Source organism: Mobula hypostoma, chromosome 7, assembly GCF_963921235.1.
Source record: "Mobula hypostoma chromosome 7, sMobHyp1.1, whole genome shotgun sequence".
In the NCBI taxonomy this organism is placed as follows: Eukaryota; Metazoa; Chordata; class Chondrichthyes; order Myliobatiformes; family Myliobatidae; genus Mobula; species Mobula hypostoma.
Window position 1 is genome coordinate 61,959,115 of NC_086103.1, and position 72,089 is coordinate 62,031,203.

Here is a 72,089-nt window from a genome sequence, read left to right on the forward strand (position 1 = left end):
CTTCAAAATGAATGAACAAAAATATACCGTGAATCAGAAGATACCATCCTGGAAACGTGGAAATTGTAAATTCTTGCTCAAAACAAGTTCTGCAAAAACAAAAATCTGAGCGTATTTGTATATATGAATAGTGAAATACTTGACCCTTACCACTGAGCACTAAATATGGAGTTTTATCTATTTGTGTCCACCACAAGAAACAAAGGCTAATCATTATTTGAGAGACGCCTGTCCAAGTGTGTTAAGATACTTGTCTGTACAATTATTAAACCATAACAATCCATGCAATTTGATGCAGAGCAAAGTTAAAGAGTTACAATATATCTTAATATATCTGAACTAGGGAGATAAAATAAGGGAGATATGCTTGTTCTAATAATCATTCAAGATGTATGCAGGTATGGACATTGAATGAGTACTAGAGCAAACATGAGGAAATCTGCAGATGCTGGAATTTCAAGCAACACACATAAAAGTTGCAGGTGAACGCAGCAGGCCAGGCAGCATCTCTAGGAAGAGGTACAGTTGATACTTTGGGCTGAGACCCTTTGTCAGGACTGGTCCTGACTGGGTCCTGACAAAGGGTCTCGGCCCAAAACGTCGACTATACCTCTTCCTAGAGATGCTGCCTGGCCTGCTGCATTCACCAGCAACTTTTATGTGTGTTGAATGAGCACAAGGCTGATTTCAGTTTGTAAATGTCAAAACAACCACAGAACTGTCTAATACTCATACTTGGCAATTACAGATGGCGGAAGATTATGCACAGATGGAGAGCTACCTACTTGTCAATCACTTTCACAGCCAACACTTCCACAGTTCATCATTCGCCTGATTTCATAATACATTTTCCCAAGCAGCAAAAAAAAAGCTCTAGACTCACGTTGAGCTGATTTACACTGTACTAAATGCATATTTCCCGATCAGTTCTATGTTATGTACAAAGTTTGGGAACTGCAGCCTGTTCTCCCTCCCTCCCCCCCCCCCCCCCCCCCCATCACCCTCTGTGTAGTTTCATATGTCTGAGATGAATGGCAAGTTTAGGTATTAAATTTACACTGAAACACTGAAATTAGTTGGGCCAGTTTCACATGACTGTATTTCATCATGTTAAACTTTAATCTGCATGCCACATTTTCTACGGATTTAATTGATCCTGTTTACTGAAGGATTAAGTAATTTTAAGTTGTAATTGTGTGAGTCCAAGGGTCAGTGTAAAACGTGCTGAATCTCAAATATTGGGGAACTCTAAATATTCTGAGTTGGCTAAGTGGAGGCAAAATGGAGGAAAGGATGGGTGAGAGTAGAAAGAAAAGCTTTTCGTCTTTACAGAATCTAAATAGTGTTCTGAAAGCTATCCTTGTATTTCTGCATTTTTATTAAACAGAATAATAAGTACTTGTTCATCACTTGTTCAAAACATGAACTGCAACTCATTGTTCTTAGAAGCATTGCTTCAATCTATATTTCTCTCACCTTTATTTCAACAACATTTTAAATATCTCTTCACGTTACAGCTAATAATCTGACAAAACAAATAGCATTTTGGTCAAGATTTGCACTCATTGAAAGGAAATATATAAGAAACAGAGAATGGAATAATTTTCTCTTTTTAAGTGCACATTTTTTTATTATTCTCAAACCTTTAATGTACATACAGAATTTTTTTTATTCTGTTCTAACAATCTGCCTAAACTTTAATCCCACTGCAGCCTCCTCTTCACCTACGTATTATCAGTCATCTTCTTAAATCAACAAACGACTACTTGCATGGATCAGAATCTGGGTTCACACCAGACAACCGGTAACGTAATTGTTGTTTGTTGACTGATTTCCTAACACACCACATTTTTCACTTGATGCATGCATAAGTGCATCTAAAAGTTTCTCTCCATGGGTGCTGCCTGACCTGCTAAGTTCGCTCCAACATTTTGTGTGTATTGCTCAAGGCAATATCTATAAGACCATAAGACACAGGAGCAGAATTCAACTACTTAGGCCATTGAGTCTCTCCATTATTTCATCATGACTGATTTATTATCCCTCAACCCTATGATCCTGCCTTCTTCCCATAAGCTTTGATACCCTGACTAATCAAGAACCTATTAACCTCCACTCTAATTATACCTGATGATTTAGCCACCAATGCCATCCATGGCAATGATTTTCACAGATTCACTACTCTCTGGCTAAAGGAATTCCTCCTTATCTCTGTGCTAAAAGGATGTCCTTGTATCCTGACACTGTGCCCTTGGGTTCTAAACTTCCTGACGATAGGAAACGTACTCTCTACAGCCACTCTGTATAGGTCTTTTAATATTCAATACATCTCAATGAGATTCCCCCTCTTTCTTCTAAATTCCAGCAAGTATGTGTTAACCCTTTCATTCCCAAGATAATTACAGTGAACCTCCTGTGGACGCTCTCCAATGCCAGCACATTCTTTCTTAGATAAGAGGCCACAATTGCTCACCATATTCTAAGTTTAGTCTAACCAAAGCCTTGCTTCTATATTCTAGTCCTACTGAAATGAATGCCAACATTGCATTTGCCTTCCTAACCACTGCAAATTAAATTTTAAGGCATCCTGCAGTAGGACTCCCAAGTCCCTTTGCACCTTTGATATCTGAATTTACTCCCCAATTAGAAAGTAGTTAATACCTTTATTCCTTCATCCAAAGTGTATGACCATACATTTCCTTACACTGCCCATTGGCCAGTTCTTTGCCCACTGTCCTAAGCTGTCCAAGTCCTTCTGCAGACTCAACACTATCCACCCCTTGACCTATTTTGTATCATCCACAAACTTGGCCACAAAGTCATTAATTCTATCATCCAGATCTTTAACATTTAAATATTGAAAAGAAGTGGTCCCAACACTGACCTCTGTGGAACACCATTAGTCACCGGCAGCCAACCAGAAATGGCCACCTTTATTCCCACTCTTTTCCTCCTGCCAGTCAACCAGTCTTCTATCCATACTCATACCCTTCCTGTAATACCATGGATTCCATCCTGTTTAGCAGCAACATGTGCAACACCTAGTCAAAGGCCTTCTTGAAATCCAGATAAACAACATCCACTGACTCTCCTTTGTCTATCCTGCCTGTCGTTTCCTCAAAGAATTCCAATAGATTTGTCAGGCAAGATTTCCCCTTAAGAAACCATGCTGACTTTGGTTTATTTTATCTTGTGCCTTCAAGTACACTGAAATCTCATCCTTAATAATGGACTCCAACACCTTCCCAACCACTGAAGGCAGGATAACTGGTCTATAATTTCCTGTCTTTTGTCTCCCTCCCTTCTTGAAGAGTGGAGAGACAGTTGCAATTTCCAAGCCTCCAGAACCATTCCACAATTGTGTGATTCTTGAAAAACCACTACAAATGTCTCTACAATCTCTTCAGCTACCTCTTTCAGAACTCTGGTGCAGTCCCTCTGGTCCAGGGGACTTATCTATCCTCAGACCTTACAGCTTTCCAAGCACCTTCTCCTTAGTAAAGGTGACTCGACTCACTTCTCAATTTCTAATTTCGGGCATACCGCTGATGTCTTCAATTAGGGAAGACTGACTCAAAATATTTACGTTGGCCTGCCATTTCTTTGTTTCATTACTTACCCTTCAGTGTCATTTTCCAGTTGTCTGATATCCACTCTTGCCTCTTTTGCTTTTATGCCGCCTTTGACATTCATTGTCAATCCTCCCTTTAGAATACCTTGGGATGAATATCCTTCACCTTCTGAATTGTTTTTCTGCCGTCTCCCTTGATAAGATCTCCTTCCAATCAAATTTGGCCAATTCTCTCTCATGCTTTTGTAGCTCCCTTCACTCCACTGTAACATTAATACATTTGATTTTAGCCTCTCCCCTTCAAATTTCAGGGTGAATTATGTCATATTATGATTGCTCTCTCCTTAGAAATCCTTTACCTTTAGCTCCCATATCAAATCTGGTTCATAACACAACACTCAATCTAGAATTGCCTTTTCCCTATTGGGCTCAACCACAATCTGCTCTTAAAAAAAATCACATAGGAATTCTATTAATTCCTTCTGTTGGGATCAAGCAGCAACCGGATTTTCCCAATTTACCTTCATATTGACATCCCCCAAGACCATCATAACATTGTCTATTTTACATACCTCTTCTATCTCCTATTGTAATTTGTACTCACTTTTCTGACTACTGCATGGAGGCCTGTATTGTATATAACTCCCATCAGGGCTTTTTTTTTTACCTTTGTGGTTTCTTAACTCTACTCACAAGGATTCTATATCTTCTGATCTTGTGACCTTCTTTCCAAGGATTTTTTTTTAACCAACAGAGCCATGCTCCACTCTCTACTCACCTGCCGGTTCTTCTGATACAATGTGTATCCTTGGATGTTAAGCTACCAACTGTGATATTCTTTCATCCACCACTGTGATGCTCACAATGTCATGCCTGCCAACTTCTAACTATGTACAAGATCATCTACTTTATTCTGCACATTGCATGCCTTCATATATAGCACCTTCAGTCCAGCATTCATCGCCATTTTTAATTTTGCTTCCATGTTACTGTAAGTTTATCCTTACCCTTTTCTAAACATTTTGTCCTTCTCTTTTGCAATAAAGGCACAGCACTCTCTCTTCTATCTCAAGCAACTGAAGAGGTTCGGCATGAACCCCCAAATTTTCAAGACCTGCTACTGGAGCACCATTGAGAGCATCCTGACTGGCTGTATCACCGCCTGGTACTGGAATTGCACCAACCTTGATCACTGGACACTGCAGTGTGTGGTACAAACAGCCCAGCACATCTGTGGATGTGAACTCAATCATATTGTGATCACTGTTCCTTAAGGGTTCCTTAACCTTAAGCTCTCTTATCACCTCCAGATTATTGCACAACACCCAATCCAGTATAGCTGAAACCCTAGTGGGCTGAACAACAAGCTGTTCTAAAAAGCCATCCCTTGGACATTCTACAAATTCTCTCTTGAGGTCCAGTACTGGCCTGTTTTCCCAATCACCTTTCATGTTAAAATCCCAACGATTATCATGATATTTCCCTTCTGACATGCCTTTTCGATCTCCTGCTGTAATTTGTAATCCACATCCCGGCTGCTGTTTGGAGGCCTGTATACAACTGCCATTAGGGTCCTTTTATCCTTGTCAGTTTGCATGTGGCTCAGGTAGCAATCCGGAGACTGTTACCTTTTTGTTCTGCATTTTAATTTAACATCTAGCTGTTCAAACTCCCTTCGAAGACATCTTTCCTTGTTCTCCATTTGTCATTGGTACCCACATAGACCACAGCAACTGGACCTTTCCCCTCCCACTCAAAATTCCTCTGCAGGTCAGATGAGATGTGCTGAACCCAAGCACCAGGCAGACTACACAGCCTTTAGGTCTATCGATCCTCGCGATAGAGAATTGCGTCTATTCCCCTGACTGTACTACCCCCCAACCACAACTACATTTCTCTTCTCTCCCTCCCATTAAATGGCTCCGTGATCCATGGTGCTGTGATTTGGTTGCTCGCCCTTCCTACAGCCCCCACTTTCATCTTCACAGAGAGCAACAACCTCAGAACTGCTGGGCAAGCTCAACGGTTGGGGCTCCTCCAACACTACCCCTGGATTTCCCCCTACCTACCTCATTTAAATCACACCCCCTTGTCCCTGGCCATAGACCAAATCTGAAATACCTGTATTTAATCTAATGAGTGTGACTACCTCCTGAAACACAGTGTCTGAGTTACTTACTCCATTCCAGGTCACTAACAATGAGCCTGAGTTCCTTGAGCTGCCAGCATTTGTAGCAGATGTGGTCACCAGAAACCACAATGGAGTCCACCAGCTCCCACATCATGCCATGACAGCACATCATCTGATCCTGTATCCCTTTTTAGTTTAATTTGTTGTGATTTGGCACATTTTGAGTTATGTAAAACTAAAGTGATATTCAGACAGTTTATATAATGGTCTGCAGTATCTCTTGTGTATCTCAAACATTGTTGCCCACATCTTAATTTACTGTAAGTTCTCATCTCCAGTTACTGCTATACCTATGAACCTGAGTATGGATAAAGATTTTACTCTCCTTATTTCAGATATTTATCCTTTTTAAAAAATCCTCCCATGACTTCACATAACTAAATCTCCATTATTGTCTCCAGCACTTAGTGTTCAACCCTCCAAGTGCTCTGCTTTTCATCAAACCTTACTTCTTGTGCATGCCTGATTCCGTTTGTGGTCCTTTTGTGTGCAGGTGGGTCTGAACACAATTGCAGATAAAAACAGCGACGGTGTTGGTCAAATGGCTTCAAACTTTACTTCAGCAGTCAGAAGCACTCAGTGCAACTGTCTTGCCACATTCAGTTAGTCACATTCAAACTGAAATTCACAGGCAACTTGAGAGTTCAGAGAGTACATAGCAAAAGGCTTCAGATGAGCTATCTCACAAAATCAAAGGCTTCAGGGGAAAATCAGGCAAGTCAGACCACAAAACAAAGGGGTTGTTTCACTGGATAGATCCCAGATAAGTCTTTTCACAGAATCAGCACAGCAGAATGACTAACTGTAGTAGCTGATTCTTACCAGCAGAGCAAGTGTCAAAACTGACCAACTGATAGACGCAGCTGACAGCCTTAAGCACCTCTCAACCAGTCTCAGGTGTGTCTAGTAATCCAATTGAGATTCCTCCCAGTGATTAGGGGTAAGGATTTCTGCCCAAAAACATGACACCATTGCTCTTGGAAGTGTCAGTGCTGTCTGCTGGGTGCTTCAGGTGTTACACCTCCATTCATTAATAGAATCATAGAAAACCTACAGCACAATACAGGCCCTTTGGCCCACAACGCTGTGCCGAACACGTCCTTATCTTAGAAATTACCCAGAGCCCTCTATTTTTCAAAGCTCGAGGTACCTATCCAGGAGTCTCTTAAAAGACCCCATCATATCCGCCTCCACCACCGTTGCTGGAAGCCCATTCCATGCACTCACCACTCTGTGTAAAAAAAACTTACCCCTGACATCCCTTCTGTACCTACTTCCCTCTCTGAGCTGTGCCCTCTCGTGCCAGCCATTTCATGGTTTTAACCACTTAAAGATAAAAGTTGAAAATTCCACTGTAAGCTGATACCAACTATACTTAAACAACAGGAATTCTGCATATGCTGGAAATTCAGGCAACACACATAAAAGTTGCTGGTGAACGCAGCAGGCCAGGCAGCATCTCTAGGAAGAGGTACAGTCGACGTTTCAGGCCGAGACCCTTCGTCAGGACTAACTGAAGGAAGAAAAGTAACGGGCTAATCACACCACCTTGAGGTGTGCCATTTTCCACTATGTACTGTTTTGACAATTCTGATCCAATCCGAACTTGAATTTTTCTACCAAACAAAAAATCTTTAATCCAATTAAAAACTCTTCCCACCAACCCCAATCTTGTGCAGTATAATTAATAATCCTTCCTTCCACATCATATCATAGGCTTTTTCAATGTCAAAGAACACTGTCTCTATTTGCCTGGGCCTTCCTTATTTCAGTCTCTAACATTATCACTGAGTCCATGGAATTCCTTCCCTTTCTAAAACCACTCTGATAACTGTCTCTCAAGGTTACCAAGGCTCGGTGTTCCTGTCTCCCAAGACCAAGTCAAGGCTTCAGGGTCTTGTCCTGTCCTTGTACCTCGCCCAGCCCAGTGGTGGGGTCCCTTGTCTTGTGCTGAGGTCATCTTGTCCTGTCCAGGCCACATCCAAGAACCTCATCCTGTCCAATTCAAGGCTTCCGAATTTGTGTTCTGAGGTTCCTGTCTCCCAAGAACACGTCATGTCTTCGCCTAGTTCCGGAGTCCGAACCCGAGTCAAGACCTAGGTTCTCAGTCCTTGTCCAGTCTCTGGCTCAGATTCAGAACCCAGGCCTCGTCACGCCCTGGCCTCGAGGAGCCCAGGCCTTGTCACGCCCTGGCCTCGATCTGGGGTCCGAGCTCGAGTCAAGACCCATGGTCTGGGTCCTTGTCCGGTCTCCAGCTCGGAGTCCAAGCCTAGGCTCCTAGTACCCAGTTCCTTGTCCTGGTCCCACTTGCCTAGCCAATGTCCTAGCCCAAGCCTGTGTTCTTGTCTCTAGTCCTGGCCTTTTCCTATACTTCAGTGTCTGTGTCTTGCATTTGTGCCCGCCTCCAACGCCCCCCTTATGACAGCTGCATTTGTGGAGGCAGAAGAATGGTCAGCATTTCAGACTGCATTTGTGGATTGGAGATGACTAATATAAAGAAATGAAGGAGTGAGGCAAGGATCAGCAGTAAACAGGTGAAAACAGGTGAGAAGGGAGATGAAGCACCTTTCTTTGTTCTCGTTCCTTATCTGTCTCTATCACCTACCATTCACTGTCTCTTGACTGCACCTCTCCTCCTTCTCCCTGGCTTCATCTACCTGTCAGCCCCTGCTCATCCCTCCTCTTGCCTCTTTACACTGGCTATCTCCCCTCTATGCTCTGTCCTGGTGCAGGATCTTGAGCTGAAATGTTCTTTGCCCTTTTGCCTTCACACATGCTGAATTCTTCCAGATTCTTAAGCAATAATTCTTTTAAAAATCATTAAACTGATTTATTTCCCCACAGAGCAGGGATCATGAGAAACAACAAAGTTAATGGGCTGGCAGCAGGGATCATCACACCCATTTGCCAAGTATCAGTAATCTTTCTGTGTGAGCTCAGAGATATAAATAGATTATACAGCTTACAGTACACATCAAATTGGAGGTCATCTTATTCACTCAAAAGGAAACATATGACCTAAAGACAATACACAGAATATAGAAGCACAAAAATTAAAACATAAACAAAATTGTTGCATCATATTGAACTTATCCAGCTCAGATTGATGGAATAACAACACCCTTTCCTATTTAGCTATAATAGGATATACCATACAAATAAATCTATAGATAGTGAATGAAGACAACATCATCTTGGTCATACACACAATGTGCTGGAGGAGCCTGGCAAGTCAGACAACATCTATGAATGGGAATAAACAGATGAATTTTTGGGCCGAGACCCTTCGTCAGGTCTGGGAGAAGGTTTAAAATTTTTCAGGGTAGGCATATGTCAAAGAGACTCCGTAGTTGAACAGTAAATTGTAGATACAAGAGGTACTGCACTTGCTTGCAATCTAGAGCAATACACACAATGTGCTGGAGGAGCTCAGCAGTTCAGGCAGCTTCTATGGATGGGAATAAATAGCCGACGTTTTGGGCTGGGACCCTTCATCAGGACTATGCTGGCACATTGGTAGATATTGTTGTGACAGAGAACAAGATATACTGGTACTCCGTTTCTAGTGGTTATAAAGACCTGGATTACTAATGTCCTCACCTCTATAAAAAAGGTGTGTCGCATCTGGAATTATTTCCAGTTAGCGGACGATTTCCTTCCACACCACTCTGGCGTACTGGGAAATCGCATATGAGGCAAGTTACAGAAGTGGTTTGCCATTGCCTTCTGCCGGGTGAATTTTTTTTTAAGAGAACACCAGCTCTTACCAGGAGCCAGCTGAATTTGAACTCAGGACCTCTCGCCCTGAAGTCCAGCACTGATGCCACTACACCACCAGCCGGCCCTCTATAGGTGCAGTAAATTTGCTTGACAAATAGGAGTGAAAATCAAAAAGGCAAAATGGAGAGATGAGTAAAGTGTTAATAGTGCATGGCTGCTTGAATATTTGGATTTACCATGCACAGTCACCCAGATAATGATTGCTGTTATCAGATGTTGTCCTGAGCTGCAAAACAGGTTTATCTTTCAAATGCATATGTGGGCTTCTTAATTCTGCTTTCACTGAAATTATGAAGTGCACTGGCTGGGATATAATAGTGAGATTCAGGTACTACATCTGAGGCAGAGGAAGAGAGGAGGAGAGAGAGCACAAAAGATCACAAAAGAATCATTGATTCAGCTACCGTAAAGCTGAAGAGAGGGTGGATTACATCTTGCTTTCCTGAACTGCCTCTCTCCCTTTGCATTGATCCCCCCCTCTACTTCTTAATCAATAGGGATCCCTGGCAAGATTCCCATCACTAAGCTTTTCACTTCCACTGATGACTAGTTTAAAGATTGCAAAAAGGAAGGGAAAATTATCCTTTGAGTAAAACTTCTGGAATAAACATTAATATATGTTTATTCCAGAAGTTATTACAGAAGATTGATTATCCTGGCATGTTTTAAAATAATTCCTTAATCTTCTAGCACAAAAGGTGATGGCCCAGAAAGCATCCCCAGCTGGTTTGTTCAAAATCAATAGATCCATCAGTGCAATTTACACTTCCTCTAAAATGTGGTACAATAAAGTCAATAGAATACAATTTAAGAGAGAGGATGATATGTTGTCATGATTGGATACACATTTAGCAAAACTGATCAGTGGTAAATTCCAAGGCAGATATATCCTAAAGCATAACATAAATCCTTTCAGATAGATACCATTACAGGAGGGTGTTAGTTCAAGGATTATCTATCAAAATGCATTATCTCCAACAGTCAGTTGATCAAAAATCTCAAAGTGAGATGCTGTGATTTAATGCTACTGTTTTTCCTATTAGTGGCAGCATGGTAGTGTAGTGGTTAGCACAACTCTTTACAGTAACCCAGGCAACCCAGGTTCATTTCCTGCTGCAGTCTATAGGGAGTTTGTACATTCACTCTGTGACCATGTGGGTTTCTTCCGAGTGTCCCAGTTTCCTCCCACAGCCCAAAGACGTACAGGTTGGTATGATAATTGGGCATTGTAAATTGTCCCGTGATTAGGCTAGGGTTAAAGACTGGAAGGGCCTATTCCACACTGTATCGCAATAAACATTTTTTTAAAGTCTGTCCCAGTCCAAAATCCATAAAATTAAATAGATTTAGAGTAAATAGTTTATCATTGTTACGCAATTGCACTAAGCATTAAAACTGCATCTATTCAACTGCCTGAAGCCACATGCCACTTACTTTTACAGCGTAATGTGATATTTAAAAATTGAGTCCCTGGTCATTGATATTGCTGCTTCATGAAGTGCAGGCACAACATGCACTATTATTGGAAGCTGTTGAAAATCTACTTCCAGACTGCTCGCAACGGGTACTTCTTTCTTTTTACAAATCTGGGGAATAAGGCTTTGACTGAAATGGAAATATAAACCGTGAAATATATTAATTCAGAAAAATGTATTCAATTAAGTATTGACCAGATTTTTATAATTTGGAGAATGGAGGGAAAAGCAAATGCGGTTGTTCTTTTCAATAATATTGTCTGGTGTGGTGGCACAAAAGCTGTTGGTAGTGGTGGAAAAGTGGAAGGTGAGTTTGGGAAGAAAGCTGCCCACCACAAAATAGAGGTCCCTCAATGGAGACTGGTATATGTTCCCTCAACTTCTCCCTCCTGAAGTCCACAATCAATTCTTTGGTCTTGCTGATATTGAGTGCAAGAATGTTGTGGGGACACCACTCAACCGGCTGATCTATCTCGCTCCTGTACCCCTCCTCATCACAGTTTGAATTCTGCCAACAATAGTTCTGTCTTCAGCAAATGTATACAGTAGATGCCGCTTGAGTTGTGTCTAAGCACACAATCATGAGCAAAGCATCTTTGAGGTGCACCAGTGTTAACTGTCAGTGAGGAGGAGATCTGATTTCCGATTTGCACAGACTGTGAGGAAGTCAAGAATCCAGTTACAGAGGGAGGTACAGAGACCCCCAGGTATTGGAGATTGTTTATTAGAACTGAGGGCATTATTGTGTTGATCACTGAGCTGTAGTCAATAAACAGCAGCCTGACATAGGTTTTGCTATTGTCCAGGTGATCTAGGCCGAGTGGAGAGCCAGTGAGGTTGCAGAGATTAGGTCCTCTGTAGACCTATTGTGGTGATAGGCAATTGCAGTGGGTCCAGTTTCTTCCTTAGGTAGGTATCGATTCTAGCCATGACCAACCTCTCAAAGCACTTCATCACAGTAGATGTGAGTGCTACTGGGCGACAGCCATTGAGACAGCTCACCTTGCTCTTCTTGGGCACTAGTATGAATGTCGCCCTTTTGAAGTAGATGTGAACCTTCAAAGGCAGCAGTGAGAGATTGAAGATGTCTTTGAACATTTCCGCTAGCTGGTTGGCACAGGTTTTCAGAACCCCACCAGGTACACCATTCAGGCCTGATGCCTTGCCAGGGTTCACCCTCTTGAAAGATGTTCTGACATTAGCCTCCAGACAAAGGACACAGAGTCATCAGATGCTGCCGGGATTCACACAGGTGTAGTTTTATCCTCCTTTGCACAGTGTGCATAAAAAGCATTGAGCTCAGCTGGGAGTGAAGCATGTCTGCCATTCATGATGTTAGGTTTCACTTTGTAGAAAGTAATAGCCTGAAAACTCTACCAGAGTTGACATGCATCCAGTTCATCTCCAACCTCAATCAGAATTGTTTTTCGCCTTTAAAATAGCCTTCCATAGGTCTTACCTGGACTTCTTGTGTACTTCTGGATCAGCGGTCTTGAACGCCACCCATCTAGCCCTACCAGGCCACAAATCTCCTGGTTCATCCACAGCTTTTGATCTGCCATTTTGTCCCTATTAGAACATAGAATATTTCAGCACAATAAAGCCCCTTCAGTCCACAATGTGTGCGCTGAGCATGATACCAAATTTATAGTAATCCCTTCTGCCTGTATTCATACCCTTCATTCTTGGCTTATCTAAAAAGCTCATGTATGCCACTATCATATCAGCCTCTAGTACCAATTCTGGCGGAGTGCTGTAGGCACCAACCACTCTCTGTGTAAAAAATTTGCCCCACACATTCTCTTCAATCTTTCTCCCTTTCACCTTAAAGCTATGCCCTTGAGTATTCAATATTTGTACCCTGGGGAAAGAATTCACATTATTTATGCTTTTCATCGGCAATAGACTGTACTTTTGTCCTGATTACCTTTTGGTCTATACTTATCAGGCACCTTCATTGTGACCATAATCCTTTATGACAGTGATCTCTCCTGAACCAGCTTGGCCTTCCTAATTTCATTTTTAAGTCTGTCCCAACACCTTTTATATTCTTACTGACCTCCCCTGTCACTTGTTCCCTATGCCTGGCATTTGCTTCCTGAATTTGCTTTATCCAATCCTCAATATCTATCAGCATCTAGGAATCCCTATAACTTGTTATTCTGGTTTTTATACATTGTGCTTGAACTCTTGCTATTTCTTGGATGAATGCTTCCCTCTATGCAGAGCTAAATCTTACTCGCAAACTAACTCTCCAAAATTTCCTTCGTCTGGTCATATTTTATTTTAATGAACATTTACTGCTTGCCTCATCAGTTGCATATTTTTCCATTCTATGCTTAGATGATCCTTGAATTGTTAATCTTAAATAAAAGCAAATTATTTTTATACTTTGAATGAAAAAGCAAAATGCTTCACTCCCAGCTGAGCTCAATGTTTTTTATGCACGCTGAGCAAAGAAGAATAAAACTACACCTGTGTGAATCCCGGCAGCATCTGGTGACGCTGTGTCCTTTGTCTGGAGGCTAATGTCAGAACATCTTTCAAATTTCCTCTGTCACAAATCCAAAATAATTTGAAGTTTTGCTTTTATCAATCCCAACCTTTGTTGACATATTCTACTTTCAGTATAAGTGCTAAATCAAATTCAGACATTAATTGTAAATTTTGCAATGCCCATATCTTTATAATTTAACTACCTCACAAATATATTTCTAGGAATTATTAAAAATGTGTTCCATGCCATTTGATTCTCCTTTCATGGTCATACACATTGAACTATCAGACTTATTCACATAGAGGGTTGTTAAACTGAAAGAGATTGAGCCAGGAAATCTGCTCACCTTTAGGAACTGACTGGGTACAAGAATCAAGGAAAGAGGATGTGAGGAATTTGGGAATAAATAATTATATGGCATCATGCCCACTGCTTGTATTGAAGATAAATACCCTCTGAGGTCTGAGAGTTGTGAGATCATAATGCATTCAGCCCATTGGGTCTGCTCTGTCATTCCATCATGGATATTATGTTTCCATTTCCATAATACATCAAGTTGTAAAATAAAAAAATTAAAATACACTTACAAACTGAACAGTTATAAGATGCTGATGTTTAAAATCAATTATGGAAATTGAGAACAAAGATAATAATTGAGAAATTGTATATCAGTGAAATAAATCTTTTATTAATAAGAGAAACAAAGTTGTGCAAAGTTCAAAATAGTATGGTGGTTTCTGTGGATTCTTATCTCTCTTTCTTGGCTTCCTCTTTAAGAGTATCCAACAGGTGCAGAAACTTCCCACTGAAAGAAGGAATTCAGTAAAATAGAAGTTAGATTAATACATGAAGTGCTAAGGAGTAGAACTAGGTATATTAATAGGATTACTAATGCATGGTTTCAACCACTCAAGCTACCTTACTTTTATCTTCAAATAACATGAAAGTTGATGCTGTTGACAAGGAAGGTTGTCTAACACTGCAGCAGGATAGAGATCAGATGGAAAATTCTGCAAGGCGTTGACAGATGGAATTTAATCCGGTCAAGTGTTAGGTTATGCATTAAGGGAAGTTAAACGGGAGTAGGACATGTACAGTTAATGGGAATGCACTAATGGATCTGATGAACAGAGGGACCTTGGAATTCAAGACCATATTTTTCTGAAAGTAGTTACACAAGCAGAAAGGTTGGTGGAAAGATTTGTGGTATGGTTGCATTCGTATGTTTGAGAATAAAATATAAAAGTTTGGACATTATGTTACAACTTTACAAAATACTAATTAATCCACACCTGGACTATTGTGCACATTTCCGTTTGCCGCACAAAATGAAGGATATGATTCTGCTGGAGAGCATGCAGAGGGGACTCAATAGGATGTTGCCTGAATTGGGAGACTTTAGCAATGAGGTAAAGTTGTTCTCCCTTGCTGATCACTGAAAGGTGACCCAATGGATGTACATACAATTAGAAGAATCATAGCTGGGCTAGATGGTCAAATTCTTTTTACCATAGATGAGGTGTCAAAAACAAAATGGCACTTGTTTCATGTGAGACGAAGGAGTTTTAAAAGGGATCTGAGGAGTAAGATTTTTTAAGTAGATGGCTGTCTATCATGAGGATGTGCCCTCTTGTTCGAGACTCCCCTACGGTAAACATCCTTTCCACATCGACCACGTCTAGGCCTTTCAACATTCGAAAGGTTTCAATGAGATTCCCCCCTCATCCTTCTCAATACCAGCAAATACAGAGCTATCAAATGTTCGTCGTATGATAATTGTTCATTTCACATTAGCGATTCTTTACTTTCTAAGACATATCGATATACTGATGATCTATTGACTAAAATGCACTTGAAATTACATCCATTAGGTTAAGCTTCAAGTTCTGTGAAAATTAATTTTCAGAATCACAAATAAAAGTCATCTATGAATCAGCACATTTGAGTACATATAATTATTTTGTTTTTAATTTAAAAGTTCTCCATAATATTATTAGTGTGACAATGTGTTGCATTTATGTAATAAAACTCAACGCGAATTTACTACCTGCAATTAAATGCTAAGAGAGATGGCTAGCTGCTGTCTTTTTGTAGCTGCTTGCTATTTTAAGGAACTCTTATTGAACCATTTAATTGTTTACTGCTGTATGTATGCCATTTTCTAGGAATTGTGAGTACTTTGTGTTAAAAAAAAACAAATCTATCAAGATCTGTGTGCTCAAGATTGTAAGGCAAATTTGAGAGCCTCCCTGAGCCGACACATTTGGTGAAACTTTGCAATTTCAATGTGGAGGGTAGGGGTTATGGGGGTTGGTGTGGTGGGAATTGACTCCATTTTTTGTATGCAGAGCCTGTTTAGGCAAATTTCTTCTCCAATAAAAAGGGAACACAGAGTTGTTACATGATTTATGGTCTTTTGAAGTTTTGCTTTGGTTAGGCAACTGTGTTGGATTTTGATATGAAACCTACAAAACCTTCTCCTAGAATGAGAGGGCGAGGCTGGTCTGCAGAAGTAAGGAACCAGGAGTAATTCAGTTGTTTGCTGATATTATACTACAGCCAAGTATCTATTTAGCAAGAGGTGTATGATCATAAATGAGCCTTGTCTATAAACAGGTAGCAACAAGCAGCACTTCATCAAATAGCACCTCCACAATCCCCAAAATGATTTGAAAGCATGCACAGAAAACAAGCTACTGAAAAATTATGAAAAAATTCAAATAAAATGTCTTAATATTAATCAAAATGTGATGTAATACGTTTATTTATTTATTCAGATACAGGGCAGAATAGGACCTTCCAGCCCTTCAAGTCACACCGCCCAGCAATTCCCCAATTTAATCCTAGCCTAATAACAGAACAATTTTCAATGACCAAATAACCTACCAACCTGTATGTTTTTGGACTGTGGGAGGAAACCAGAGCACCTGAAGGAAAGCCACATGATCACTTGGAGAACGTAGACACAGCCATGGGAATTTTATCCCAGTTACCTGTACCATAAAGCATTGTGCTAATCATTAACCTTTGTAGAACTCTTTTTTTAAATTCTAGAATTGTAAGCTGTAATCAAGACAGTAATTCATTACTTTAATTGACTATACTATAACTAAGACTAGAACCAAAATGTCTTAAGACTATTAGCACCAGAAACAAGAATTTGCAGCATACTACATAATATATGCAGTATGCGCAGTGAATATATGCCAATGAATGTACTTCAATGTTGAATGTTTCTGTAAGTTACTGGTATAGCAAAAAAAAGAATGTTTTAGATGAAAATTGGCCAAACACAGGTAAATGGGTTTTATGCATGTCAGCATGGTATTCGGAATGTTCAAATTGGGTTGAAGGGCCTGTTTTGATGCTATGAGTCTTTGAAACCTAATGAAGTGTAAAGGATGGACCAATTAGTTCTGATAAGCTAACTTATTACCACTAGAATTGATGCTCCTCTTTTCTTACCATTCCTGCATAGTTTTTCTATATCCCTTTGCTTTCTAATCAGTAAAGGGCAGTTAATTAAGTGCTTTCTCTATTTCCACCAATATTCTCAACTGTCTTTTTTTTTGCACAACTCACAAAAGCTGGTTTGATGGTTTACTCTCATTGACTTTATCTAACCCAGCTTTGCCATATTTTTTTGAAAAAAGATCATCAAAAGTTATTTCGCTTCATGTCCATTACATAGAATAATTTAAAGAATTGTTATTTAGAAGAAATAGGAACAATTTTATTACATTATTCCACTCCACTTGACCACAAAATAAAACTGCAAATACCTTGTTAACCATTGAATTAACTCATGCAATGATTTTATAATCTCCAAATAACAATGCCTCTTTATCACTTACAGATAAAGATCAACATTCTCAAATTCCATTTTGGCATGTGAATTCCTTCAAGGTCTATTGAATTCACAAAAATACTTAAAGGAATGGGAAAAAAAATTAAAGTTTCTCCAATTGCAAATAAAGAACACTATAACATTTTGAGTAACAAAGAGTCTATGGCAGAAAACAATACAGTATGTGTCCAAATGAAAAGGTCAGAAATTAACTTACATGAATGGTGGGAGAAGGACAAGTATTTCAGAACTTAGTTGACAGGGATGGTATGACACCAATCTTAGGAAGATGCTACATTAAATTGCTAAATTTTAAGAATATGCAAGCAACTTAGCATTGGATATGATAACGGTGATTGCTTCTTAAGACACATAGTGAATTGGAGTTCTGAGAATAGATCTGAATCAGATTATCAAGGCAGTGATTCAAATTGTCTCCCCAAAATCTATCCCACCAACCAGAAGGCAAATGCAAGGGGTATGATAGCACATTCTCATCTTGCCAAAACCTGGACCATTTAGGATCAATTCTCGGAGCTAATTGCTTTGACCTTAACAGGGTCACCCAACAGGGTCAATCTCACCACAAAGAGTGTACTCCATCCTCCCGCCACCCCACTAGGAATAGCGTTCCCCTGGTCCTCACCTACAACCCCACCAGCCTCGGGGTCCAACATATTATTCTCCGTAACTTCTGCCACCTCCAACGGGATCCCACCACTAAGCACATCTTTCCCTCCCCCCCCCCTGCATTCCGCAGGGATCGCTCCCTACACAACTCCCTTGTCCATTCGTCCCCCCCATCCCTCCCCACTGATCTCCCTCCTGGCACTTATCCGTGTAAGCAGAACAAGTGTTACACATGCCCTTACACTTCCTCCCTTACCACCATTCAGGGCCCCAAACAGTCCTTCCAAGTGAGGCAACACTTCACCTGTGAGTCAGCTGGGGTGATATACTGCGTCCGGTGCTCCCGATGTGGCCTTTTATATATTGGCGAGACCCGACGCAGACTGGGAGACCGCTTTGCTGAACACCTACGCTCTGTCCGACAGAGAAAGCAGGATCTCCCAGTGGCCACACATTTTAATTCCACATCCCATTCCCATTCTGACATGTCTATCCACGGCCTCCTCTACCGTAAAGATGAAGCCACACTCAGGTTGGAGGAACAACACCTTATATTCCGTCTGGGTAGCCTCCAACCTGATGGCATGAACATCGACTTCTCTAACTTTCGCTAATGCCCCACCTCCCCCTCGTACCCCATCTGTTACTTATTTTTATACACACATTCTTTCTCTCACTCTCCTTTTTTTCCCTCTGTCCCTCTGAATATACCCCTTGCCCATCCTCTGGGTCCACCCCCCATCTTTCTTCCCGGACCTCCTGTCCCATGGTCCTCTCGTATCCCTTTTGCCTATCACCTGTCCAGCTCTCAGCTCTATCCCTCCCCCTCCTGTCTTCTCCTATCATTTTGGATCTCCTCCTCCCCCTCCAACTTTCAAATCCCTTACTCACTCTTCCTTCAGTTAGTCCTGACGAAGGGTCTCGGCCTGAAACGTCGACTGCACCTCTTCCTAGAGATGCTGCCTGGCCTGCTGCGTTCACCAGCAACTTGTATGTGTGTTACAAAGAGTGTACTTTGGTGAGTACGTTCAACAAAATGGAGCTACTTGTTTAGCTTCAGTTTATTATTGTCATGTGTACCAAGATTATCTCTTTTTTGCTAATTAGGGAGTGTCATAAAGGGGATGCTGGGAATGGACCCAAATGCAAGACACAGACACTGAAGTACTAGAAACAGGACTTGACTAGAAAGATGGGACAAGAACACAAACTTTGGCTAGGACATTGGCTAGACAAGCGGGACCAGGACTAAGAACAAGGAACTAGAAGCCTGAGCTTGGACTCCGAGCCGGAGGCTGGATAAGGACGCAAAACCTGGGTCTTGATTCGAGCTCGGACCCCGGAACTAGGCGAGGACATGACAAGGCTTGGGTTCTTCGAGGCAAGGATGTGACAAGGCTTGGGTTCTGACTCCAAGCCAGAGATTGGACAAGGACCCAGAACCTGGGTCTTGACTCGGGCTCAGACTCCGGAACTAGGCGAAGACATGATGTGGTCTTTTGAGACAGGACTAGGCGAGGCTACAAGACAGAATGAGACACTCCTGGGCAAGACGAGAGAACTCCAGCACAGGACGAGGCACATGGACAGGACGAGAACACGAAGCATTGACTTGGTACTCAGGAACAGCCGAGCCTTGGACTTGGGATGACAGGAACCTCGGAACCTTGGACGTGGGATGACAGGAGCGCAGAACATAGAGCCTTGGTCTTGGGAAGGACAGGGATACAGAGCCTTAGTCCAGAGCACGGGAACACAGAGCCTTGGACTTGAGAGACAGGAACACAGGGGCATGGAACACAGAGCCAGGACCCCTCCTTGGGAACAAGACTTAGGGCCGGGACTTGTACACGGAACACAGAGCCAGACCCCTCCTTGGGAACAGGACTTGGGGCCAGGGCTCTACGCAGAACGCTGAACATGATGAGACAGTTCCCAACACAAGGTAGCGGCAAACGGCCGGACCTACCTAGTGCAGGCGTGTGCACAGAGACTGTTTCCCAACACTAGGTAGTGGCAAATGGCCAGACCTACCTAGCAAAGGCATGGACACAGAGACAGTTCCAACTCAACGATAGACAGTTCCTTATCTTGACACAGCAAGGCTCTGTTCTCACTCCAGTGGTAGAACTTAACAAGATTGCAGGCAAGGCTCCAGACTAAGGTTGTGGGCAAGGCTCCAGATGGAAGGGGAAGGGAAGGGAACAGTCCAGCCTCAGGGTAACAGCAAAGGCGGCATGGCTTACCCAATAGAGGCAAGGACAGGAAGGGACAGAGCCAACCGCAGGGTAACAGCAAAGCCAGCCTTACTTACCCCACGGAGCCAAGGACGGGATACTAATGAGACAAACCAGCAACCACTCTTAAACCCAGGGCTACTTATATTCCCAGCCCCAAGACGAGCATCAAGTGCCTATGATTAAGTCCAATTGAAACAAAGGACAGCCGGAAGACCCGGAGTCCGGAGACCACGGACCGGACCGTGAACCGGAATGCGGACTTCACAGACCGGACCATGACAGGGAGACACATAAATTAATTTAAGAAAAAGCTTTTTGTAATCTTGTACAAATTATTAATATATTCTTTTGTATGGAAAGTGTTAGGTACTTGCGAAATCCTTAAGTTTGTGTTTCACTGATTACGGTTTAGAACATAAAACATAGGTGCAGAATTAGGCCATTTGGCCATTGAGTCTTCTCTGTAATTTCAGCATGGCTAACTTTTATCCCTCTCAACCCCATTGCTTTCTTCGTGTACCTTTGATGGCCTTACTAATCAAGAACCTGTCAACCTCCGCTTTAAATATACCCAGTGAAATGGTCTCCATAGCCTTCTGAGGCAATGAATTCCACAGATTCACCACCCCCTGGTTAAATTCCTCTTAGACTCTCCCACTATTAAAAACATCCTTTCTAATCCACTCTATCTAGGTCTTTCAATTTTCAATAGGTTTCAATGAGATCCTCCCCTCATTCTTCTCAACTCCAGCGAGTACAGGCTCAGAGCTATTAAACATTCCCTATACAAACAAGGGAAACTCTGCAGGTTCTGGAAATCCGAGCAATGCACACAAAATGCTGGTGGAGCTCAGCAGGCCAGGCAGCATCTATGGCAAAGTGTACAGGAAATGTTTCGGGCCACTTTTCATTTCCAGGATCCTTCTCAGGAACATCTTCTCGACCCTCTCCAATGTCAGCACATCCTTTCTTAGAAAAGGAGCCCAACACTACTCATGAAACTCCAGGTTTGACAAGGTCCCGCATGGGAGGTTAGTTAGGAAAATTCAGTCGCTAGGTATACATGGAGAGGTGGTAAATTGGATTAGACATTGGCTCAATGGAAGAAGCCAAAGAGTGGTTGTAGAAAATTGCTTCTCTGAGTGGAGGCCTGTGACTAGTGGTGTGCCAGAGGGATCAGTGCTGGGTCCATTGTTATTTGTCATCTATATCAATGATCTGGATGATAATGTGTTAAATTGGATCAGCAAGTTTGCTGATGATACAAAGATTGGAGGTGTAGTAGACAGTGAGGAAGGTATTCAGAGCCTGCAGAGGGACTTGGACCGGCTGGAAAAATGGGCTGAAAAATGGCAGATGGAGTTTAATACTGACAAGTGTGAGGTATTGCATGTTGGAAGGACAAACCAAAGTAGAACATACAGAGTTAATGAAGGAACTGAGGAGTGCAGTAGAACAGAGGGATCTGGGAATACAGATACAAAATTCCCTAAAGGTGGCGTCACAAGTAGGTAGGGTCATAAAGAGAGCTTTTGGTACATTGGCCTTTATTAATCAAAGTATTGAGTATAAGAGCTGGAATATTATGATGAGGTTGTATAAGGCATTGGTGAGGCCGAATCTGGAGTATTGTGTTCAGTTTTGGTCACCAAATTACAGGAAGGATATAAATAAGGTTGAAAGAGTGCAGAGAAGGTTTACAAGGATGTTGCCAGGACTTGAGAAACTCAGTTACAGAGAAAGGTTGAATAGGTTAGGACTTTATTCCCTGGAGCGTAGAAGAATGAGGGGTGATTGATAGAGGTATATAAAATTATGATCGGTATAGATAGAGTGAATGCAAGCAGGCTTTTTCCACTGAGGCAAGGGGAGAAAAAAAACCAGAGGACATGGGTTAAGGGTGGGGGGGAAAAGTTTAAAGGGAACATTAGCGGGGGCTTCTTCACACAGAGAGTGGTGGGAGTATGGAATGAGCTGCCAGACGAGGTGGTAAATGCGGGTTCTTTTTTAACATTTAAGAATAAATTGGACAGATACATGGATGGGAGGTTTATGGAGGGATATGGTCCATGTGCAGGTCAGTGGGACTAGGCAGAAAATGGTTCGGCACAGCCAAGAAGGGCCAAAAGGCCAGTTTCTGTGCTGTAGTTTCTATGGTTTCTATGGTTCAGTCTGACCAATGCCTTATAAAGCTCAGCATTACATTATGTGTTTATATTCTAGTCCCGTTGAAATGAATGCAAACATTGCATTACAAAGTTCAAATTTAAAGTTCAAAGTATTATTTTAATCAAAGTACATATATATCACCATATACAAACCCAAGGTTAATTTTCTTGTGGGCATACTCAAAAAATCCATAATTGAATAATAAACATAATAGGACCAATGAAAGACCGCACCAACTTTGGCATTCAACTAATATGCAAAAGACAACAAACTGTGCAAATACAAAAAGAAAGAAGTAATAGTAATGATAAATAAATATACAATAAATATCAAGAACTTGAGATGAAGAGTCTTTGAAAATGAGTCAATAGTTTATGGGAATATTTCAATGATTTGGCAAGTAAGGTTGAGTGAAGTTATCCACTTTGGTTCAAGGGCCTGATGGCTGAGGGGTAATAACCGTTCCTGAACCTGGTAGTGTACTTCCTGAGGCTGCTGTACTATCTTCTTGATGGCAGCAATGAGAACAGAGCATGTTTTGGACATTGGATGCTGCTTTCCTGAGACAACATTCCGTGTAGATGTGCTCAGTGGCTGGGAGGGCTTTACCGTTGATGGATTGGGGTTTGTCCATTACTTTATATATGATTATTCCATTCAAGGGCGTTGGTTTTATGATACCAGCATTGTTCCCTCTAAGATGTGTGCATGTGCACACACACACTCATCTTTTGCAACTAGTGAACAAAGGAATTTGCATAAAAGGTTGTCACCATCTACCTTGTTAGCACGTTAAGTATATTTCACAATCATACATAATCAAATTTGCTTTTCCATTTTCTGATGCAGACAACGTTGACAATCTGGAGTTTGCAATGAATTGTCTGCAGATTTTAGAACTGACTTATTTATACTGCTTTTATTGAATAAATAATTGATCCACTATGTTGAATTCCAAAGAAGCAAAGGGTATGAAGCACAAAAGCGTACCAGATCATTTAAAGTGGAATGGTTTAATGAAGCAGCAGAAGATGTATATGAGAAATAAGTCTCATTGATATGTATTATTTTATTTCTTTTAAACAATGAACAGCAAACAGGACACGGTAGTTTATTATCCTTAGAATAGCTTCAGGTTCACTTCCACTTAAAAATTCCATGCACACATATTGTTGTCACTGGGCAAATAATTGCACAGCACAAGACTTTTGCACACACTGGTCATTACAAATTAGAGGGATCATTTCATACTAGGCTGTCATGCAGCCAGTCAACGTACACGCCACTATGCATCTATAGAAGTTTGTCAAAGTTTTAGAAGTCATGCTGAATCTTTGCAAACTGCTAGGAAGTAGAGGTGCTGCTGTGCTTTCTTCATGATTGCATTTGCATTCTAGGTCTAGGACAGGTCTTCCAAGATGATAACACCAAGAAACGTGAAGTTTCTGACCCCCTCTACCTCTGATCCTTCAATGAGGGCAGGCATATTGACTTCTCGTATCCTCCTCCTGAAGTCAATAATCAGTTCCTTGGTCTTGCTGACGTTGAGTAAATGTTTGTTGTTTTTGCACCACTCAGCCAGACTTTCAATCTCCTTCATACATGCTGATTCATCCTTACTGATGCCATATAGGCTGATACCATCACTAACACTGACTCAACCTGCAAGTTAGTCTTCAGGGAATTCTGCACAAGGACTCCCAAGTTCCTTTGCACCTCCAATTTATGAATTCTGTTGCATTCAAATAAATAAATATCACCTTGATTTATTTTGTGTCTACCTAACTAAATTTTAAAACCAGATGTGTTTTTCCTTTTTGCATGCAATCATTGGGAAACCAAGCCAAGCCTCCAAGGACATATCTACAATGGCAGCTCTGGCAGCAGATTTCTAAGTCTACATAAGTGACCCACCATGAGGCATCAAACCCTCCACCTGGTAGAAATAATAGTGTCTTTGGAAATAGCAACTGGAGAAGGAAAATAAAAATAGAGTCAGCTAAAAGGGAAGTTGATTGAGTGACTGATAAGAAAAGGATTTGAGTTTCTTTCCTTGGCAAGGAAGTATTTACTGTGAGGAATATTTTCAAGTTATAAAAGGTAGACACGAATTACATGAATTAGTGTAGCTCTGAATCGATTCCACAACTCACTTTCAAGGACTCTACAGCTCCTGTTCTCATTATTGTTTATTTATTTATTTACTTGCTTACTTGCACAGTTTGCCTTCTTTTGCACAATAGTTGTTTGTCTCTCATTGATTCTAGTGTATTACTCTATTCCACTACAAATGCCTGGAATAAAATAAGTCTCAAGGTATTATATGGTAACATATATGCACTTTGATAATGAATTTACCTTGGACTTTGAAATTTGAGCATCAAGGTTTTTTTAAGGCATGATTCTATTCACACTATTTTATTTTAGTATGCCTGGTTCTCTTTTTAAGATTATTTTTGCTCACGGTTAATTTTAAATAACTCCGTGCAGTTTCATCTATTTTTTCCTTTTCTGTTAGTTCTTTAGTCAGTCAAAGAATGAGCCAGCATTTAGTCAAATGTGCTTATAGTGGTTAGGAGAATATCTAGATACAGTTGTAGCTCTGCTTTGAGTGATGTGGACCAATTTCGCTGAAGATACTGATATCCATTGGTTGATGGTTGGAGGTCTTCCAACTGCATATTCCAACTCCAAATGGTATATATAGAAAATGATATTCTGTGTTAGATGATAGCTAATTAGTGCTGTTCCTAATTAGTACCAAAAGTACAGCAAGATGACTGGGTGGATAGAATCATTTGCAGCAGATGGTATGTGTAAGTGAGCTGTCAGAGTTGCAGTTCAGCAATATCAGTGATATACATTACAGCCAGAAGCAGAGTAATTAACGAACATAAAGGTGAACGAATTAGCATTTTAAAGTTGGATTTCCAGCATCTGCAGATTTTCTCTTGTTTGTGATTTTAAGGTTGGTTTCCTATAAAAGGGACAACATTCTGTTACCTATTTATGTTGCACAATGGAAGACTAGAAGGTCCAACACAGAAGCCACCATGTTGCATTAAGACAGTGAAGATGAAAGACAAGAAGTAGATTGTAAAGATAAAACCAATAAACAAAGCCAGGAATAAAAGAGCACAGGAAAAAGGGATTGCTATCTGAAATCACTGACTTGATGAGAAGAAAAAATAATTGGACAAAAAATACGTCTCAAAGAATTTTTGAGAATTTAGGTCATAGGCAGTCAACAGCCATTTGCAGTGTAACTTTACATAAGTGGTTTCTATTAAAATTCTGAACATAAAAATTGAGAAACCGGCTGCAAAAGAGAGAACAGTGGAAAAGCAAAAAAAAAAGCATGCTAATGTAAGATTTCAAATGTTCCTTGTACTTTTTAAAAATGGTTAAAATACAGAAGGAGGCTATTGGGCATTTTATATCCTATTTTTCTTCACAAACAATGTAGCCCTGCAGATTACAGGTTTTCAAGTAGATATTCAAAGTGTGTTCCAGTGTTTATATCCTTTTCAACAGTAAGTTCCAGACCCCTGCCACTCTTTGGGTGAAATTGCTTCTCCACATTTTCTCTCTAATCCTTCTACCAATTACTTGAAATCCATGGCTTTTGATAGGTTTTTTATCTACTTACTACAGGTAGGTCCCTTATAATTTTATACATCAGTCACTCTCCCTTCTTCCAAAAGAGTATACAAAGGAATTGATACATGGCAAGGGTAAGACAATCTGTTCCAAAGTATCCCAGGTTTATGTTTTGCATAGGATGAAAGCAGCACACATGCAAAAACTATGATGCCCGTTAATAAAATTAGATACAAAGTAACATTAAAGGAGTATTTCCTTGTATGATTAAAAGATATTTAAATGATATTTAAATGAAAATGAGCAAGGAACTGTGAAAATTCATTGTAGTATCATAGCGCTGCTAAGTAAAGGCTAGGTCATTTTATGGAGCTCTATTTGGAAACTAATAGAATTTCTTTTTCTGTCACTGAATATTTAAGTAGGAAACACACTTGAATAGATGCAGGAGGAAGTTTCTTGAAGTGAAAATCTAAAACTAAGGGTTATATTCTCAAAATCATGGGACAGAAATAAGAATTTTCTTCTCCCACGAGTGGTGATTCTTTGAAATCTATCTGGGTAGTCATAGAGGCTCAGTCATAGAGTTCATTCAAAAAGGATTGAGATATTTCTTGTTGTTAAAGCAATCAGGGATTATGGGCATAAGGCAAGAAAGTGTGTTCGATGTAGGTGAGCCATGGGTTTAATGAGTAGATGAGCAAGCTTTTTCCTTTTGTTCATTATAAGGGGGAAGACCAAAACCCTAAAAGGCATGAAAATGTTCAACTGGTCTAAGCATTAACTAAGCACCAGACATCCAATGATTCAGCAGAATTTTTGTACTTGCCTCTGTTCTGTGGATTTCTGCTTTTGCATTATTAAAGATATTCTTCCAAGAGAACAGACAAGGCCAGATTTATATGCTATTGATGGCATATACACATATTCACATGCAATGATTTCTACTCCCATATAACAGAGAAAATCAGAAAATTTTGGGTTCAGATATAACTCATTCATCCTAATTTAGTTGCGTGTCACCTGAATTTTGCGTAAGGTTACTGACTTAACATATTCATTTCCAGTTGAAAAGAATGATGGTGCTATTCATGAAATATTGCAGTGGTCACCCAAACGAATTTTCATTTCACCTGAATATCTAAAATAGATCACATCCATCAGGTTTTCATGTACATCTCTGGATAAAGGGGGAATAAACATACCTTGTGTATTTCTCATTGCATCAAGCAGTGTATAGAGCTGAGTATGCAAACTCCGTGTGTCACTATATGTTGAGTTTGTATCTGTCCTTACCGTTGAGAAGACTGGTGCTGGCCTTGTTGCCGTTCAGTGTTCCATTCACTAGGATCATATGGGATGTCTTTAAAGGCATCAAGCTTTTGGCAGGTAAAGTATGTTCCAGTGCATTGGCAAAGTAAGTTGGTAATTTATTATTATCACATATACTGAGGTACAGTTTAAAATAAAAACCTTTTGCATGCTACCCATACAAATCATTTCATGTCATTGAGGTAGTATAATAGAAAACAATAATGATGCAGAATAATGTGTTACAGTTGCAGCGAAAATGCAGTGCAGGTAGACAATAAGGTGCTAAACCAAAATGAAAGAGATTTTGAAGTCAAGAGTCCATCTTATTGTACAAGGGTACAATTAATGCAGTGTCTATTAAGTGTGTACTTAGTAAACACACTTAGGAAAAATGATTGAAGATCAAGGCCTACTATGCAGCACAAAGCTCAGGATCTATTGAGCAGACAATGTCCCCTCTGAATTATTTACAGTGGGTACCTTCAAGTGCTGGAGAGCTATGGCAAGTCAAGTCTCTACAGCATCAATCAACTATACTGATCATTGTGTACCAAACTTCAGCACCCACTACAAGGCCAACATCTTCCACGACATGGTCCTATTTATAGTCAGTCAGTACAGGGCAAGTTGTTTGTTGTGCTATGTTCCCACAGCAGATGCTCTGTTCCAAGTATTGAAATGGCAAGAGATTACTTGGTGTGCAGAGGTAAAACTTCAAATGTGCCCCCCAAACCACCTTGAAAAGGCTGTAACATTCTCCATTCGTCCTGAGAAGCAATGGACCATGATCACTCAAAGTGAAGAAGTAACATTTAACGTGGCACAAAGAAGTTCATGTCCATGTGTTGGGAACAGCATTGATGGCTAGAGAGCACACCATTTCGTAAAATACCCAGCTATTTGCTCACCCATTTGTGACAGTGTCTGCAGGTCCCTTACTAGTCATCTCAAAACACTCAGAAATGGATGGGATGTAGGAAACCCACAATGAGAAATGGTAGACGTTGGGATATTGCGTTCCTTACTCAAGGTATGTTATAGGATGTAGTCAGTCCACAAATGGATGGTGCAATGAACAAGTTCAAAATAATGTTGCAGAGGTTGCATCTGAATAACTGTTCCAAGGTAACTGAACAGACCACTGATGAATTGGCATAAAGGAGTAGCCTGCAAGTTTAGCAAATAGATTATTTATTATTTTAAAAACATTTTCCTGGAGTTGTGATTAAGAGTGACTCCGAAATTAACTGTGCTTTTTTCAGATTTGATAAACACCATTCATTATGAAATTGAGCTCACATTTAAGGCAGGTTTCATGCAGCTGTAAAGCACCTGTTTGTTGAATTTGGTTTGAAGTGTCACTTTAAGGATTAGCTTGATGTCAGTGTCATACTACCTCTGAGTGAAAGTTCAATATTTGAAAAGCCATGAGCTTGAGCAACAAAGATGCTGCCATCAATGTAAACAAGACCATTCATATCCAAGTTTTAAAGATAGGTACCAGTATTGAATTTGAACTTGAGGAAAAGCTTCTGTTTGATATCTCTACAAAAATGGAGCTGAATGGATTCTGAACTATGAAAAGTTCAAAAAGATTTATGACTTTGAAAGAATTGCAGAAGTGTATGATTTTGGAAGAATTACAGATATTCTCACCAGAAAATCAGGACTGTCACATACTGCTAACAAATCAAGGATGACAACATCAGTTTGTTTTTCTGTAACCCACTTTTAGTGAAGGTAGCTATGGCTATAACTCGATGAGAGTCTTTTCAGCTGTTGGAGTTCATCTTGCTATAGTGTGGGATCAACTACTAAAGAAATATGTTAAGTGACTTGTAGCAGACACAGAGTGATAACTTACCCCTGTGCTTTCAGAATGAATCTCTTTAACATCTGCAGAAAGAAGTTCTCCACCAACCTGCCCTGATAGACCTCTGAAAATAATGGTCCCTGATGAAATTCTGGAACACATTTCCCATTTATCACTAGCGATACACAATGAAGGCAAACACTGATCATGAGTTAACTAGCAAAGTCTTTGACAGACTGAGGAAAAGTGCTTGAAGGTTAAGACCAGAACCTCAGCACAATGTTCAATATCCATTAAGCAGCAATGATTCTTATCCTCCTCTGTGCATGGAATACTCGGATTTCTTACAGTGGGTACCTTAAAGTACTGGAGAGAAGAGGCAAATCAAGACTTCACACCATCCTCCAGCTCCACTAATAACAGTGTTAAATCAATGTTCGCATCCTCTTTTCGAGAAATATCCTCTACAATGTGGCCCTAATTATATGCAATCAGAACAAGCCAAGTAGCTTGCATGCCCAGTGCTATATTTCCACAATAAATGCTCTGCTCCAAGCATTGAAATGGCAAGAGATACCGTAAATAGGTGAAAAGAAGAAAAGCTTCAAATGTGCCCTGCAAACCATCATGAAAAGGCTGTAGCATCCTCATTTAATCCTGGGATTAATCAGCCTTGATCATTAGAAGAAGAAGCATTTAACGGGACACTGAAAAGCTTGAGTTCATGTGTTTAGAGCTGCATTAATAGCCGGGGGAGCACGCCAACTTCTAAACTATCCAGCTGCTTGCTTCAACATCCAGGGCAGAATCTACAAGTCCCTTACTAGTCTCCCTATAAAAAAACAAAATTGGAGTAGAAGCAAGTCATCCTCAATCCTCAGAGGTTTCTTTGGAAGAAATTCCTCTGGAAATTATTTTAGAATTGCAATCTTTGACTGTTGGCAAATGAAAATATGTTTTAAATCAAAATGCCTTATTTTTGATTATATAAGGACGTAAGAAATAGGAGCAGAAATGGGCCACGAGGAATTCTGCAGATGCTGGAAATTCAAGCAACAGACATCAAAGTTGCTGGTGAACGCAGCAGGCCAGGCAGCATCTCTAGGAAGAGGCACAGTTGACGTTTCGGGCCGAGACCCTTCGTCAGGACTAACTGAAGGAAGTACTAGTAAGAGAACTAGCTCTTACTTCAGTTAGTCCTGATGAAGGGTCTCGGCCCGAAACGTCAACTGTACCTCTTCCTAGAGATGCTGCCTGGCCTGCTGTGTTCACCAGCAACTTTGATGTGTGTTGCAGAAATGGACCAGCTGGCCATTGGTGATCTGGCCATGGACTCATCTCCACCTACCTGCCTTTTCCCCATAACCCTTAATTCCCCTTCTATGGAAAAGTCTATCCAAACTTGTCTTAAATATATTTACTGAGGTAGTCTCCACTGCTTCATTGGGGACAGAATTCCACAGATTCATCACTCTCTGAGAAAAGCAGTTCCTCCTCATCTCGGTCCTAAATTAGGTCTATTAATTCTCTCTTTAGCTATTTCTGGTTAACTGAGGACAATGTCTACACAAAAGTCATGTTTGGCATAATCCTGGATTAGCTTTCTCTGGAAACTTTTGAGTTCTTTATTAGATCTGGTAACCAAAACTATATTCAGAAATCTAGCTGCGGCCGAATTTGAATTTGGCCTAAATTAAAATGGTTCTGTTGATTTCCCTATATTTTTGTTCTCAATATCCTCATGTGCAAGCAACATGAGTCAAGAACTTTTTAGCCAAACTATTAATTTGCCTGCCACCATGAGATATGCTGACTTCACCAAAGACAGTAAGATTGTTTTGGGCCAGTCTCTTTTTTTTTTGTAAACAAGATCAGTGTGCATGCAACTAAGAATGCAAAACCATAAACAGCACTTGATTTTTTTTTCTAAGGAACTTTTCAAATGTGTCATCTGTTACTTCGTGGAAGTCAGTCAGTTATGCTTAGCCTGGCCTATAAATAACCACTAATTGATCTATAAATATCTCAGAACACTTCTGCCCCTTCTGCAAATCAGCTCGAGGAAACTACAGAAAATTATTTTTGACGAATCGGTGGAAAGGCTTCACATCCTTCATTAACTGAGGGATTCACTAGTAATGAAAGAGATAACTATGCGAAGGAGTTTTACCATATCTGCTACAAGCAGTAGAAATGGTCCACAGATTAATATGCATTCCTTAAACACGATATGCGTGGGGACTTAAAACAGCATATTCTGATTTATTTTTGTCAGAATTTCATCGTTCCTAATTACATGGGTTCAGTGTTTTACGAAATAAAGACACGTCGATTTCTTAGTTTTCCAGATAGTTAGATGTCGCTGTCATATGACGTCTACAATGAAACAGATATACATGGCGTAAAGTAATCGTCTAAATATCCTACTCACAAACTTTTGCTTACGGTAAACTGGCATAAGTACAAAAACAAACCACTGGAAGGGCTCACGCCCGGAGCATATGTGGAGGCAAAGGGATGGTGGACAGTTCCGGTAGCGATCCAGTACAGTATACAGTTCTATTCAGGATCTCGGCCCGAAACATTGACCATCCATTTACCTCCGGATGCTGCTTGACCCGCTCAGTCCTTCCAGTAGTTTATTTCTGTACTCCAGATTCCAGAATCTGCAGTCTTTTTTGCCTGTGTAATAAATACAGCCAGACGTTCATGTTGTCAATAAAAACAAGAGACGGAATGCACAGTATAGTACGCTAAACTTTGTGGCAATGATTAACATAGTGTGTTCAAACAGTCGTATTACATAATTCTAATGCTATAATTATGTGGTTCTGTCAGTGTTAGTCTTCGTTTAGTCCTGCTTTCTGTGATATCACTCCGGAGAAACATTGTATCATTTCTTAATGCATGTATGCATTTCTAAATGACAATAAAAATGACTCTGTTCTCATAATCTAATGCAGTGGGACTGGATTATATAAATGCAATGTGAGATTGGGCCATTTTATAATTTAATTATTTATGTAAAGACACGTTAATTCTGAAACGCACTTTAGTTCTTCCTTTCACAAATTTCTCAGAAAATATGGACAAATACCGCACTATATAAAGCTTGTACTATTCCAGCGTTTTAATTTCACAAGGAACACCCATTTTAAGAAATAATGTAGACTTTTCACAGGAATGATGGTGACTGGAGAAAGTAGTTGTTAAAATACCAGCTAGCAACGCTATGGATGTGATCTGTTTTGTTTTACTGGTCTCACTGGCTTGTTCGGATATGACATCACTTGAATTCTTGGGTTGATCCCTAGGACTCTTGTTGGTTAAGGATGTTCTCTCTCTTTCTCTGGCGACACATCAGATATTGATTCCATTGTCAATCGAAAAAGAAATCATTTTGCGTGACCTGAAATCTGCTGGTTGTAATGAAACACTCAACACTCCAGAGGAAATAATCTTTTCCAGTAAATTTAAATAATAAACAGTAAAGCGATTGTTGCAAACTTCGCAGTCCAACTGTTATCTAGCCCCTACCTAAATTATTCCTATCTTATGATTTTTTTTAAAGAAGACAATTATATTTGGAATCTTCCAACTAAACGTTGACGTGTCTGATTTCCTCTACTATTAAAGTGATTAGTTATTAGTATGATTCTGACATTTATTTTTTAATGAGATGCTTGGAATAAGGTGGAAATGCAGAACCATAAGTTCTATGGACAGAGTAATTTCTGAATTTTAGATTGCCGATAATACACAATGATATAGGTGAAGCTTCTTTTCACCCAATCAACACCATAAGGATAGAATAATATTTGTTACCTCACAGGAATAAAACGAGTTGAATGCTACAAATTTGTGCGGATAATCATCGAAAGACCGTAGAAAAATATTGTGATCAGTTTTCAACAGAGTTCAGACTCATGGAAATTCCGAACACTTTCAATTAGAATGAATTAATTTACCGAGCCAGCATTAGTGTTAACTAAGCAGTGAGATGACTGATTAGTTAATCTGTTGATTCCGATTTTGGGATAGTAATACGGACCAGGTCAACTGAGAGATTCCTGTTGTTTCCACATCATGTATAGACATGTGCAACCAAATAAAAGGCAGATTACCCTGCCATCCAAAAGACGCATCTCCCACCTCCCTCAAATAAGAGTCAGTCACAGATCTAAGATGGTATTCTGAAGCAGGGTGGGAGGTGATATTGCGCATTTAGCAAATTGACAGGAATATTATTCGTGCTATTGTTTCAATGTGCATTATGCTCCTTCAACCGAGTGATCTCTTTATTAAAATAAGATTTCCACTTCATGAAACGCTGAAGGATCCGCTGTCATTCAGAACGCCAACGAAGATGCCTTACATGCATCACCGGAGGAAAAAATATTTTAATAACTCGGCTTCATTTGAATATAAATGCAACATGTTCCCGTAACGTTCTCAACTGTTTTAAGTGCTGCACTATGGAGTGGATAGTAGAGAGCCAGGAACTCATGTTCAATCCTGACTTCGGGTACTGTCCATGTGGAGTGACGCCGTGACTATGTGAATTTCCTCCAGGTGCTCGGGTTACCTCCCACATCCCAACCATCCAAAGATGCACGGTTCTCTAGGCTAATGACCACTATCAACTGCCCATAGTGTGTAGGTGCATGGTAAAAATACGGAAAAGGGGATTTTACGAGAATGTAAAGAGATAAATATATAGTGATCAACACAGGACCAGTGTAACTGGATGGCTGATGGTCGGGGTAACACGACGAGCTGAAAGGTTCGTTTTCATTCTGAACCTCCCCATGGCCCTAAAGTAATGGACCGAGTCACGTTCTTGCAGATTAAAATATAGATCAGAAACCGCGCGATCAGCCTTAATATGTGGTGTATTAACTGAACGGCATCAATGTCAGAAACCTCCTGAACTAATATAATTTTCTTCTAACAACAAATAGCAACTACATTTACATAACCTAGTAAAGGGCCATAAGGCACTTCTCACAACGGACACAAAATGTTAAGTGGGCAAGAATGCTGTGTATCAGCAACCTCCAAAAGTAAAAATCTTAAGAGCTTTGGGTTTATTTTGGGGAGGACATTCCTCTTTGGAGCGATTTTAAATCGTAGCTTCAAAGTTCAAAGTAAATTTATTACCAAAGTACGTAATGTCACCATATACTATCCTGAGATTCATTTTATTGGAGGCATTCACAATAGAACAAAGATATAATAATCAATTAAAACCTAGACACACGGGCTGACAATCAATATGCAAAAGACAAACTGTGACAACACATAATAATAATAATAAATATATACATAATACTGAGAATATGATTTACAGTCCATGAAAATGCCTCATTTCTAAGTTTGGCGAAGATGACCTATAACTTTAGATGGTCGATTGAAGCCCGAATGGCCGACACAGACCGGTTTCCAGCCTTTTGTTTGCGTCGGTTGTTTGACTTGAGCAATGCGGTGTTAAATGCAATGTGACCTTCCTATGGCAATAGCACTGCACAGTGCGCGTGCGACTCTCCAAACAGTGAGGCCAGCAACCGAGTGCTCATCCTGCCAACCTCTTACCACTGAGCCAAACAGGCACTCGACGTTTTGCGATTGGAACTTTGCAGGCAGAAATAAACACGCAGCCGCGGGAAGCAGGAGCAGTGACCGAAATGGAAATCAGACAGTCACGCTTACACACTACCGACCCGACTAACCTAATACTGAAACACGTTAACAGCGCAAGAGAGCTCCCCAAGTACCCTATTTCGCCGCCCTTGGGTATAACTTAAATAAGTGACAGTGCCCCTTCCAGTCGCTGCTTAAACTTGATGGAAGTTATAAATTAATATTTTGAGACTGCTTTCTGAAGGGAATGCTTAGAAGAAAGCGGATGTCATTTATGAAATGAGAGAATCCAAATAATGAGTGCAGCAAAATGGTTTGCAAACGTTTTACTTTCTCCAACTTTTCAATCTAGACTTCGTGAATGTAGAGAGCCGGTGGCTGAATTGACTGGGATATTCTGACTCCTCTCACACTTACTAGTAAATAGTTTCCTGACATAGAATATCTGCGAAGATTTTGGCGTTTGAAGCTACACGCACATTGTGATTGGTTATAAAGGAGCATGACGTCCCCCGTGTGGCTATAAGTGCAGAAACCAGAGCTTTCAACCTGTTTTCGTTACCACATCTCCAGACATGCACCAGAGAGAGAAAGACCGGTCCGGGTGGCAGACAATAGCAATTGTGAACGAGCGCTGACAGGAGATAGAAGAGCGTCTGCCTGTTTCTATCTCGTTCTGCCCGCCATTAAGATGGGATCACAGGTCACTCGCGCGGAAGCAAGTAAATGTTGCCAACTGGCCACCGAAATTTTCAACACCACCGCAACGCCGGGAACCGAGTGCGCTTCAGCGAGGAAGGAACTGAGTCCCGGCCTGAAGATTATAGTAAGCATTGTTATGTCAGTGATGGTGGTAGCAATAGTCTTTGGAAACGTATTGGTGATAACTGCAATCGCCAGGTTCCAGAGACTGCAGACTGTCACCAATTATTTTATCACCTCTCTGGCCTGCGCAGACCTGGTGATGGGACTGGTGGTTGTTCCCTTCGGTGGGGTTCGCAACATTACAGGGGTGTGGTACTTCAAAAACTTCTGGTGTGACTTTTGGACTTCTTTGGATGTGCTCTGCGTGACGGCGAGCATAGGCACCCTGTGCGTGATCGCCTTGGATCGCTACCTTGCCATAACGTCGCCTTTCCGTTACCAAGTACTGTTGACCAAGTGCAAAGCGCGGCTGGCGGTGCTGGCGGTGTGGCTGGTGGCGGCTCTCACCTCCTTCCTGCCAATCTACATGGGCTGGTGGCGGCTGGACGACGATAAGTCACTGGAATGCTACGAGGATCCCTGCTGCTGCGAGTTCTTCACCAACAAAGAATTTGCCATCACCTCATCCATCGTCTCTTTTTACTTACCCCTGCTAGTCATGATCTTTCTGTACGCCAGGGTCTTTCAGGAAGCAAGGCAGCAACTGAAGAAGATCAACAAATGTCAGGGACGATTTCACTATCACAACAACAACATGAATCTTGCACCGGATCCGAATGGGAAGGTTGCTAAACAGGGGCATAAAAGGACGTCTCGATTCCTAAATCTGAAAGAGCACAAAGCTCTGAAAACCCTGGGGATTATCATGGGCATATTCACCCTCTGCTGGCTGCCCTTCTTCGTTGTAAATATCGTCAACGTTATCTTCAAGGACAGCATTTCCACAACGGTCTTTACTTTCCTGAACTGGGTTGGTTACTCCAATTCTGCCTTCAACCCCGTGATTTACTGCCGCAGGTCGGACTTCAGGTACGCCTTCAGGACGGTGCTGTGGGGGTGTCGGGACAACGCGCCCTCCGCACAGCACGGCGGCGGCACCCTCGCGCCGCAAGGCGACGAGCGAATCGAGAACGGTTGCCCGCTGCACTGCAGCTTCGATGGCATCGCGTCCGGCATGGGCACCTCGCCGAACTACAGCCCCGACACTAACGGGAACGAACGAAAGCTGCTGGATTCGGCCATATAGAGCCGAATGCTTCTCGAAGACAGTGGGACAAAGTAACTTTGTAAGATTAAGAGTTTAGCAAACACGCGTGTCCCCGATCATATTCCGCTGTACTTTCTCATGCGTTCACCTACCTCATTATCGTTCTGTGAAGACAATGCAATGCACTGTGGTGATAATTTAGGAGATATAGCAAGCCCAAGGAATCGGGGACAGTTAGACGATCGTTGAACGTAAGCATTAACAGTGAATATCTAAGCGTTTATAACTAGCATCATGACCATCGCTAGAGGGTTATTCTTTGCGCTCCTGGCTGTTGAATGTAATCAGGTGCATTGTTTATTTAGATTGTGAGCAACCAGGCAAAAGAGAAGTGAGAGTGCAATACATGGTGCGGCGCGCCATTCAATTCAAAGTGTCGCAACAAGTAGCTGTGATCCGCGCCAGGGAAGGAGCGCCACCGTGGGCGGTCACGCTTACTGACGGGATCCGCGAGTTTGTCAGAAGAGGCGTGCGTTCGCGAGATGAACCGAAATCAGTGTTTTATTCTTTTAAGACATGCCCTCAGTTTTATGAACCTCGTACACGCAGTTATTTCCAAAGTAGGGAATCCTTCGTTTCTACACAACTTTTCGTAAAGTGCAAATAGATGCGCGCGTTGGTGGCTCGGCGTGTCTATACGTTTGTACATCTGCGCCTCAGTATTTGTTACCCGTCTGCACTGTGCTAATATTTACGTGTATGTTGTAACGTTGCACAATCAGGTCAACTCAAAGCCCCTTTTGTTTTCGCGTTAAATGGAGATAGGTTTGCATTGCCTTGCAATTTGCAGCTTTATTTCTGACTAGATTTTGCATGTCACGAGACTCTTGGTTGTGGTCTTACTGGACCCGGCATCGGCTGCACGCCGTCACCAGAACTGACCCGAAAGCTTTGGAGCTTTCATGATGATGTTACCTTTCCGCCGGTGTTAGTTGAAAAGCAATTCTACTCGGTTATATTTTCCTGTGGCATTGTTACGTTCCGATGTCAAGGTATTGGGATATTCGTTTTCGTCACCGCTTGGAGCGGTTATTTGTGGGTACATGTGCAATACAGTTCGTTATTTCAGCGCTGAATAGGCATGGGCCATTTCAATGTTTACTTGATGTTCTGGCTGATATATTTTCGCACAACGTGAAGGCAAAATCGTAAAGCTATTTTGTTCTTTCCTATGAATCCTAATAAGTGAGAAATGAAACCCTTTTGGATATTTATTATTTGGATAATTGTTGGTTGTTTGTGTATAAATAAATGCATATTTAAATCATTTAACTTTGAGCAGTTTATTTCCTGCAGAGCAGACCCCGACTACATTCACTTTCTGTTAGTAACCAATCACTTAAAGTTCCTGAAAGGATTCTCAGGTATAGTAAAATATAACAATTATATGTAGATATATGTTTTAAAATCTGTTCATTCAGAATTTCCCCGAAAATTCTAGGCGTCTCACTTGATTCAGTTTATTGCATTGAATTACACACCTTATTGATATCTTTGAACAAGTACAGCTGTGCTTTCACAAAACACTATTTCAATCATTATGCTTAATCTAATGTGGCATTAGGAATATATTCCATAACCTTCTCACATTGATTTCACTACATTATCCATTCAGGCTTGAAGGCATCTAGTATCCAGAATAGCTCAGTGGCAAAGATTCACTCAGAATACATACAGAGCACAGTTATTTCAGAAAGTTCGTCGGAGTATTTCAGATTTAGAGTATTCAGCAAGACAGAATAATTGGTTATTGAGGAGCTTTCTTGACCACATGTGTAAATACAGTAAGGCAACAATGGAAAAGTTAAGTAAAACATCAAGGAAAAGGCTCTAGTCAGACACTTTAAGCTTTCTCCCAATTAGAAACATAGAAAACCTACAGCACAATACAGGCCCTTCGGCCCACAAAATTGTGCCGAACATGTCCCTACCTTAGAAATTACTAAGCTTACCCATAGCCCCCTATTTTTCTAATCTCCGTGTACCAATCTAAAAGTCTCTTAAAAGATCCTATCATATCCGCCTCCTCCACCGCTGCCGGCAGCCCATTCCACACACTCACCACTCTCTGCGTAAAAAACTTACCCCCGACATCTCCTCTGTACCTACTCCCCAGCACCTTAAACCTGTGTCCTCTTGTGGCAACCATTTCAGCCCTGGGAAAAAGCCTTTCACTATCCAAACAATCAATGCCTCTCATCATCTTATACATCTCTATCAAGTCACCTCTCAATTAGCTGGGAACTCTTTGCCTCATATTAAATCTCAAAGTTCAAACTAAAACTTGTTATCAGGATACATACATGTCACCGTATACACCCATGAGTTTGTTTTTCTTGTGGGCATGCTCAACAAAGCCAAAGAACAGTAACTGAAAGCAGGATCGATGAGCAGCAAACAGTGCAAATGCAAATATAAATAAATAGCAATGAATAATGAGGGCATGAAATAACAAGATAAACTGTCCTCCAAGTGTGATAATCAGATATGGGAACATCAGGAATAGAATGAGTGTAGCTATCCTCTTTTGTTCCTGAGCCTGGTGTTTGAGGGGTAGTAACTGTTCTTGAACCTGCCGATGCCAGTCCTGAGATACTTGAGGCAGCCGTGAGACGAGAGCATGGCCTGGGTGCTGAGGATCTGTGATGATAGATATGGCTTTTCTACACCAGTAGATGTGTAGGTGTGTTCAATAGTTGAGAGGGCTTTACCCACGATGTACTGGGCTGAATCCACTTCCTTTTGTAGGATATTCTGCTCAAAGGCATTGGTGCTCTATTCCAGGCCTTAATGCAGCCAGTCAATAGACTTAATTCAGTCAATACACTTAAATCTTATTATTATTCCAGATTTGTTAAAGTTCTACCTAGCGATTTCTGCCATCTATATGTTGTTTTCATTTCTAATGTGAATGGATTGACCAACTAAACCAATATATACAGCATAGCTGTTCTTTAATACTGCAAGTGTAATAGTGAATTGAATTTTGGAACCAAAGTCTATTGATTCAAAGGTGACACCTATTGGAAAGAGGATGTCATAGGCAGGGCTAATGCAAAGCCATACTGCTTACAAAGCAATCAGTAGGCAATCATTAATGGATGATTTTGATACATGTCGAATATAAACCTTGAATTAGATGTAAATCAAAATTTTACCAATTAAACATACCAGCTTTCTTCTTGTTTAATCAAATAACATCAATTTGATGTTTAAATAAAATGCATCTACAATAAATTGACGTTTAAAGTGGGAGTTGTCCTGCTTATGTGAAATTAATGAGGAACATAAATTGTGTAAATGCTGAACAGAGATGTAAATGCTGTAGTGTCGGAGCTGCCATTTTGACTATAATTGTAGCACCTGCAAATTGAAGGTGACAATACATGATCACTGTACCTCACAATCTAAACACTGCCGTTCTCTGGAATCAAGAGTCTCAGCATGAAATGCAGCATACTTCCCTCCAAGCAAACCTCAATCGGTTACATGTCAAAGTCACTTTTAATACCAGACACTGTTGCTGAGAAGCTGCAATCATTTTGCAACATCGGTTAATTTGTAAATTATCTGTTAAATTAATATACAGGAAATGGAAACTGACCAGATGAAGATAACAAAGCATTAAACAGTCACAATATAGTGCTGCTCTAATGTAGAACTGGCAAGCCTAACAAAAAGCCAATGCAAACACAAGTGTGGGAAGTCTGAAAACAAACTGAGAATGCTGAAACCATGCCAATCAGTCAATTTTTGTAGAAAAGAGTACAAAGTCAACATTTCAGGTTGATAATCTTTTATCACAATTGGAAATAAAAAGAAGTACGTCATTTAAAATGACAAACACCTCTTCTGAGTCCATCTTTCATCTGACATAATCCCTCTTTACCTGTTATTTAACCTTTATTGCTTTCCAAATGATAAGATTTTCTCTTCTCTGTCCCCATCCCTGATACTGTACTTGCATGAAACTCATGCCTCTCAACCTGTTTCCCAGTTCCAACAAAGTGATAGATGTTAGGTTAATGTTGCTGTTGTCTGCATTGATGATGCATATATTTCCAGCCGTTTTCTTCATTTTAGATTATAATTTAATTTAAAAAAAAACAATGCTGAGGGTCACATGGAACAGCAGCATAAAACTCAGGTGCTTGGGCAGACATCCACTCTTGAAGCTTCCAAAACATTTGAAAGGTCTGCTTTTGTCTTATCCAAATTAACTCAGCAATTCTGAATTTGCATCACAGCTGGTTTTGCACATGGCTGCCAGGAAAATTTGCACAGTGATTAAGTCTCTTGCCGAATGGAAATGACTTTAACAGTATACAAAAGAATTTCTATTTAAAGTAACTCGGTCACTGAGGATTGGGCCTGCCTGCCTGACTTGGTTGGAAGCACTGCAATGAAAGGATCATTTCAAGAAGCACTCCTTGGGCCAAAAATTCGTTTCAGTGTAGAGGGAGGCCTGCATTACCCCAGGACTTCAAATGTACATTAAATTAAAACTATGGTCTTTATAGAGAGGTGATCATCCAAAGTCCTATGAATCAAGCAGTTTGCTTAATATATTTCTTCTTCAGCCAACGTCACCAAACAATAAATATCTTGCCTTTTCATTGATGATGGTAGATATTGTCAGTAATTCCTCCTGTAATAACAGAAATGCTTCTTATGATGCAATTGGTTAGGATTAAAATCACTAGGAAAAGGAAGTGCCAAAAGGGTACCAAAGTACCAGGTAACATAATAGTTTTTATTCCGTTCTTTAGTCACCGCTTGGAGTGGTTATTTGTGGGTACATGTGCAATATAGTTCGTTATTTCAGCGCTGAATAGGCATGGGCCAGTTCAATGTTTACTTGATGTTCTGGTTGATATATTTTTGATGAAGTTCTTAAAGGATGTTTTAACTTTACATTCTTTTTCAGGCACTGATCTTTTACAATGTGTTACATGTTCCATTGACTTCTGCATGCATTGTATTTCAAATGACAATTAGTGAATATAATTGGTAAGTGAGTAGGACTGATTTGCCTAGCAAAATATGAGAGCAAAATAAGACTAAGTTAAATCATATAATTGCAGCAACTTGTGCATCAAGTGACTGTACAGTATTTTAAAAAATGTCAATACTGTATCAAAGTCACTGTAGGCTGAATTACTCTAAGTAGTACAAAAAGTGCACACTCAGCGATTCAGGAACAGCTTCTCCCCTTCTGCCATGTGATTTCTAAATGGATATTAAACCCATGAACAGTACCTTAATACACTTTTATTTCTGTTATTTTGCACTACCTTTTTTTAGCTTAATTATTCATTATACATACATATACACTGTAATTCAATTCATTTTCCTATGTTCATCATATATTGCCTGATACTGCTGCCACAAAGTTAACAAATTTCACAACATACTGGTGATTTTAAATCCGATTCTGATTCACTGTGCTAATGACATTCAAGGAGTCCCTTCCTTTCCCTTGAGAATAGTCTGTGCACCATACTCATGGAGCTCATAACATAATTATGAATAAAACAACTGTTCTCTTCAACTTAATTTATCCAACAAGAATAGCTCAAAAATTCCCTCTGGTTATTCAGATGTCACCTCATGTTCAACCTCATAGAAGACACTAACAGCATGTATACTATAGGAAATTACCAAGGGAATTATGAAGAATCTGTAATATCGGAGTAGATAGTTTACCATCACAAAGGTCAGCCAGGCTGTACAGAAGTCTCCTATGGTTATTCACCTCTGCAACAGATGTGCTTTGGATATTCATGGAGGAAGGATGGCATTTCAGACACATTGCCAGCACCACAATTAGCTCTGTTGTATAGCAGAGTGGGACAGAGTGTAAACAAGTAGTAGTGATAGGAGATTTGATAGTAGGGGGAACAGACAAGCATTTCTGTGGTTGATAATGAGATTCCAGAATGGTATGGTATCTCCAAGGTGCTAGGATCATGGATGTATCAGGACAGGTACAAAGTATACTGTAAGGGGGAAAGGGTGGCAATAAGTCATAGTCCTTCCTGGTATATCAACACAGGTGAGAAGAGAGATGGGGTCCTGCAAAGAGAATTGAGGGAGTTAGGTAGAAAGCAGAAAAGCAGGATTGTAGTATCAACAGCCTCCCAGTGCTGTGTGTAAGAGGGTTACGAAGTAGAGAGATAGGACCAGAGATGGCGTTAGGTTTTTGGAACATTGAGATCTCTTCTGGAGCAGAGGTAAACTTATACAAGAAGGGGATAATGCACCTGAACAGAACAGAATCAATAACCTTGAACGGAGTTTGTTGCTGCTACTCAGGAGGACTTAAACTAGTATGGCAGTCTTGTGGGATCCAGAATGCCGATATAGTACGTGGGAAGTCTGATTCATGTCTAGAAGATAGAACAGGCAACGTTTTGTGAGATAGTAAAGGAAATGTAAGTCTCCCCAGGGACAACAAGTGTCATCAGTGTGTCGAACCAGGAGATATGAGTGTGCCCTAACCGACACAAGGGATTGAAGCCCTGCAGCTTTTCCATTCACTGCGTAGTGGCAATGCGAACAAAGCAAAGCCACTGCTGGTGACCCCATGGGTGACGTGCCCTCTGATCAATCCAATAATAATGTTCCACAAAGTTGAAGAAATGTTTTTTTTATTAGTAACTAGCAAAACATGCAATCTTGAAGTGATGTAATTAAGCTGTCAGCAAAAGATATGATATCCGTCAGTCCCCTCCTCTAAAATTGCCCAGAACAAAACATAACTTATTTCATTTGCTTTTATCACGCCCCCCACCCATGTGACTAGTTGCCGTAATAAACACGCAACACGGACTAAAATGCAGATAGCAAACAGATGGCTGACTCCTACACTTTTTTCAGTGGTAAGGACTTAGTCTTTTCTCAAAGTGGATCATTTTAGGCTACAATCAGTGAAATATCAACAAGACCATAGTACAGGCAAATAAACATGAGGTGAATGACCTGAAAGACTCAGCAGAATGACATCAGTGACTGCTGTAGGTTGCTGAAAGGTTTCAAAGATTGCAATATATTTAGTGTGCAGCACCCACATTTCTTTACAAGAATCTATAGAAGACTCCAGTGAGTATCCCAAAAGGAAAGGACTCCAGTCCCTTAGCATAAAAATTGTGCAAGGTAATATGTTGAATGTCATAGATGTACTGGACATCAATCAGCCTGTAATAATGAAGATGGGTAATGTCTGAATGAGTGCTAAACTAGACCGTTTTTAGAGTGTAGTGATAATAGATGGTTGCATGTCATTCTTTCAGAGTATATTGATTCTCATAGTAGCCAAGAATGAAAGGGCAGAATAATCTTTTTAAAAATTTTGCAGAGTATGTTTAGAGTCTTGTAAGTGGAAGCAATGAAATTTTCTCCAACATTCCCTAAAGTTTGCATAAGCAACATTTCTGGCAACTGTACTGCCAAAGATGTCCATTCATATGTATATCCTAAAGCCAGTTTTCTTGAAGAGGTGCTAAAGGTCTGAATCTCTGAAGTTACAGCATTTCCCCCATGATTTCTATCATGCATTGATAATTTGTTCAGCTGGGTGCGTTGACTGACTTTGCAACAGCTATTTCTGTGAAGTATCAGAGAATGATTGCTCAAAGTTATGGTGGATTTTGGATTTATCACAGTCATTTAGTCAAGTGTTTATTCTTTCTTATCTGGTACCACTCCTCATACCCCACACCATCCCCAATCTTTGCACCTTTAGACATGATTTTCAGCCAGAAAATGCTGAACAACATTTTGATGGCACTTAAATAGGTTTTACCCATTTTATACAAAACTTAAGCATTATCACTTCAGAAGATAATTAAATGACTTAGCTCAGAAGGCCTTAGTAAGGAAAATCTTGATTAACTATCTCTCCAGATTACCGCAGGGCAGAAAATTTATTTCATTGACATAACAACAGTGTAAAGTCATTGTCATTGCTTTTAAGCAGATGTTGGTTTGTTTGTTGTCTTCTCTTTTTTTTTGCAAATAAATGAGATTTATTGTAAAAGTTCAGTGAGAATTTTTTGTGTGAAACAGTTAAATTCATTAATAAATGGAATTCAGCTTTAAATTAGCAGAATAATTGAGAAGAGTGGTGAGTGAGTGAGAAAGAAACTGCAAAACAATGAAATATAAAGGGATCTATACACCTAATTCAAATTACAGTACATCAGCTCCCACACCACCCCCACTGACACCAGTGGTAATTTCCTTTCAAAAATCAATTTTATATATAAAGCAAAATTGAACAAGAAACTTAAACCTGTCTAAGGTCTCTCAATTTATTCCACACGACAGGCCAGTGAGTAATATAAATCTAAGTATGTTTCATGCTTGGATCTTATCTGAATATATAAATGGGAAAATCTGTTTTCCTGATTTGCTCTCACAGTTAAAAAGAAATAGATTCCTTCAACTCTGGGTTTATACTCTGAGGTTTACCACTGAGATAAGTTTGCTGCTGACAGTACAAAGAGCAGAAAAATAAATCGGTTTTTTTTTGTTGTATTCTTGAAATGGGGATGGAGAATCTTGGAGAAATACTTAAAGACTATTTGAGAGGTCTGAGCAGGCTGCTATATTTGATGCAAATAATAATGACCACATGCACTGCTGAAAATTCTAAGTTGTGCATGGTTTTCAGGTTTTTTTAATTGTCTCTTGCTTGGAAGTGGCTTGGTGGATTTATCACTGACTTATGGAAACGACTACAGAAGTTGCTTCAGACTGCGAAGTTAGTGATGCTGTTGGAGCCTTAATGCGATCAGTGCTTTTTGAGCTTTCCGTAGAGCAAATGGTGAAGAAAAAGCATGGCAAAACATTTGCATATGGGAAATCAAAATCATTTTAGTTTCTTTTACTGGCGTGCTCAGTTAATGACATATAAATTTCCTTACCGGAATAATCTTTCTCTGGCAAGTACAGATGGTACTTAATGCCCATGAAAATCTACCCCATTTTATTATTCGGTTCAAATTACTGACATTCAATTTGTGAATAACATGTTACTCATCTAATTAAAAGTAGTCCTTTATTATGTACTTGTGTCAAGCAGAGCCACATTCTGAAATGTTTATTTCAATAGATTATTGTGCTGAACATTAGGAAATAGTACAATTTAAATTTTTAAGAGATAAATTAGCCTCATTCTTCAATACAGCCTTCCTACTGCTGCCAGCCAAAAGAAAGACTGACAACAATAGCTTGTTGGCTAGCTATTATGAAGCAGAAACGAGTGGCCAGATAAGTGTACCCTATTCAGCTTCCCCATAATTATCAAGATATCCCATTGAGATTAATCAATATCTATGTTTTTACTCCAAAAATCTGTAACCCGCTGGAACTGGTAAATCAAAACTTGTACTTTCCTATAATATACAATGCACTGTCTTGTTTTTAAGCTCAGTGTTACTTCCTAGACTTTCTTTAAATATATGAAAAAGAATAGTAATTCTTAAATACACTCTGTGATTATTCTATGCTTCTGTGTTACAAAATATTATACATCTCCATTCCGACATATAATATGATATGTATCTCGTCTTCTACTTTATCTTGCATAGGCTGCATGTTTTTTCCTGTTTTCACTTTGATAACAGTTCATTTGCCATAAAGATTTCATCTTTATTCATCTGACTTTAATTCAAAAGATCGTCAGCTCAGGTTAGGTTTTAGCTTTACAGTTTAAATTATAACACAATATCAGGGTTTTTGGTATGAAAAATTCAATGAAAAATTTAATTCTTTTTCTGAGTCTCTTTTATTTGGAGCAACATTGTATTTTGTTTCAAGCTGAAATAAATTGATGTCATTTGTGTGCATTTTGTCTCTTTGCCTTTCTGTTAGTACTTTTTCTTGCCCTATCTTGTCTGAAAGTGATCATCTCATGCTATTTTCTATTTCTTCTTCCGGCTCTGAAAAGGTGATATTTGTGTATATCCTAAAGCCACTACAATCTTTGAAACAATGGCACTCTCACAATAGCATTCCAGAATTTTAACACTGCTGAAAAAAGACATTGTTGGAGTCATGACAGTGTCAGGTTTGGTGGTGACGATGTTCATTTTTGGAATGTGAATATTAATGGCAAGCAGGGGATATAGATCATGAGACCACCCATAATGGCTGATACATTATCCCTCTCAACCCGATCTTCCTGCCTTCTCCATCTAATCTTTGACGTCTTTACTAATCAAGAACTTTTAAATATACCCAATGACCTAGCTTCCACAGTTATCCGTGGCAATGAAGCCAGGTGGGTGGGAAAGGTCAAGGGCTGGAGAAGAAAGAATCTGATATGAGAGGAGAGTGGACAATAGGAGGAAGGGATTAAGGGGAGGACCCGGGGGAAGAAATATGCAGGCAAGAAGAAGTAAAAGGTCAGAGGTGGGGATGGGGGAGTTTTTGTTCACTGGATGGAGAAATCGAGGATTCCCGCCATCAGGTTGGAGAATACCCAGACAGAATACAAAGTGTTGCTCCTTGACTGTCAGAATGGCCTCATCTTGGCACAAGAGAAGGGCAGGGATCAACATGGCAGAATGGGAATTAAAATTTTTGGCCACCGAGAGTCCCTTGTGGCGGGTGGTGTAGAGGTGTTCAACAAAGTGATCCCCCAATTTAGGACAGGTCTTACCAATGCGGAGGAGGCCACATCAGGAGCACCGGACACAAGAGACGATCCCAGCAGATTCACAGGTAAAGTGTTGCCTCACCTGAAAGGATAGTTTGGGGCCCTGAATGGAAGTGAGGGAGGAGGTGTATAGGTAGGTGTAGCACTTAGGCTGCTTGCATGGATATGTGCCTGGAGGGAGATAAGTGGGGAGGGACAAGTGGACAAGGGAATTGCAGAGGGAGTGATCCCTGTGGAAAGCAAAGAGTGGGGGGAGGTAAAGATATGTTTAGTGGTGCGGTCCCTTTGGAGATGGCGGAGATTGTGGAGGATAATCTGTTGGATGTGGAGGATGGGATGGGAAGAATTATAGTGGGAATATCTATGGGAATCAGTAGGTTTATAAAAGATGTCAGTTGACAGTTTGAATGTAGAGATGAAGTCAGAGAGAGCAATTCAATTTAAGATTAATTTCATTCAACCATACATGAAAACCATGAAGCAGCCAGACAAGATAGTATTACTCCAGACCAAGGTGCAAAACACAGTACCAACAGTCATTTACAGTACAAAGCACACATAGCAGGTAGAAGACAGCAAGCACATAAAGGTATCAGTAAGATATAGCCATGCAATAGAAACGTCCAGACTTGAGCCATCAATGTCGCAGAAATCTGCAGTCAACCACAATAGAGCTTGTCTTCTGCCAAGCAAACACTGGGAGTGGCAGCACCAACTTCAGCTCGGATGCCGCATCATTCCTCTCCAGGTGGAATGCACTTGCTCTGACCTCTCTGTCCTGATGGCTATAAATGCCACAGAAATCAAGAAAAGGGGAGGGAGGTATCGGAGATGGCCCAAGTGAATTTACGGGCAGGGAGGAAGTTAGAGGCAAAATTGTTGAAGTTGACGAGCCCAGCATGGGTGCATGAAGCAATACCAAAGCAGTCATCAAGGTACTGGAGGAAAAGTTGGAGAGTATGACCAGGGAAGGCTTCAAACATAGACTGTTAATATATTTCCATGGCTGTGATTGTTTCACAACAGTTTTCTTGGCATTTCAGGAATTAGTTAGGTCACTGAAGATCTGACGGTACACATATGCCAAATAAGGATGATAAATTTCACCCCCTGAAGGATGTTAATAAACCAAATATATTTTTATGGCAATCCAGTAATTCACAGTCACTATTAAAGTCTATCTCTGTTTTAGTTAATTTGTTCAATCATGTGGATTATAAGACTATGAGGTTGTTATTCAGATAGAATTTATTTAACACATATGGAATTTCCCAAGTTGACAACTTGTACCTGTTCCAGCATTTAAAGGAATTATTTACTTTTGTATTTCTTGTCTCCCATATGTTACTTATTTTAATCTAGCTTGTGGTTTATTAGCAAGGTGATTCAAGATTATTGTCTTATATTTATCATAAATGTAAGAACAGGAATGAGGTTATTATCTATTTCAGGTCTTCCAGTTTTCCTATTAAATCACAACTGACCTTATATCAGTCCTATTTACTTCCCTTTCATCCAAGTCCACTATTCTTTTTTACAGCTGTCGTCTCTGGAGAACAGCATTGAAAGTTATGCATTTGAAATTAAAGTCTCATATTATGTCAGTGGTTGAAGAAAGTAATACCAGAATATTTCTGTAGCATCATGGTCCTATCAATGATTCATAGACTATTTGTCATGACCGAAGTTCCATTGTGAACAGATTTTTCTTTTCTTCAGTGCATCAGATATCCCTGACCCTAACAGATGATTAAGTGCAAGGGCCTTGGTTATCATCTGCCATGGTTTATGAGGGTACAATTCACCATGTGGAAGATCGAAACCAGACACTGTATATCCTACATTAAATCTTTCACCAAATGTGTGTAACTTCTTGTGAGTTCCATCTGGTATCCAAGCTTCAGCTGGATTGAAATTACTGTGCTAAATGATGAATTGGCTAAGAAGTGTTTGTGCAGCATTAAATGAGTGGGAGGGACATTTGTGACACCCTGGTGGATAAGGAGATATTTCTTTGAATGGCTGGATTTCGCAATATCCTGACAGGTGGATGAAAACTAATAATGGACAGCACAGGCAGGCAAGGTGTTGTGGAGTGGATTTGGGGGGTTGGGGGGCTGGGGGGCTGGGGGACTGGGGTGGGGGGAAATAGAAGACTCCATTACACAAGAAATCAGGACAAATTCCATCAACTAAGCAATAGCATATTGATCCCTGGAGCACAGACCACAAATCTTCTGATATCCCTAGAGGCAGGTATTCAGAACAGCTTAAATATAAAACTATGGTGCCAGCAAAGAGCATGGCATCTTTTTAGCACTGTGTTTTCTGAGTCCTGTGGAGTTTGGAGAGTTAAAGAATAAATAATATTTTCACTTTAAACATGTGCTTGTTTAGATTTTCAGCTGCTTTCGTTATTCTTGTAGTTTTAATCTGCAGTCTGCTGGTAAACAAGCAGTCTTCAGTTTCCCAGTGATTCAGAAACCAGGTGGGACTGATTAATTGAAGTCAGGTGACTTGAAAGTGGTGGCACATTTAACACTATATCTGATGTCTCAGATAAAAGCACAGTGAGTGCAGTTCATGTGAAGTGTGTAATAGGGGGAAAAAAACCTACAAAAAATAATGGATACAGTCAGTCCATCACAAGTAAATCCCTCCCCACCACTGAGCACATTTGCAAGGAGTGTAGTTGCAGGAAAGCAGCATCCATCACCAGGGAGGGCCCCACCATCCAGGCAATGCTCTCTTGCTGCTGCCATCAGGACATATAAGAGCCTCAAGTCCCACACCATCAGGTTCAGGAACTGTTACTACCTCTCAACCATCAGGCTCTTGAAAGAGGGGATAAGTTCACTCACCCCAATACTGAACTGTTTCCACAACCTATGGACTCACTTTTAAGGACTTCATAGCTTGTGTTCTTGGTATTTATCATAGATTTATTTATTTATTTTTCTTTTTTTTTATTTACACAGTTTGTTGTCTTCTGCACATTGGTTATTTGGTAGTCTTTGTCATGTGTGGTATTTCATTGATTCTATTGTGTTTCTTTGTATTTACTGTTAATGCCCAGAAGAAAATGAATCTCAGGGTAGTATGTGGAGACAAACTGTATGTACGATACTTAGATAATAAGTTTGTATCCTCTTTGGTAAATGAAGTTTTTAACTGAGGTGTGGATAATGGTGACTAAATGGTAGTACAGCAAATGATGACAGGTTGTGTTGGGAGTGAATAGAGTATGTATGGTAAAAAATGTAGGTTGATGAAATTTGAAGGTGTTTTATCTGTATATAGCATTTGTAATACAGCTTGTGAATTAATACTTGAAGTATAATTAAACATGTATTATTTAATAGTCATTGCAGTGATGTTGTTGCAAAGTGACCAAAGGCTGGAAATTAAGTAATTCAAGGGGCTTCTCTTTTCACCAAACAGTTCGCCAAAATGAATAAAAGAGGCAGGCTAGCCTTGATAATGAACAAAGTGATGCAGTTACTCAGAATATCACTCAATAACTTTGTATTCTTCCTGCAACACCTCTACTGCTCTTTTATCACCACTGACCTCCCCCCTACCAAGTGAGGATACCAAGTCTGTTTTGTTCAAACACAAAGCAGTTATTACAAAAAACGCGAATCTGTCTTTTTCACCGTGTAGTCTAGAATGATAAAATATACTTATGTACTATTTCAAAGTTTACAGTAGGTTGTTCTGGAGAATGTAAGTTTGAAAATTAGGGATGTGATTTTTTTTTTTCACAGGCCCTATGAGGCAGTCTTCTGGGATGGATGATGACTTCTACAGAAGATCATGGAAAACTTCTACAGATGTATCGAGGAGAATATTCTGACAGGCTGCATCACTGTCTGGTGTGGGGTGGGGAGAGGAGCTACTGCATAGGATCAAAAGAAGCTGCAGGAAGTTGCAAAATTAGCTCCATCATGGATACTAGCCTTCGTAGTATTTAAGATATCTTCAAGGGCCGGTGCCTCAGAAAGGTGATGTCCATTATCAAGGGCCCCTATCACCCAGGACATGCCCTCTTTTCATTGGTATCATCAGGAAGAAGGTACAGAAGCCTGAAGGTGCACATTCAGTGATTTAGGAATAGCATTTTCTCCTCTGCCATCCAATTCCTAAATGGACATTGTACCCATGAACACTACCTCACTTTCTTTATTATTTCTGTTTTAATGTCGGTGATATTTAACCTGATTCTGACCTGTTTCTACTCCACTTCTTGGGGATGGAGGATGAATGCCAGTGTTAATTCTTGGGTGGGATCAGTGTTCAGTCTCTTTGATTTCTGACTTGACACTTATGGGCAATGTAGTCCTGATTAAGATGGCGCTACCAATGATGTGTGACAGCTTACTGGTGGTTCGAAACCAAGGGACTTCGATTAAAAACATTATTAATAACACTTTTTTTGAAATTAGTTAGGGTAAACTATCATTGCAGGCAATGAAGAAGCGAATGAGGGCAAAGCAAACTCAAGAGATGTGCCCTGCTGGTGCGCTGCAAAATCGATGTTCTTGGACTTGGAGCCATGTAGTTTGGCATGGACGATTCAGAGGGGAGAAAACATGACAGGAGTTCCGATGCCTGTCCAACTAACCTGGGTGTGAGGATGGATCGCTCTAAGCACTGAGCCAATTTGGAAAGGTTGAGAACAGCTTCTTCTGCACCAAAATTCAGGTCCAAAGCGAATCGCTGGGTGACGTGTTCTAGGCCGGGAGTGATACGCCATGGTGAGGCTCGGATCCTAATGTGAGGTACAATCTGCTGTTTGGACCATTTAAAAGCCAGCCCAGATAGACTGGAAAGGCAAGTTGTCAAGAGTCGGGCAAGGTTGAATTACACTAAGCACTGAGCCGATTTGGAGAGGTCGAGAACAGCTCCGACGGCGAAATCTAGGTCCGCTGCGAATCGCTGCGTAGTGTGACATAGGCTCGGAGCAGTTTGCCATGCCAAGGTGCAGTTCCTAGTCTGAGTTTCAAACAATTTAAACACTGTCTCAGATAGTCTGGGGGCTCCTGTCTCCACGACGCTAAAGGTGTGAGACTGCCCTTGGCTGCTATGCTTTGTGTCTGTGAACTTAGCAGTGATTTGCCCCACTAATATACTGAGTCATCAGGCCTACTCTGAGCTGCTGCAGGGATGCAGATCTAAGGACTCAGTTTAGTATGGAATGCTGTTATTGGTTGCTCACTTCTGTTGTTTGTATGTTTTGTTTTGAATTTTTTCTCTTTATCTGTGGACACTGGGGGTTGATCTTATTTTTTTTAATTGGGTTCTTTCAGGTTCCTTGCTTCGCAGCTGCCTCTTGAACTAACATTCTTTGATCATAAATGCACTTTGAACTTTGAAGTTCTTGGCCCAGAACTTTCATGTCCCCTTTATCCTTTCTCTGAAACTGCACCTTTAGTTCTGGTTCTCTCTACACAAGCTTTGTGCAGCATATTTCCATGTTTTCAAACTTTATTTCAAATCTCTCAGAACCTTCAGTAATTAGTTTTTTATTTTTAGTGGAAACTTATCATTTATGCACATAGTTATATAGATAATGTGTGAATTACCATGATGATCTAAGAGAAAACAACATCTGCATCCATTTTCCTGTCGTGTTTTCTGTGCCGATTGTTGGAATTTGATGTTTTTAATCTAAGGTTCTTTCGGATATAAGACCATAAGATATAGGAGCAGAAATAGGCCATGCGCTCCATCAAGTGTGCTCTGCCATTAAATCATGGGCTGATCCAATTTTTCCAGTCATCCTCACTCCCCTGCCTTCTCCCCATATCCTTTGATGCCTTGGCTAATCAAGAAACTATCTATCTCTGCCTTAAATGCACCCAATGACTTGGTCTCCACAACCGCTCGTGGCAACAAGTTCCACAGATTTACCACCCTTTGACTAAAGCAATTTCTCCACATCTCTGTTCTAAATGGTCGTCCTTCAATCCTGAAGTCGTGCCCTTGTTATCTTAGACTCCCCTACCATGGGAAATAACTTTGCCAGATCTGATCAGTTCAGGCCTTTTAACATTCAGAATTTTTCTATGAGATACCCCTTCATTCTCCTGAACTCCAGGGAATACAGCCCAAGAGCTGCCAGACATTCCTCATATGGTAACCCTTTCATTCCTGGAATCATTCTCATAAATCTTCTCTGAACCCTCTCCAATGTCACTATATCATTTCTAAAATAAGGAGCCCAAAACTGCACACAATACTCCAAGTCTGGTTTCACGAGTGCCTTATAGAGCCTCAGCATCACATCCCTGCTCTTATATTCTAAACCTCTAGAAATGAATGCCAACATTGTATTCGCCTTCTTCACCACCGAATCAACCTGGATGTTAACCTTTAGGGGATCTTGCACAATGACTCCCAAGTGGCTTTGCATCTCTGCATTTTGAGTTTTCTCCCCATCTATATAATAGTCTGCCTGTTTATTTCTTCCACCAAAGTGCATAACCATATACTTTCCAACATTGTATTTCATTTGCCACTTCTTTGCCCATTCCCCTAAACTATCTAGCTCTCTCTGCAGGCTCTCTGTTTCTTCAACACTACCTGCTCCTCCACCTGTCTTTGTATCATCGAGATTGCCACGAATCCATTAATCCCATAGTCCAAATCATTGACATACATCGTAAAAAGCAGTGGTCCCAACACTGATCCCTGTGGAATTCCATAGGTAACCGGAAGCCAGCCAGAATACGATCCCTTTATTCCCACTCCCTGTTTTCTGCCAATCAGCCAATGCTCCACCGATGCTAGTAACCCCCCTGTAATTCCATGTGATCTTATCTTGCTAAGCAGCCTCATGTACAGCATCTTGTCAAAGGCCTTCTGAAAATTCAAGTACACCACATCTGCTGCATCTCATTTATCTACCCTGCTTGGAATTTCCTCAAAAAATTGCAGTAGGTTAATCAAGCAGGATTTTCCTTTCAGGAAACCATGCTGGCTTTGGCCTATCTTGTCATTTGCCAACAGGTACTCCGTAATCTCATCCCTAACAATGCATTCCAACAACTTCCCAACCTCTGATGTCAGGTTAACAGGTCTATAGTTTCCTTTCTGCTGCCTCCCACCCTTCTTAAATAGTGGAGTAACATTTGCAATTTTCCAGTCATCTGATACAATGCCAGAATCTATCGATTCTTGAAGGATCATCGTTAATGCCTCTGCAATCTCTCCAGCTACTTCCTTCAGAACCCGAGGGTGCATTCCATCAGGTCCAGGAGATTTATCCACCCTCAGACCATTTAGCTTCCTGAGCACCTTCTTGGTCGTAATTTTCTCTGCACATACCTCACCTACCTGAGACTCTTGAATGTCCGGTATACTGCAGATGTCTTCCACTGAGAAGACTGATGCAAAATATGCATTCAGTTCCTCTGCCATCTCAGCATCTCTCATTACAATATCTCTAGCATCATTTTATGTTCGTCCTATATCTACCCTTGGCTCTCTTTTACCCTATATACCTGTATACTTAAAAAGGCTTTTAGTATCTTATAACTATATAACCATATAACAATTACAGCACGGAAACAGGCCATCTCGGCCCTTCTAGTCCGTGCCGAACTCCTACTCTCACCTAGTCCCACCGACCTGCACCTGGTCCATAACCTTCCATTCCCTTCTTGTCCATATATCTATCCAATTTAACTTTAAATGACAACATTGAACCTGCCTCAACCACTTCTGCTGGAAGCTCGTTCCAAACAGCCACCACTCTCTAAGTATAGAAGTTCCCCCTCATGTTACCGCTAAATTTTTGCTCTTTAACTCTCAACTCATGTCCTCTTGTTTGAATCTCTCCCACTCTCAATGGAAAAAAGCCTATCCACGTCAACTCTATCAATCCCCCTCATAATTTTAAACACCCCTATCAAGTCCCCTCTCAACCTGCTATGCTCCAAAGAGTAAAGACCTAACTTGTTCAACCTTTCTCTGTAACTCAGGAGATGAAACCTAGGCAACATTTTAGTAAACCTCCTCTCTACTTTCTCAATTTTATTGACATCTTTCCTATAATTCAGTGACGAGAACTGTACACAATACTCCAAATTTGGCCTTACCAATGCCTTATACAATTTCAACATTACAACCCAACTCCTATACTCAATGCTCTGATTAATAAAGACCAGCATACTAAAAGCTTTCTTCACCACCCTATCCACATGAGATTCCTCCTTCAAGGAACTATGCACCATTATTCCTAGATCCCTCTGTTCTACAGCATTCTTCAATGGCCTGCCATTCACCATGTATGTCCTATTTTGATTAGTCCTACCAAAATGTAGCACCTCACATTTTTCAGCTTACACATCTGCCATCTTTCAGCCCACTCTTCTAACTGGCCTAAATCTCTCTGCAAGCTTTGAAATCCTACTTCATTATCCACAACGCCACCTATCTTAGTATCATCTGCGTACTTACTAATCCAATTTACCACCCATCATCCAGATCATTAATATATATGACAAACATCATTAGACCCAGTACAGATCCCTGAGGCACACCGCTACATACCATCCTCCAATCTGACACACAGTTATCCACCACTACTCTCTGGCATCTCCCATCCAGCCACTGCTGAATCCATTTTACTACTTCGATATTAATGCCTAACAATTGAACCTTCCTAACTGACCTTCCGTGTGGAACCTTGTTAAAGGCCTTACTGAAGTCCATATAGACAACATCCACCGCTTTGCCTTCGTCAACTTTCCTAGTAACCTCATCAAAAAATTCAATAAGATTTGTCAAACATGACCTTCCACGCACAAATCCATGTTGACTGTTCCTAATCAGACCCTGTCTATCCAGATAATTATATATACCATCTGTAAGAATACTTTCCATCAATTTACCCACCACTGACGTCAAACTCACAGGCCGATAATTGTTAGGTTTATTCTTAGAACCCTTTTTTAAACAATGGAACCACATGAGCAATATGCCAATCCTCCGGTAACATCCCCATTTGTAATGACATTTGAAATATTTCTGTCAGAGCCCCTGCTATTTCCACACTAACTTCCCTCAAGGTCCTAGGGAATATCTTGTCCGGACCTGGAGACTTATCCAATTTTATATTCCTTAAAAGCGCGAGTACTTCCTCTTCTTTAATCATCATGCTTTTCATGACTACCCTTCTTGTTTCCTTTACCCTACACAATTCAATATCCTTCTCCTTAGCGAATACTGAAGAAAAGAAATTGTTCAAAATCTCCCCCATCTCTTTTGGCTCTGCACATAGCTGTCCACTCTGATTCTGTAAGGGACCAATTTTATCCCTCACTATCCTTGCTATTTATATAACTGTAGATACCCTTTGGATGTATTTTCACCTTACTTGCTAAAGCTGCCTTGTATCTTTTAGCTTTTCTAATTTCTTTCTTAAGATTCTTTTTACATTCTTTATATTCCTCGAGCACCTCATTAACTCCAAGCTGCCTATATTTATTGTAAATCCCTCCCTTTTTCTGAACCAAGTTTTCTATATCCCTTGAAAACCATGGCTCTCTCAAATTTTTAACCTTTCCTTTCAACCTAACAGGAACATAAAGATCCTGTACCCTCAAAATTTCACCTTTAAATGACCTCCATTTCTCTATTACATCCTTCCCATAAAACAAATTGTCCCAATCCACTCCTTCTAAATCCTTTCGCATCTCTTCAAAGTTAGCCTTTCTCCAATCAAAAATCTCAACCCTGGGTCCAGTTCTATCCTTCTCCATAATTATATTGAAACTATTGGTATTGTGATCACTGGACTTGAAGTGCTCCCCAACACATACCTCCGTCACCTGCCCTATCTCATTCCCTAACAGGAGATCCAATACTGCCCCTTCTCTAGTTGGTACCTCTATGTATTGCTGCAAAAAACTATCTTGCACACATTTGACAAACTCCAAACCATCTAGCCCTTTTACAGAATGGGCTTCCCAGTCTATGTGTGGAAAAAATCTCCCACAATCACAACCTTGTGCTTACTACAAATATCTTCTTGGATATTAGTCACCAGCTTCCTTTCATAATCTGTCTTTTCCTTCCTAATGACTTTCTTAGTTTCCTTCTGCAAGTTTTTAAAAGCTTCGCAATCCTCTATCTTCCCAGTTGCTTTGGCTTCCTTGTATGCCCTCTCTTTTGCTTTTACTTTGGCTTTGATTCACTTGTCAGCCTCACTAGTGTCCTTCTTCCATTCGAAAATTTCTACTTATTTGGAATATACCTGTCTTGCACTTACCTCATTATTCTCAGAAATTCCAAATGTTGCTGCTCTGCTGTCCTTCATGCTACTATCCCTTTCCAGTTTACTTTGGCCAGTTCCCCTCTCATGCCATTGCAATTTCCTTTATTCCATTGAAATACCGACACATTGGAATTTAGTTTCTCCTCTCAAATTTCAAAGTGAACTCGATCATATTGTGATCACTGTTCCCTAAGGGTTCCTTAACCTTAAGCTCTCTTATCACCTCCGAATCATTGCACAACACCTAATCCAGCACAGCCGATCCCTTGGTGGGCTCAACAGCAAGCTATTGTAAAAAGCCATCCCTTAGACATTCTATGAATTCTCTCTCCTGAGGTCCGGTATTGGCCTGGTTTTCACAATCCACCTTCATGTTAAAATCCCCAACGACATTGTCCTTCTGCCATGCCTTTTCTATCTCCTGCTGTAATTTGTAATCCACATCTCGGCTGCTGTTTGGAGGCCTGTATACAACCGCCATTAGGGTCCTTTTACTCTTGCCATTTCTTAACTCAACCCATAGAGACTCTATACCTTCTGATTCTATGTCATCCCTTACAAATGATTTAATATTATTTCTTATACACAGAGCCACACCAACCCCTCTGCCTACTAGCCTATCTTTCCGATACACCGTATATCCTTGGACACTCAGTTCCCAATGGCAGCCATCCTTTAGACAACTTTCATAGATGGCTACAACGTTATACTTGCCAATCCGTAGCCGAATTTCAAGATCGTCCATTTTATTTCTTATGCTGCATGCATTCAAATATAACACTTTCAGTCCAGTATTTGTTGCTTTCTGTTTTAAATATACCACATCTCTGTTGCCCTGTAACTCATCCCATTGACTGTAATTATGGCTCATCTCCTGACTGTCCTTTCTATCATCCCTGTTGCACGCTATCTTTGATTTATTTCTATTTTCCCTTTCCTCAGCCCTATTACTCCGGTTCCCATCCCCCTGCAAAATTAGTTTAAACCCTCCCTAACAGCTCTATTAAACCTGCCTGCTAGGATATTGGACCCCTTTGGCTTGAGGTGTAGCCCATCCTTTTTGTACAGGTCGTTCCTCCCCCAGAAGAGGCCCAATAATCCAACAACCCAGGAAAGAGGCACAAAACTTGTTGCTTCACAATCATTTTATTAAGTATTAATAGAACAATGAAAACTGGAAAGATTGACAGTAACAGAAGTAGAATCTAGTGGCAGAAGGCAGAGAGAAGAAAAAAGAAAGAGGAAAAAAGGTGCTGTTGCCATGTAGTCATCTCCATAGATAAGGCACATTGCATTCCAATTTGAAGATAAGAGTTAGCTAATCAGATAGTCCCTTTTCAAATAATGCAACACCAGAGAAGCTTCCAGTATTTTCCAGAATCATACAAATGTAACCACTGGGGACACTCTGAACAAGTGCATATACATACTGTGGCCACTAGAAACATACTAAGCAGTTATATGTGCATTTTGTAAGTAGTTATATTAAATACAAGCAGGTAATTAGATTAGATTAGATTAAACTTTATTGTCATTGTGCCAAGTACAGATACAAAGCCAATGAAATCCAAAGAATAGTGTTATTTACAACATAGCTACAAATAAAAAGTAAGTGCTACAGCACACAAATATATAAGTACTGAAACAGTACAATTGTTAACCTACAAAGAAAATAACAATTTAGTCAAATTCAATTCAGATTTTATTGTCATTCAATCATAAATGAATACCCATGAATACAGCCAAACTTAACAATATTCCTCTGGGGCCAAGGTGTGAAACACAGTACCAACAGTCATACACAGTACAAGGTATATATAGCACACATAAGAAAGCAGTAAACATGCAGTCACACAACAAAAATATAATGTAGCCCCAGTCCCTGAGACAATGGATGTTTCTGGCAAAACAAAAGCCTGCATCAGTTTATCAATGAATGTAATCCAGCTTGTCTTCCACTGAGCAAACACTGGAGAGCAGTACTGACATTAGCATGAACACCATGACACACCACCTTTGGTGTCATCTCTCCTGGAGTACTGCAATTTAAACAGTCTAATTTAAATATTAAATAGTCTAATACAATCATCCCCCCTTTGATTCTAAATTACACATTTGGAATCATTACATCTTAAAATTCAGAGGTAGAAAACTTGTGCTATCTATGTTAAGTATAAAATAGTCAAAAACTACCTAAGTTAGGAAACATCAAAGGGTATATATTCTTCAAATTATTCATAAAATTAAATATGAAAAATATGACTCATAATATTGAGTGACCCCAGCTTCTGAGACTTAGATGATATTTCTTTGATTGCATTCATTTATTAGATTGATGTATTTTAGGTGTCTCTTTATGAATATGATCAGCCAAATCCATTTCTTCAGACTCATCAGGTACGTAAGTACAACACTCCTTGTCTATAACTTCACATGTTCCCTCTTAACTCGCAAGAGAAGATCCAAGGAAATATGATTCTGAAGAGCCATCTTACACATGGTGACCATTTCTGTTGCTGCTTTTCGCAAGGTGTTAGCAGTGTCATTGGTTATTCTTTCTAAAGCTGTAGCAACATTTTTAATCTTTCTTAAATTCCCAACCCCATCCGATGATGTATTGAATTCAGAACTATGTTTACCATAAGGCAATTTAAAATTTGAGAGGAAACTCTTACATTCTGCTTAGCTTCAGTGCTGAAAATTTCCAATTTGTGATTCTTCCAAATCCATAAATCTTCACAACCATTCTCGCTGACTACACCAAATTGTTTTTAGTCTAAGGTTCTTTCAGATAACAGGAACAAGGCACAATACTGTTACTTCATAATCATTTAAGACCATAAGATATAGGAGCAGAAGTAGGCCTTTCAGCCCATCCAGTCTCCTCCGCCATTCAATCATGGCTGATCCAATTCTTCCAGTCATCCCTTCTCCCCATACTCTTTCATGCGCAAAACAAAAACTAAGAGAAAAAAAAAGGTGTGGCTTTATTCCCATAGATAAGGAGTGTTCCATTCAAATTTTCAGATAAGAGTCAGCTAATCAGAAAGCCCTTATTCAGATAATGCAACACTGGGGAAGCTTCCAGAGCATTCCACAATCATACAAATGTTACCACCTTAGGACATACTGAACAACTCCATTTACCGCTAGGAAACACATATGGCCACCAGGAAACATACTAAACAGAGAATATTTACAGTATATTAAATGCAAGCAGGTAATTTATTGTTAAGCTGCAAAGAAAATTAAGAAGTAACCCCTCTGATCTGAGAATTAAACGGTCTGACCAAACAATTGGAGGTTTCTCTAGTTCAGGTTGGAGAATGGTGGGAAGTTAAATAGTGATGGAGCATGGAGATATGGCAATAGCCATAGACTAGTAGCTCCACTCTACCTTGCTTCCTTATCTGGTACAGCAGATACAATCCCTAGGACAATTTTGAGAGCAAAAGATGATCAATAGATTCTCGCAATGGTGGTGGAATCCTATGTTCAGGACACAAGCTCAACAAATGTTTGAAAAATGTATGACATGGCAGAAGATGAATCCTGGACCAGTGGAAAAGCTATTACAGTTAAGTGCTCTTGATCCATCTCATGGATTATAATACTTACAAGTGGTTTACATTACTTTGCCAAAGTATCAAGGATACTCAGGTGTACTGGTAATAGTGAAAAAATTTCCAAGATGGGCGAAGCTATTCCAGTAAGGAAAGTCACTGCCACACATACAGCAAAAAGATTGATCAAGAACTATGTTCCTAGATGCCAATTGTCATGTCACATCGACTCTGACCAAGGAATATACTTCACTAGGGGTGTTCGTCAGGAATTGTGTGGACTAATGCACATGGAATGATCTTTCATTGTCCACATCACCAGTGATCAGGACAAGTCAAATGAATGAATGGAAACAACAAACAATTATTAAATATCATGAAGAAGGCATTTCAAGCAATTCCAGGGGACTCAAATGGGTGGTTCTGCCAGTGACACTTCTAGTGATGCTTCCAATGATGTTGCTTGGGACACTTCCCCTGACACCCCTACATTGGACAGTCCTTTGAGACAGTGACACCATCCAAACTCCGAAGAATTACAACCTACATTGAACAGTTCTCTAAGATAGTGCCACCATCTGAACTCTGAGAAGTTACAGGATGGACATGACATGGACTCTACAGAGGTCCCTAGTGACTCATATGAAGATGACACTGATGAAACAATAAGATTGGAAATAAGTCACAGCTTGCTCCAAAGGAGACCAAGGAAGTGAAGACATGAAGGACTGAAGATGAAACTATTGTTAATCAATGTATTGACAAACTGGTGGCAGATCCATCAACTATTTCCCAACCCCTCAACAATCTGCTTGAAAGCAGTAGGTGCTCAGATGACCCCGTGACTGTAAATGAAGAACAACTGAAGGCATTTCAAACTTTAAAGACGACTTTGTGTACTGCACCTGCATTGGGGATCAGTGGTACGGGTAGATCATTTACCCTGTCTGTCAACAAGAAACACATGATGGCAGTCTTCACTCAAGGACATGAAGACTGACGGTGTCCTTTTGGTTATTACTCTATCACAGGTCTGTACACTGATGGCTCCTCAAAGATTGAGAGAGAAATTCAAATGGCTGGATGGGCTGTTGTTTCTGAAACCAAACCATCAGGAAACATGGCTCTGGGTACCTCTGTGCAACTGAACGGTCTGATTGAAGCCTATAAGATGGCAGGAGGAAGATTAGCTAATATCTAAATTGATTCTCGATTTGGTTTTGGAGTTGTTCATGATTTTTGAAACTTATGAAAACAAAGAGGATTTATTGCGGCTGTAGGAACCCCAATCAAGAATGACCAACCGGTACAAGAACTCAATAATGTCATATAATTGCCATCAGAAGTTGTTATATTAAAATGTAAAAACCAATGACTGCAATTAAAAACCGTGGAAATACATTCTTGGATAAAATTGCAAGAAAGGCAGCATGGAAAGAGGTAACAGAAATAAAAGAAATTAAGGAAGTATCAAGAACATATACAGTGAACCTGACAACTGAAATTGTGGAAACAACGTGGAAACTTTCAACACCTAAACTAAACGGGAGGTAAGAGCTTCCTTTCTAATTCCAAATTATCCACTGGAACAGAACTGGGCCTATACTAGTAAGTTATTTAAAATTACTTAAAGGACACCAGACCGAGCATGTCTATGTCTAAATTCCAGCACTGGGTGGCTCCTTTAAGGTATAGCCATTTATGTAATATATGAAGTCAGTTCTCCTTTCAGTTCTTAGTAATGTTTTGCAATGCATCAATGCCCTACCATCAATTACCTTCAATCACCTACCAATCACCCACAGCAAACCTAGTTCTGGCTTCAATGCATCATCGGATGGGAGTAATGAGTATACGAAAGATTAAAAATGTTGCTGCAGCTTTAGAAAGAGTAACCAATGACTCTGCTAATGCCTTGGGAAAAGTAACAACAGAAATAGACACCATGCGTAAGATGGTTCTTCAGAATTGCTTGGCATTAGTTCTTCTCTTAGCAGTTAAGGGGGAACATGTGCAATTACAAGTAAAGAATGTTGTACTTACATACCTGATGAGTCTGAAGATATAACTAATTTGGCTGATCATATTTGTAAAGAAGCAGGTAAAATACATCAAATTAATTGAGGAGATTTCTTTTAGATTCATTTAAATCTCAAGGCTGGAGTTACTCAATATTATTAGTTATATTATTTGTACTAGTATGTCTTATCATAATTTACATCTTTTTATTTGTTTGAGATATCATTAATAGAATAGTTCAAACTCACTTAAATGTGCCACTAATCTGTCTAACCATTGCATAATTCTATGAATACACTGAAAAATATATCCCTTTTGATATTTCCTAACTTGGGTAGTTTTTGATTATTTTGTGCTGTACATAATGTAGATACCATAAATGTCTCTGCTCCTGAATTTTCAGATGTAAATGAGTGATGTATAATCAAACGGCGAATTGTTAAATTTAACAGTCTATTCTTTTTTTGTTGCTTTTTCTCCCCCTTTTGCTACTAGACCATTAACATTTTGTTTTCCGTTTTATTTGTTCTATTAACACTTAACAGAATAATCATAAAGCAACAGGTTTTGTGCCTCCTCCTAATATCCTAAAGACCCTTGGATTAAAAACATCAAAATCCAACACAGTATCAAGTTTAAAATAATACATAAGCTGTACATCATAATTCTTTTGTTGAGTATGACCATCAAGAGTATCTATATTGTCTTTCTCATTTTTCTAGTACAATTAATATCAATTTTACCAAAGATATTGCAATCCATATTTTAGATTTTATTGATCCTTGAAGTAACAAGACCAGCAATATTTGATTCAGTACACCATTTGGCTTACATCTTTTCCTTAATTCTTTCAAATCAGATTTTAAATCCATTGCAATGTATTCAAATGGAAGATTGGAAGTTCCTTCTTTAGATCAGTTCTTCCATTACCATAATTTGGATCATGAAGATGATTTGGCATGTTTTTCCAGAGTTAGAAATGTAAGCACATAACTGTACTTCTGAGAAAATAAAGTAGTCACATGATAAATAGATATATTCTTCATTCAATTACACCTTACTTGGAGAAGGGATGATTGAAGGTTGGTATTTCAATGTCAATTTCTATTTGAAATGTAATTAAACTGAAGATACAGACTTCTATTCTTTGGAAGCGTGTTTGACTAATGCTGGAGACCACTAATAGTATACAATAGTGTTATGGGCTTGTTCACAATAGGCCCGAAGACAAATGCCTAAGATTAGATTGTGCATTGCCATTTTTTAGCGCTCTATAGGATTGAAGATTAAGGAAGATTAAGAGATGTGTTAAATGATCATGGGTGTGTCTAATCTGCTAATGGATAGAGGAGCATGAAATGTATGATGGAATACATTGTATACCTAGGCATCAAGGAATTTTGTCCACAGGAACAGAACTGGGCCCACACTAGTAAGTTATCTAGAATTATTTAAAGGACACCAGACTGAGCATGTCTATGTCTAAATTCCAGCACTGGGTGTCTCCTTCCAGGTATACCCATTTGTATAATACATGAAGTCAGTTCTCCTTTCAGATTCCTGGTAATGTTTTGCAATGATTCAAAGCCCTACCATCAATCAACTTCAACCCCCTCCTTCTGAAGCATATGCTGACCACTGCTCCAACCTGTCGGTTCCAGCTATGCTGTACCTACCACTCATTCAACACTCCGTGCTGATTGCTCTCCGGATCCCAATACAAGTTTTTAAAATTAATCACAGCTAAATATTGATGCGAATCTTTATGACCTTTGCAGACCCCTTGTAACTAAATTGACTCAATGGCGCTAAGAAAATATCCTGACGCCTCTCACTGATCCTGGTCCAACAACACCCTTTTTGATTCCCTATTCAATAGCATGCTGCCCTTGAGCAAAATATTGGCCTGCCATGTTCCACTTATCTAGTGCAATCTATCTCTCTCAGTCCTGCAAGCATAGAGTCAGCAGAAGGACTGATTAAAAATTATTCTAAAACATTTGATTCCTTTGCAGATTTCCTGAAGCTGCCGATGTTCGTACAGTATACAGTACCTAATTTTAAATAGTATCCTGTAACAATGCACAAGAAATCTTAGACAACAACTGAACTTACAATGAGAAAATATACTAATAATCAAACATAGTTCACACACACACACAGAGTGCAAGAGGAACCCAGCATCTCTGGAGAGGTATAGTGAGTCTACACTTAGGGCCAAGGCCCTTGGCCAGAACTCATCATGAACGTAAGTAATTCATAACAACACTTTGCTCAATTCCTTTCCCTAACTCTCTACTTTGTATCTCTTTGAGGGAGAGGCAGAGAGAGCTATGGTGATGCACACTACCAGGTTCAAGAACAGTTATTACCTCTCAACCATCAGGCTCTTAAACCAGTGTGGATAACTTTGTTCAACTTCACTTGCCCCTTCACTGAAATGTTCCCACAACCAAGGACTCTTTATCTCATGTTGTTGATATTTATTTATTTGATTGTTTATTTATTTTCTTTTGATTTTAAATTATTCAGATTTTTAATTTTATTGTAAATATTTTTGAATTTCTAAAAAATTGAGAATTGTTAATAAGGCCAGCAGAATTGACAATGCATTAGGGTTAGTTTCCACTACTTGGGGCCTAAGTGATGTTTGAGGACTACTCTGCCTCTCAAAATGGCTACTCCATTGAAGCCAGCAAGACTTTGGGAGCCAGGCAGCCACAAATGGGAGGCATGAGCTCCTATAAAATCTGGCCTGTCAATGGAGCAATGTTACTCAACTAGACACTGGAACAATAGTTTTGGAGGAAGAATATGTGACCAACTATGTCAAAAGCAGATCAAGAAAAGTAAGTGATGTTATTAGACGTGATTAGAGTCCCAAAAAAATGTAATTTGCGATGCCAATTAAGGATTTTAACGAGGATTAGGAGCCTGTTTGGAGAAGCACAAACCTGGAGCTGAAGGAATGAAAGGGGCTGTACTCACTGGAGTTTAGAAGAATGAACGGGAACACCTACTGAATATTGAAAGCCTGTGTACAGTAGATGCAGGGGGGATGTTTCCAATAGTAGAAAAGTCTAGGATGAGAAAGTACAGCCTCAGAATAGAAGGCCATCCCTTTAGAGATCAGGATGATTTTCCTTAGTCAGTGATTCTGTAGAATTCATTGCCACACATGGCTGTGAAAGTCCAGTTATTTGGGTATATTTAAAGCAAAGCTTAATAGGTTCTTTGGTGTCAAATGTTATTCAGAGAAGGCAAGGGAATTAGGTTGTGAGGAAAATAAATGATCAACTGACAGAAGACTTGATGGGCCAAATAGCCTAATTCTACTCCTATATCTTATGGAAAGGCACTAATTTCAGAGGCAACTTCTTGTTCAAGGACTTTGTAGAAGCAAGGGGTTTTGTAAATGAGTCAGTAGTTTGTGATGATAAAGGTGTTGCTGGGAAGATAAAGACAATTTTTTTTGGTCTGAGAGTAACTTTGATTATTTGAACAACATAAGTTGTCAGATTGAGAGTTTGTACAGGAAGCAGTTAAGTAAAAGTGGCAGCACTGTAAGGCAGAGTGTGAGTGATGCGATGAAAGCAATGAAGACAGAATTTCCAATCAGTGAAAGATGTGGAATTATTTTTCACTTTTACTCTACAGTACAGACGTCATTTAATGGCTTCTTTGCATGCCTGACTTTCAACTCTTATCACTAAGCCTGCTTTGTGCATGGACAAACTCAAAAAACAGGCATGGGGTTGAGGAACACATGTTGATAACAATCATGGAATGGAATTTTAGTGAACCACAGATGCAAATAATTATTGTATTTCTTCTGTACAAAAACTGCAATGCTAAGATACAAATATTATACAATGATACCTTTCTCAATATAGGTCTTGGCGAAGTGTTTGTATTTAACTTTTCAATGAAGAGCCAAAATGTACCTAAATCACACCTAAATAACCCTTGTTAGATGCGCCATTTGGTATGGCCAATAATATACTGTAGTTATGTACAATGAAGTTATATCATACATTACAGTTATGCTGAACAAATAATTGGTAAAATTAGGCTAATGATCTGGGGGCATGAATTCAATTGCAAACCATATGTGAAATGTATTTGAGTGATGTGTGCATTTAAGTGTGATTACATTTGCTATATGAACTGAACAGCAGCAACTGTAAATTGCTGAATTTTAAAAGTTAAAGGATGCTGCGAACAATGATGAATATTAAACTACAAATTTTTCATGTAAACTCATCTGCTCTGCTAGTTTAAAATTGTAACCATGACTAGTTTGGCCTAAGTCAACTCCAGACTCTCATTTATGTGCATAACTATTATCTACCCTCAAATGGCCTACAGTACATTCAGTTCAAAGATGATAAGTTCTGACCCTGCCAATGATGATCACGTCACTTCCTGTTAATGAATAAAAACATGCAGAATATAAAGAACCTCAAAGCCCAGTGGTTGTATCAGTGATAATGCTAGCCTGTTTTAATGGTCTGTCATATACCCATTTAAAATCATACCTTTTAACCAGACCAAACAAAAACTGTATCACAGCACCATATATCACAGAAATGGGCCCTTCAACACATTATGTGTATGCTACTTACAACAATCCATATTAATTCCATCTACCTGTATGGTTTCTGCTTCACCTGGCTATGTCTGTCTTGTCTACTTCCAATCACATTGCTCTTCTTGCTTCAACATGCGATCATTACTTTGGCATATTCCTTAGCTCATTGCTCACTACTATATCCATCCCCCCTTCTGATTCACCTTCTGTAAGACTATCATCCTTTTGTATCCACATCAATTCTGACTTTCAGGTCTGATCGTCTGTCTGAAGTCTGCCCGTTCTACCGGCTGGTATCTTCTTGAAGTCGTTTATGGGTTTCATGGTGTCTGGAAATTTCAGAGTTGAAAACTTTCAATCTGCACAACTCAGTTTTCTATTTTGGAACCAATTCCTAATTCAGATAAATTAACACTATTACTACCCCTCTTATTACAAGGGCTTCAGTCTTGCTGAACATAAGAACATAATAAGAGCGTGGACTGTACTTCTTCCTATAGATGCTGCCTGGCCTGCTGCGTTCCACCAGCATTTTGTGTGTGTTGCTAAGAACATAAGAAATAGGAGCAGGAGTAGGCCATCTGGCCCATTGACTTTGCTCCGCCATTCAATAAGATCGTGGCTGATCTGGCCATGGACTCGTCTCCACTTACCTGCCTTTTCCCCATAACCCTTAATTCCCCTACTATGCAAAAATCTGTCCAACCTTGTCTTAAATATATTTACTAAGGTAGCCTCCACTGCTTCATTGGGCAGAGAATTCCACAGATTCCACTCTCTGGGAAAAGCAGTTTCTCCTCACCTCCTTCCTAAATCTACTCCCCCAAATCTTGAGGCTATGTCCCCCAGTTCTAGTCTCATTCACCAGAGAAAACAACTTTCCTGTCTCTATCTTATCTATCCCTTTCCTAATTTTATAGGTTTCTATAAGATCTCCTCTGATTCTTAGAGGGAGTTGTATGAAATGTATAGGAAACAGGGAGTAAATCAGGTGCTTGAGGAGTATAAGACGTGCAAGAAAATACTTAAGAAAGAAATCAGGAGGGCTAAAAGAAGACATGAGGTTGCCTTGGCAGTCAAAGTGAAGGATAATTCAAAGAGCTTTTACAAGTATATTAAGAGCAAAAGGATTGTAAGGGATAAAATTGGTCCTCTTGAAAATCAGAGTGGTCGGCTGTGTGCGGAACCAAAGGAAATGGGGGAGATCTTAAATAGTTTTTTTGCGTCTGTATTTACTAAAGAAACTGGCATGAAGTCTATGGAATTGAGGGAATCAAGTAGTGAGATCATGGAAACTGTACAGATTGAAAAGGAGGAGGTGCTTGCTGTCTTGAGGAAAATTAAAGTGGATAAATCCCCCCGGGACCTGACAGAGTGTTCCCTCGGACCTTGAAGGAGACTAGTGTTGAAATTGCGGGGGCCCTGGCAGAAATATTTAAAATGTCGCTGTCTATGTGTGAAGTGCCAGAGGATTGGAGAGTGGCTCATGTTGTTCCGTTGTTTAAAAAAGGATCGAAAAGTAATCTGGGAAATTATAGGCCGGTGAGTTTAACGTCAGTAGTAGGTAAGTTATTGGAGGGAGTACTAAGTGACAGAATCTACAAGCATTTGGATAGACAGGGACTTAATAGGGAGAGTCAACATGGCGTTGTGCGTGGTAGGTCATGTTTGACCAATCTATTGGAGTTTTTCGAGGAGGTTACCAGGAAAGTGGATGAAAGGAATGCAGTGGATATTGTCTACATGGACTTCAGTAAGGCCTTTGACAAGGTCCCGCATGGGAGGTTAGTTAGGAAAATTCAGTCGCTAGGTATACATGGAGAGGTGGTAAATTGGAGACATTGGCTCGATGGAAGAAGCCAGAGCGTGGTGGTAGAGAATTGCTTCTCTGAGTGGAGGCCTGTGACTAGTGGTGTGCCACAGGGTTCAGTGCTGGGTCCATTGTTATTTGTCATCTATATCAATGATCTGGATGATAATATGGTAAATTGGATCAGCAAGTTTGCTGATGATACGAAGATTGGAGGTGTAGTAGACAGTGAGGAAGGTTTTCAGAGCCTGCAGAGGGACTTGGACCAGCTGGAAAAATGGGCTGAAAAATGGCAGATGGAGTTTAATACTGACAAGTGTGAGGTATTGCACGTTGGAAGGACAAACCAAGGTAGAACATACAGGGTTAATGGTAAGGCACTGAGGAGTGCAGTGGAACAGAGGGATCTGGGAATACAGATACAAAATTCCCTAAAAGTGTCGTCACAGGTAGATAGGGTCGTAAAGAGAGCTTTTGGTACATGGGCCTTTATTAATCAAAGTATTGAGTATAAGAGCTGGAGTATTATGATGAGGTTGTATAAGGCATTGGTGAGGCCGAATCTGGAGTATTGTGTTCAGTTTTGGTCACCAAATTACAGGAAGGATATAAATAAGGTTGAAAGAGTGCAGAGAAGGTTTACAAGGATGTTGCCGGGACTTGAGAAACTTAGTTACAGAGAAAGGTTGAATAGGTTAGGACTTTATTCCCTGGAGCGTAGAAGAACGAGGGGAGATTTGATAGCGGTATATAAAATTATGATGGGTATAGATAGAGTGAATGCAAGCAGGCTTTTTCCACTGAGGCAAGGGGAGAAAAAAAACAGAGGACATGGGTTAAGGGTGAGGGGGGAAAAGTTTAAAGGGAACATTAGGGGGGGCTTTTTCACACAAAGAGTGGTGGGAGTATGGAATGAGCTGCCAGATGAAGTGGTAAATGCGGGTTCTTTTTTAACATTTAAGAATAAATTGGACAGATACATGGATGGGAGGTGTATGGAGGGATATGGTCTGTGTGCAGGTCAGAAAATGGTTCGGCACAGCCAAGAAGGGCCAAAAGACCTGTTTCTGTGCTGTAGTTTCTGTGGTTTCTATGGTTTCTTCTGAACAAGCCTAATGTGTCAAAACCTTTAAAATCATTCACTTAGTTATCTTCTCAGTTAATTCGGTAAGTAGATCATTTATGTTGGTCAAACATAATTTGTCCCTTATCAAGCAACACACATCAAAGTTGCTGGTGAACGCAGCAGGCCAGGCAGCATCTCTAGGAAGAGGTACAGTCGACCTTTCGGGCCGAGACCCTTCGTCAGGACTAGCCAGCAACTTTGATGTGTGTTGCTTGAATTTCCAGCATCTGCAGAATTCCTCATGTTTGCGTGTTGTCCCTTATCAATCCATTTTGGTTCTCTGTTATTAATGCTCACCTGTAAAATATTGATATTCTCCCTGATTATTTGTTATAAAGTTTTGCCCATCCTCATCATAATTGATTATCTACAGTTACCGGATTTGTTTTGCCTTTTGATCAAAAATTGAAATATAGTCATGCATTAATTATAGCTTCTGGTACTTATTTCCAAATTTACCTCATCCATTTTCCCTTCAGCCTTATTTATCATTGTAAAGTCCTCTTCCACTGTAGTTACAGATTAGAAGCATTCATTCAATACTGAAACATCTCTACCAATAGATCTTTATTTTGAGGCAATCAACTTCACTGTTGCATTAAGAAACTTTTCATTGATGGCGTGACAATAGAATAATTTATGGGTCCTTTTCTTGTATTGGATTATTTGCCACTTATCTCATTTGTTACTTCTCTTCAACTGTACCTTTAACTTTCAGCTTGTCTCCCCATTTTTGTCATTCAGCACGTTCCTCTGCTTCATCAGCACGTTCCTCTGCTTCATCTTGCTTTCCCATTCGTTCAATGTTTTTGGAATTCTGGCAATGGCTTTTCTTCCTCTTTCCACCAACACCACTGCCCTCTCATCTCAATTATGAGAACTAACCAAATTTAATCAATGTCATTCATTGTATTTCTGCATTCAATATTTGACTCTGGTTTCATCAGGGCAGACCACTCCTCAGCATTCCAACAAAGTATTGTTTTCATTTTGGATTCTTCATTGTACTTCTACATTATTATTCAAAGCAATAAAGTGTAGTGATCATTATTCCTGGAGTGGTCCTTTCTAGGACAAGGAGACTGGCCAGAAGTCATTCACAAACCTGTAGCAAAAGGAAGAACAGGAAAGTAATTTAGCAGGCCAAGTTCCCCATTAAAGTACAAGTAGTAACAGGATTACTCCTGTTGCATACTGAATCCACTTGGAAGGAACTGTTAAAGCGCATTTGTAGCAGGGGTAATTGCATGGACAAGTGACTCCATATTCTTGGAAATAAATGAAGGCATTAAACAG

The 72,089-nt window shown here is 40.0% G+C and overlaps 1 protein-coding gene and 1 long non-coding RNA gene across 2 annotated transcripts; one reads left to right on the top strand and one right to left on the bottom strand.

Moving 5' to 3' along the window:
- Positions 1-14,188: 14,188 nt before the first annotated feature.
- On the bottom strand, positions 14,189-38,217 carry LOC134348933 (uncharacterized). Its single transcript, XR_010018529.1, has 3 exons — positions 36,832-38,217; positions 16,405-16,507; positions 14,189-14,319 (listed from the first exon to the last, which is right to left on the bottom strand). It is a non-coding gene; the product is annotated as an uncharacterized LOC134348933 (long non-coding RNA).
- Positions 35,331-36,841, top strand: LOC134348932 (beta-2 adrenergic receptor-like). Its single transcript, XM_063052738.1, has one exon. It carries the CDS (start codon positions 35,459-35,461, stop codon positions 36,716-36,718), a length of 1,260 nt encoding a protein of 419 aa, XP_062908808.1. The 5' UTR covers positions 35,331-35,458; the 3' UTR covers positions 36,719-36,841.
- Positions 38,218-72,089: the final 33,872 nt, after the last annotated feature.

Coding starts and splice junctions, on each gene's coding strand:
- LOC134348932 (XM_063052738.1), top strand. CDS start 35,459: ATGGGATCACAGGTCACTCGCGCGGAAGCAAGTAAATGTTGCCAACTG.